Below are 72,089 nucleotides of genomic sequence, written 5' to 3'. Positions count from 1 at the left end.
TGCAAAAACAAGAGTGAGTGACTGGGTCTTTGGGTGAAGGATCACCCATAGTAGGAAATTCAAAGCCCACAATACAAATAGATTGTGAGCCCAATTATAGGTAGAGCCCGTTAACCCTACATTTGGTACGCAAAATTAAATAATTAAAATAAATTTTAAATTTATCTTAACATTTTTTTATAATAGAATTTTAGTTTGAATAAAATATTAAATTTATTGAAACTTAGATAATAGATTACCTAAATTAAACTATCATAACAATTAATAAGATAAATAAAATTTCTAATTTCTTGAATGTTAAATAATAGAGTTTTAGCTAAAATGCTATCTTAATTTTAATAAGATAAATTAATTTAATAATTAATAAAAGTATGATTGATATGGAGAAAATAATCACTTAATGCAATCAATACATATTAATAATAATGATATGATGATATATCTTGAAATGTTGATAAAATCAATATTAATAATTATAATGATATGATGATATATCTTGAAATGTTGATAAGATCAATATTAATAATTAGTTTATTTAAATGAGGAATAAAGAAATTTGTAATTTTTTTTTCTTAAAAACAAAGTTTTAGAATATGTTCCTATCTTCTTCTTTTTTCCTTTTTTTTTTAGGTTAATGAATATGTTCCTATCAACAAAATAGGAGGTGACCATCCATTAAAAAATCATTTTAAAAAAAAGAGTTGACCTTGGGCCTAAAGAAAGCTAGATTTATGGAATTCCTTTTGGAGATTGATTACAAAAACTAAGACGCAATAGCCACACCTGTCAATCTATCATCAAACTAATACTATTATGTCCACAGGCATGGGCCTAAAAGTTCTCTTTCACTGCAAAAAATATATTCCTCTTTTTTTGTCCATTTAGGCCTATGACTGTGTGAAGACAAAGCTGTCATCTAAAATCTTTTGTTAAATCGAGGTGACTTTCTCTACGTTGTGACATTTTCTTGGTAATGTGTCGGCAAAATTATCGACCTTGATCCCTTATGGCCTTATCCATGCATATCTCCAGGAGGTGACGCGTGCGGCTAGGTTTATCGAATTCCTTTTGGAGATTGATTACAAAAACTAAGACGCAATAGCCACACCTGTCAATCTATCATCAAACTAATACTATCATGCATGTCCACAGGCATGGGCCTAAAAATTCTCTTTCACTGCAAAAATATATTCCTCTTTTTTTGTCCATTTAGGCCTATGACTGTGTGAAGACAAAGCTGTCATCTAAAATCTTTTGTTAAAACGAGGTGACTTTCTCTACGTTGTGACATTTTCTTGGTAATGTGTAGGCAAAATTATCGATCTTGATCCCTTATGGCCTTATCCATGCATATCTCCAGGAGGTGACGCGTGCGGCGTGTAGGTGATATTTCATGATAGTTTGACACGTATCTCAAACGTGGAGAAGCTACAAAGCAAGAGAATATTATGACATATAAGAAACCATGAAGAACTCAGCTATAGCTCCAATGATGAGACAGGAACGAAAAGAAGATCAAAAGAAAAGACAATGGAGAAGAAACAGAGTGATCAGGAGAAGAGGGAGAGAAAGCCAGAGAGTGAAGGAGAGATGGGAAAGTTAGAAGCAGGGCTTCCTTTGGAGACCAGTCCCTATGTGAATTATGGGGACTTGGAAGATTACAAGCGTCAAGCTTATGGAACTGAAGGTCACCTCGAGCCCAAGACTGGTCGTGGCGCTGGAGCCACTGATGCCCCAACTCCCTCTGGTGCTGCTGTCTCATCTGACACTACTGCTACTAATGTCACTAATCGCCAAGGGCTCCCCTAATTGTGTTGTTGTTCCTAGCGATGGAGCTTAATCTAAGAGTGTGAGAGGTCTTTTTTTCGTTTTTGTTTTTGCTTTTTTGGTTTTTAATCTTTTTTCACCATGGTAAATCATATATTCATATCTAAATCTCTGTTCCAAATGAGATATAGGAAATGTGGTTTTTATACGAGTGTGGTCTCTTTTCTTTTCCTTGTCTGAATAAGATGACTTTATTAGAGAAACAAAGGCGAACTGATCAGTCTCAAATGGAGACTCAATTACAAGAAGAAGCTTATCCGGGTTATAGAGTGAGCAAATGTATTAGGGTTCCGAAATAACTGAGTCAAATGCTACAAAGAAAAATATTTTTCATCATCTTGGAAAAAAGAAACAAGAATGAATTCATTTTATAATTTACTGTTTGTGGATTATTATTATAAATAAATAAATAAAAAGAGGGTATCATACTTTTAAATTTTAATAATATATATATAGATTTCAATTGTTGTCTAATTTTTTTTTTCTAGGTGAGTTAATGATGTGCAAAAGACGAAGGATCTAATATAAATAAATCATAAAAATTCAAAAAAAAAAAAAAAGTAAACTCATGTGTATATCTAAAAAAAATTAAAACATAAAAGAGAAAGAGTATAATTTGAATTCATATATGCATGAAATTATAATTTTTCAATTGTACCTAAATATTGCCCAAATGGTATTTCTTTCCCGTATTTCAAATACTTCATACAGTGTCCAATAAGTTATTGGGGGTTCGAGCCTGATTATCCCTAAACCCAATGTAAGTTTTTCTATTTTGACTTGCTCTTCCGTCGAGATCGAATGAGAATTGCCTTAGGTGGCAAAAGAATTGTCATATTCCCCGAAGGACAAATTATTAAGAGCCATAATTGGCATTCAGGTATCCACTTTAAAAGAAACTTGTCTAAAACTGCCCATAGGTGGTAGGGGTCGAGTTATTAATGTGAGGTGGGTCCAGAAAAAGGGAGTTTTTGATGGAGATTATATTCATTCCGGTACCGTGGTGGGTAAACTTGAAGAGGAAAGAGAAATAATTTTAGGCTTTGTTGATTTACTACGTAATGATTATATTATAGAGTAAGCAAATGTATTAAGGTTCCAAAATATACGAGTTACATGCTACAAAGAAAAATATTTTTCATCATCTTGAAAAAAAGAAGAAGAAAAAAAGCAAGAATTCATTTTATTATTTACAGATTGTTGATTATTACTAAAATAAATAAATAAATAAAAAGAGGGTATCATACTTTTAAATAATAATAATAATAATAATAATAATAATAATAATAATAATAATGCAACATAACTATATATGTTGTGCATTTTTATGTGTCTTTAGTATTACTCAACTATAAAATAAACATATCATAATACGAGCGATTCACTATGATAGCATGACAACATAAACCAAATAAATTATAAATCTAAACAGCAAGCATGACAACATCAAAGTTAATAATAATAATAATAATAATAGTAATAACTCTGAGTTCTAAATAAACCAACAAAGGAGGGCTTTTTTTTTTTTCCAGCAATATTTTGGAAGTTAATTTTCAATTTAGAGGGGAAGTATGACTTTTAGTTAAAATTTTTAAATCTAATATATAATTATGTATTGGGTAAAAATTAAAAAAGCAAACTTTTTATGAAGTTGAAAAATTGAAGGCCTTGGTAATAGAAGCTTTCTTTCTTTATTTTATTTTTTGAGATAAGAAATTTTCTTTTCTTTTCTTTTTTCTTTTTTAAATAGGAAATTGGCAATTGATAGAGGTTTGTTATTTAATACAAAGTTACTTTATTATTATTATTTTTATAGAAAGTACAATAAAATGTTACTTTTTTTATAGAAAAGAATCGCGTGAATTATGTCCTCATTCACAATTAATTTAGAGTCGAATGACTCGAATCACAAAATTTAATTTCTCCTTTTCTCTAAAATATGTTATTTCCTTTCATTTTGATCAAAATTTCCCATGTTGTCATTTCATTTTAGAGGTCTAATTCCTTTTTCTTTCAGGATAATGATCAAATTTCCCTTTATCATCATTTTCATCTTGGAATAAGATGAAATTGTCTTATGCGGAAAAAAAAAACCTCCAATGACTCCATCTTTTTTTTTCATCATGACTGAATGCTATTCCATTAAGGTCGTTTGAAAATCAACATATATTACAATAATTAAAAAATTTATTTTCCACAAAATACTTATTTAAGAAAAAAGTTGGAATTTAATTACCATCATTTCATGAATAAGGTCATCCTACAAAAATAAATTTTCTAAGGGTAATGATAAACTGCCTCCATTTAGTTAGGACCAAATAACACCCCCCTCCCCCAACTTTTTTTTTACGTTTTTAGACCCCTTAAAATACAAGTTGTTTAACCTAGTTATTTAGCCAAATGATTACTTAGATAAATTATACAGATCTAAGTTAACACAAATAAGTCATATCAAGTAAATAATGCAGAAAAATAAATAATACAACAATATGATAACTCAGAAAAACCAAACCGGTAAAAAACTTGAAGAAAATTTAACCTAGATATCCTCAAGATAAAACAGATCAACTATGAAAGAATTGACGTTTTACAATAAGACTTAGACTACTAACATCCTGTTACTATCTCGAGTAGAAAACTTACTACCACGACCACGTGACAGCTTCGAGTCCACAGACTACTTCTTTCCCTGATCCACAGAACCCATAAGTACTCTCACTTGTATTTTTCTTTAAACTCTTGAAACTGCAATTGAAGAGTTCACCAAGTTCTCAACATCAATCTTGATCTTGATAACCCTAAGTGTGTATAAAGGTAAACACATCTAGATCTTACAAGAGATTCACACACACAGCATATCAACAACCTCTAAAACATGGCTAGAGTTTTTTCTTTTATATTTGTTGCAAAACATAAAATCCTACACGTCATATGGGTTTGTGCTGAGTTTGAAATTCTGCAGAAAAAACAATCTACATTAGTTTCGATCGATCGAGTCTAATTTTCGATCGATCGAGCCTTGCAGATTTAGTCCAGTAAATTTTGCAATCACTCGATTCCAACTTTATACATAAACACGCTTTGAGTAGCCTAAATCTAGACTTTAAGTTTTGGTCATAGTTTGCAAACACATTACACGTTGAAGTTCTAATACATTAAGTTCCTAAAGTCTTAGAAACTAACATTTTTTAGCATTATTCACTTATTATTTAATATCTTGATCTCTCTCATTTTTTTTTGTAGTTATAATAATGGAAGAAGGGAATTTGAGTTAGCATTATTCTCCTTATAAATGAGAGATTATGCTACCAAACTACAAGGTTCTTAACTTATTTTCGCATACTTTAGTTTGGACTATATTGCAACATCTTATTTCATCCAAACTGACAAAAAATACAAAAAAAAAAAAAAAAAAAAAAAAACACACAGACACACACACACACACACACAAATTTACCCATTTTCCTTTCCCAAGACGTATAAATCGAATTAGTTGGTTCCCCAAACAATTAGCCAAACTATAACCCTCGTTACAGTTGGATTAGTAAACACACGTGTAGCACATGTTACAAACTAACTGTTTATTCAAAGGAAAAACGACAAGTACTTAATCACACGTGTGTAGCATGTGCACAACCTTGAACTTAGGGGTGTCAATTCGAGTTAGCATGTCGGGTTCATGTCGTGTCAAGGTAAGGGTATTCGACTAAATGACACAACTCTAACCCGACCCATTTAATAATCGTGTCATGATCCTTCAACCCTAACCTGACCTGTTAATAAGGTGGGTTAACCTAACCCAACCCATTTGACCCGCTTAATAAATGAGTTGTGCTGGGCTAACACGAATGTAACACAACCTATTTCAACCTGTGTAATATTAAATATAACATCCATCTAGAAATAATTTTTTTACATTCCAAAAACAATGCATACACTTCAAGTCTTCAACCAACATTCAAAATAATATAGTTCAACAAAAATATAACATTCATCTAGAAATAAGTTCTTTACACTCTAAAATAAGTGCATACACTTCAACCCAAATTTGAAATAACATAGTTTAACAAAAATAAAATAACATAGTTCAACAAAAATATAATATCCTTGGAACTCGCCAAATGCTAAGTATCAATATTGAAAGAATTGAAGCAAATAGTAGCTAATCCCGATTATGACTATGATTATCATCCATAGATTCTAGTTTATAAACTACCACAATAAACCCACTTGCAAGATATGCAAACGATGTCCAACACTAATACAAGCACAAAAAAACACACGGCACAAGAAAAAAAGCTACAACCGTGGCTTTAATCTACAATTAATATATCTCATATATTAATAACAACACATGGGTTCAAAGTATATAGAACAAAAACATTATGCAGAAAAAATTACTGCAGAATTTTGAAACACAAAGAAAATGGTTTTCTTTAATTCTAAAACTCACTAAACACATTAGAGAGAGAGAGAGTAATAACTGGTTTGAGACTTTGAGTTTGAGAATTGGGCGTGAGACTATAAGATAGTAGAGTGAGTAGTACGGCCGAAATAAAAAAATAAAAAAAGATATTTATAAGAAGGTTTAGAGATTTAGGGTTTGTAGGGTTTAGAGTTCTAGGGTTTGTAAAATTTTAATTTCCAATTATATACCTTGTAAGTTTTTGTAATTACTCACTTTTCTTTTTAAATTTAAAATATATGTTGGATATAAAAGGTATTTGACAAATCAAAAATAAAATGAATATTTATTTATTATATGAGTTAAATGGGTTATGTTAAGTGGTTCATTTCGGGTTAATACAAATAAATTGACGTGTCAAACATGTTTATTGCAGGTTATGCGGGTTGACCCGCTTATGACACTTTTCTTATCGTATCTCTTTTGGGTTGACCCGTTTATGACCCAAACCCATTAAGGCCCAACCTTAACCCTCAAAAACCCGTGTCAAGTTCGTATCGTGTTCGCGAGTTGGGTCGAACATTAACACTCCTACTTGAACTTGTAGCTGAACTGATTTGTGCTTCTTTCTTCAAGATCTTTTGATAATGTGAGAAACAAGTAACTTTGGCAAGGGAATATCAAGATTCCATTACATATGTGATATATAATATCACCTAAATGACGGTATTGCCTCTACTATAGTTTTGATGATTTTTTTTTTTTTTTTTTGGATAATTGGATAGTTGAGGAAAGAGGATTAATTTGAACATTACATGTTTCTATTGAAATTACTAAAATTTAAGATCAATTTGAGATTCAACTGAAGGCCAAAATGCATTTACTATTATAATTAATTTAAATACAAATAAATTAGCCAATGCATCGAAACTAAAAAACTTTATTAAGAAAATATACAAAAAGTTCAAAAATCCATTTATAAACTTAGTTAATGTTAAATATAAAGGAAGAAACATTAAAATTAAATAAAAAAACTATTATAAAATATTTGATTATTGGGTTTATTCTCACAAACAATTAGAAAGTACAAACTAATACATTAATATAGTATTCATTTAGGTATTTTATCGTTTTTGGTAACTTATTTGCATAGTGTTTATCAAAGATATAGTTGTTGAGTGGTTTCCAATTAGCTCAACTGGTAAAATCTTTGATAGTTGAATAAGAGATCTGGGGTTTAATCCCCACCTACACCAAAAACTTATTGGTATCTTGGTTTGATGATAAAGAGTTATCATCAGAAGCGGACGCCATAGAATGAAACTCTCTTAAAAAAAAGATATAGTTGCTGATAGATTTTATGCTAGATGCGTGAGAAAAAGTAAAAACTATTTTTTTTAATTAAAAAAAAAACTCAAAGTTTTTTATTTTTTTTATTTTTATTTTATTTTAAGTGAGACAAAAAAACAAAAGCTTTTGTTGGTTATGTGTCTTATACCATACATGAGTTTCCATAAATTAGGATATTTCTTTTTTCTTTTTTTAAATTTCTTTATAGAATAAAGTTTAGCTCCAAATGTATTTGGAGCCTTAGGCTTCAATGCACAATAATAAGATGATATGTGTGTGTGCCAAAAATGAGACTTATGGGCTGGTCCACCACTTGGGCTCACAATCTATTTGTAATGTAGGTTTTGGATTTCCTATTATGGACAGTTCTTAACTTAGAGACCCAACAACTTGACCTAATCCTACAAACTTCTCTCCTTTCTCTCGTATTGCTCTCTTTATGTCTTCAGCTTATTGTTCCCTCTAGCACCTTTCAACCACCCCCTCTTCCTCATTCTCATTTCTTATTTATAGCTCAAGATTAGTGGAGGGGTTATGATTACTCTAGGTTATTAGTGGGTAAGGGGGTCTAATTCCATTGCTTCTATGTGGGTGTTTAGTTGGGAGTGGTAGCAGTGACTTTGGAACTGGTTCCCACCTCAAGAGGGATGTTCAGCAGCGATGTTCCCCAGGGCAATGCCGGGCAGCTGAGATATAGTATCCCCAAGCATTCACGCTCTCGTATGAGATGTAGTTGACCAAGCACGCTCCAAATTATCAATCATGATGTGCACAGATCAAGATTGCATGTCCAATGGGCCTTAGGTCAAGCACAGTGGCATGAGGCCCGGGCTCATGGCCTTAGCAGTCCTAGGGTCTAGCTTCGAACAAAGGGGTTGGGGTCATGGACCACACTGTAAGGTTGAAGTTCAAGGCCCAAGTGGGCCTGGGGACCCCGTGCCATACAATATGTATACCTATCATGTAATCAACTGAATCATATACATTTCAAATGACAAGGACTTATATCATCCTCTTATTATAGGTTGAAACCTAAGGTTCCAAACATGTTTGAAACCAAACTTTATCATTCTTTCAATATCTATTGGTAGACTTTGTGTCTTCTACAATACTTTACCCTTCTACATTTTAGCTCTAAGACAAGATAAACCCATTTCTCCTACAATTCTCTCAATCCTCTCTTACAAGTTACAACAGTGAAGGGCCAAAAGTTTTTTTTATAGTCAACTTCTTCACTCTAGTTAAAGCCTTTGGCACTTAGTCATGCTTTCAATCATTCAAGGCTCTCATCAACTTTCAATTTGGTTATGAAGACCCGTTTGCACCCAATTATGTATATGGTGGAACCATTAGGGATGTTAGAGATATATTAGCCCATTAGCATAAGCCCAAGCCTAATTCTACTTTGTATGCAAGCCAAGTCTCCTACTTGTACTAGAAGTTTATTAGTCTAGGGTATAGTATACTATATATACATATGTTATGATTCATTGTAATACATGATTTGTACTACACTATAATATACTATTAATGTAGCCCTTTAGGGTTTCCTCCGTAGATGTAGGCCGTTAGGTTGAACCACGTAACCCTTATGTGTTATTGTGTTCTATACTTTATACTTTCTCTTCCACATCCATACTAGCATATTCAACATGGTGTATTAATGTTAATATTTAACAAGGGACAAGAGTCCAAGTATGTTTAGCATGGAGGGCTTGAAGTTCTTCACGCATAGTAGCAACCCAACTAGGATGTTTTAAGGCAGATTTTAGTGATTTTTGTTCTAAAGGAATTGAAGGATTAACATGATAATGGAGCAAATCGGCCTAAAGCTTCCCACAGGTTTGTATAGAATGAGTATTGAGTGATAGGTGACAATTAAGGAGTAGAGGTCCATGCATGCTGTGTGGTGGAGCTGAAAGAGACACTAGGTTGACTGTGTAGGAGTTCAAGCTGATGGGGTGTACTTGCACTACAAAAAACGCGACTTTAAGCCGCGTTTTTGGAAAACGCGGCTACAACTTTTCCTTTGAGCCGCGTTTTTCATGAACGCGGCTCAAAGGAAAGGCTGGAGCCGCGTTTTTCCAAAAATGCGGCTCAAAGGGAAGGCTGGAGCCGCGTTTTTGGAAAACGCGGCTTCAGTCCCGTCCGGACTTTTTTTTTTTTTTTTTTTAAGTTATAGCTTGAGCTGCGTTTAAAAAACGCAGCTTCAAAAATAAATTTAAACGCAGCTTCAAAAATAAATGAAATGGACTTTACAAGTCTGGAGCTGCGTTTAAAACACAGCTACAGGTAACCTATAGCCGCGTTTTCTAAAAACGCGGCTATAGGTCCTGTAAAAAATGTGCTTAAGCGCCGACCTATAGCCGCGTTTTTTGAAAACGCGGCTATAGGTAACCTGTAGCTGTGTTTTTTCTTTTTAAAAACGCGGCTATAGGTAGCGCTTAAAAAAAAAAAAAAAAATTTTCCTGAAGCTTCCCACGTACACTACCTTTCACACCTGCACCCCACTTTCCCACCTACCCCCACTTGCTCTCTTTTCTACCTTTTCCCTTTCTTTCTTCATTCTTCAGAAGGTTCCTTCTTTCTTCTTTTTTTTTTTTTTCTTTTTCTTTCTTCCTTCTTCACGTCTGGGTAAGTCTTCTTCTTCTTCTTTTTTTTTTTCCTTCCTTCTCCACATCCAGGTAACTCTTTTCTCTTTTCTCTTTTCTCTTTTCTCTTTTCTTTTCTTTTTTTTTCCTTTTTCTTTCTTCCTTCACATCTGGGTACTGCGTTTTTTTTTTTTTTTTTTGTTCCTTTTTCTTTCTTCCTTCTTCACAGGCTTGTGTTCTTTTTTTATTCTGAGCTTGTGCTTTTGTTTTATTGAATGGAATTAGTGTTAGATTTGGTTGGTTTTGTTGAATGAGAGGAGATTCATGGGTTTGTTTTATATTTTGGAACACGTTTTGTTTGATTTTGAATTTTTTCGTTGTGTTTGTATTGTGAGAATGTTGTGTTTGCTTTTAATTTTCCGGGTTTGTGTTTGATTTTGAATTTTCTGGGTTTATGTTTGATTTTTAATTTTTTGGGTGCATGTGTTTGTATTGTGTGTATATTTTGTTTAATTTAAAATTTTTTGGGTGTGTTTGTATTGTGAGTATGTTGTATTTGATTTTGAATTTTCTAGATTTGTATTTGTTTTTGAATTTTTTGTATTTGTGTTTAATTTTCAATTTTTTATATTTGATTTTTCAATTTTGAATTTTCTGGGGAAAAAAAAAACCCAGAATTTTTTTTTCTTTTTTTAAAAACCTATAGCCGCGTTTGAAACGCGGCTCAAAGCCTATAGCCGCGTTTTTGGGGTCTTAAGCTGCGTTTTTCAAACGCAGCTTTAGACCCATTTTTTTGTAGTGTTGCAGCAAGTGGGCCAGTTTCAATTTCACAACAATTGAAATTCAATTTTCATATATCACCACACTTTTTAAATTCAAGTCAAACTCATCTAACAAAATAATTAAACTAGTAAAAGTTACAAGACGTTAATTTCACATTTTCACTGCATGCAAATAATCTGGTGCATCTTGTGTGACAGTTTCAATTTTATTTTTAAAGAAATTGTCGTAGAATAAAGTGTCTAAAACCACACTGATAGTAATGAAATTACAATCAAATTCTACATATCAATTGACCAATGAATACTATAAATTACAAATATGCTTAATGACAGTGGCCTTCTGAAATATTTTTAATAAAAGCATCAAGATTTGCATCAGATGACCCACCTTTTGCAATTGCTCGTCGACTTGACTTCTGAAGTTCTTTTGCTCTTTGCCTCATCGCATTCATCTCATCGCTTTTGTTTTCCATAAACCTTTTCACAAGCTCTGAGATTTCACCTCTTGTCACAACTCCAACATCTTTCTTAACCTTCCATCCAATCTTCCAATCCTCCACAATGCGTTTACTGATTGGGACTTGATCCCAAAATATAGGAAAAGTAAGCATTGGTACACCAGCAAAAATAGCCTCAAGAGTGGAATTCCAGCCACAATGTGTCCAAAACCCTCCTATTGAAGAGTGGCACAACACCTTCAATTGGTCACACCAAGGCACCACTAGGCTCATATCACCACTGCAATCCTTGAACTGACCGATTTCTCCACGTGACACCCACAAGCACCGAACACCACTGTCCCTTATACCACCAATAATTTCATCCATTTGAGCATTTGAAACCGAAAGGAAACTTCCCATTGAGATGTACAACACCGAACATGGAGGTTGAGAATCAAGCCACCGGAGATAGTGGCCACCATTGTTAGCATTAGTTATAGAAGCACTCTTTTCTTCAAGTTCTAAGTAAGGTATGGCAGGACCAATTGGGTAGACAGGGATAGGAAAGTTGGCTTTTAAAGCGTCAATGGCTTCAGCTTCAAGTTCGTGAAAGGTAGTGAATAGAAGATACTGTGCTTTCTTGGACACGCTTGAAATACCTTCCAGGACTCCAGGCAAGACTAGTCGACCATCTCCAAATGTAAAGGTGGGAAGATCTGCAATACGTAAAGTAGAAACTCCAGGGATGTAGTCCACAAGCTCATTATCCCGCTCTTAATTAATCACATGGCATAGACACACATAGAGAGCAATGTAAGTGAAAAGCCTAAATATTGTAACGATTAACTAGAAACTGCCTTGGAACAAGAGGGAAAAAAAAATTTGTATATATATATACACACACAAGCAACGCTAAGCTTGAGTTTCTTTAGTAGAATTTTTTTGTGACAATCTTTTTTTTTTTTTTGATAAACTTTAGTGCCAATCTTTGATTGCTGTTAAAGACGCTGTCTTTAGTTGAAACATATAATCTGGAATATGGAACATTACAAGTTCACAGCTAACAAAAGTTACAAAAGTCTAGTGTGGGTGATCTGATTTACACCTTTTCTGTTGTCAAGTGTTTTGATTGGTTTTTTATATTTTATTTTTTCGGCTAACTGCGTTGTGGGTGGGAGTTGGGTCCCTTTGTAATTCAATTAAAAATATTTTATTTTCAAGTTTATTTGATTAAACATTTTTCATCAACTTTTGTTATATGTTGTGGTTAATTTTTTAATTTTTAAAATTTTCTTCAAGTTTTTTAAATTAAAAAAATTCAATTAATAATTGAAAAATATTTTCCAGATTTTTTTTTTTCAAAAAATTTTAATAAAAGTTGACAGAAATGTCTTAATTGAAGAAATCTGAAACGTAGAAGACTAAAATGAACAAAAACAAAATTAGAGGACGGAAATTAAGAAAGGTAGAGAGTGACTTTACATTTTAACCCAAAAAAAATGGCTAAAATATGAGGCATAGGGAAAAAAAAAAAAGGTTGTGGGTCATGTGCCATATATATGGGTGTGGGGGTGGGGGAAGGGTCATGTGCCATGTTGGTTGGCTGATTGGAACTTTGCATTATATAAAGTTATAAAAACCAGTTATTGGAGGAAACCGCCTTATTTATTAATACATTATACGTGATTAGTGATTACAACTTGACCGTTTGGCCCCTTTTTTGATAGGAACTGTTTGGTCTGTCCTAATCTTACCAAATTTTTTTAATTTTAGTTGTCATTCATAATAATAATAATTTTTGCGGTTAAAAAGTACATATATAAGGCTAAAATACACAGTGGTCCAAATGATCAATAATGTCACCAACATCATTTTTTTTATTTTTTTATTAATATAATGTAATGATTTTTTTTATTTTACTTTGAGAATCAATTTCTTTCTTTATAATTCGAAAGTTATACTGGAATGAATATTTAAACACTTAATGTTATGGACAACTAAAAAAGTGTCAACTTTTTCTCCAAAAAAAAAAAAAAATGTCAACTAATTGAACAGTAAAGATCTTAACTTTTTTTGATAAATCAAATGTAATGATTTGGTGAGTTGCAACCATTAAGTTATTACTTCAACTAATTGACTGTTATTTGTTTTAAAATATATATGTGCGTGTTGGTATGATGGGGGTAATGTAAGGAGTGGCCTAAGGGCACGTCAATGATTTATAAATACACAATTATGAATTGTAATATACATTTTGTAAGGAAGAAAGTACATTTATTAATGATTCATTGGCTTACATGTACATATTTTTACCCTTAAAAATATTTTCAAAATACAAGTTTACACAAACATATTTTTGCACACGTTGATCACATATCACCCATATCACAAATATCTATCTCTCTCTCAAATTCTAAAAGTAAAGAATGAAAGTTTGTGAGCATCTCTCTATTATAAATTTATATTATGTGTATGAATGTATTTATACTATGTGCATGAATGTATGTTTGATATTGATTTTATGCGTTATTTATTATTTATTATAATATTATTTATATGAATGTGTGTGTATTTAATAAATATAATAGTAAAGTTAATGTCTTAATGATTATTTTAAGCATTTTATTGATTAAGTAGACACTTAATGTATTGTTTATATATGAATGTGCATGAGTGTGTGAGCAATAATTAATACAGTACCCGTTGAGTTTTGTTATTTAGTTTAAAATGTTTTTTATAAAAACAATTAATAATGGATAATAACAATTGCATAAAAATAAAAATATTATACTGACTTAATAAAATAAAATGGTCACACCTACCTATATTAACAATAAATAATGATAAATGATAGTAAACTATTATATAACAATTTCAAAATTTAAAAATTCAATAAAAGAAAGTTATAAAACTTCAATTAGTTCTCGTATATATCTGTGTATGTGTATTTGTTTTTCTTATTGATAATTAATATATTCAAATTCTATTTTTATTAAATTTCTTTTAATTTTAATTTATTGATGAAACTCCTAAAATTTAATTTTGGAACTACCTCGTAAAAATGTTGTGAATTTCATGTGAGCGTGGATATGGCATTACTCTTTCATTCTTTCTTTCTTTTTTTCAATTTTTTTTTTTCCTTTTGAAAAAGGTATATAATAACAGGAAAAATATTAACGAATGGCTAAAAACATTAGTTTAGGATTAGAAATATTTTATGAAAAAAAAAAAAGATAAAGCAATTAATTTTCATATTTTCATATATGATTTATTAATAATCGCAACAAAGAACCCATTAATATCACCCATTATTATTATTATTATATTATGAAGTTATGAACTGACAAGTTTATAAAAGAAAACAAAAGTTATGAACTGACCCACTAGTTACTTTTCACATGTATCGTTCCCAAAACCCGAACAGGCAAAAGGAAAAAAAACATACCTGACAAATCAACAGGGAAATGCCGGTTCTGCACGATCAGTTCAAAATGATAAAACACAGAGAATACCATCGCCGGCATCGGAAAAAGTGAGGCCACTGGAATATTCTTTCGGTTCCCCAAGGCGATAGGCCAGTATACATAAGTATCAGCCACGATGGCTTTCACCGGTGGCTCAAGCCGGTCAAGGAGCTCCTCAAATGGCGCTTCCATCTTGGTATTGACGGCTTTCACGAAGCCAGCAAAATCTTTCCCACGACCCTTCTCGGAAGGTATGCAGTTGGGTACGGTGGCGAAGCGTATATTAGCTGGCTTTGGGTCTGAGCCGATGAATCCGAGCCACTCTTCGGTGATGACGAAGCTGATGAGAATATCGGTGCTTTTTGAAGCCAGTAGCTTGCAGCTGTTCATCATAGCGTTGATGTGGCCTCGACCGGGATAGGGCATTGCTACCATGTGGCAGATGGTTGATAGTTCCGTTTTTGCGGAATTCATATCGGTATTTTGATGGCAACTGAGATGGAGGTAAGGGAGTATTGGGTCTGTTTATTATGGAGTGGACAGATGTTCCGTGCAGTGAAATGTCTCTCTGTTTGGGTTTGAGAGCTACCGTATCAGTTGTTGCAAAAATTTGTAAAATACAAAAAGTGTTCAATTTTACACTTTTCAACCCAAAAAAAACACTCACATCAATGTAAAAATGTGTAAATATACAAAATTGTTACAGTAAAAAAAACACTCACAACAAAACCACAAAATCACCCCTGTCCTAGCCTCGACCACCGATCTCTATCTTCTTCCAATAACAAAATCACAAAACCACCTGCCCAGCCTCAACCACAGAACAAGGTGGTACCACCCAAATACAAAAACCCAAAGCTAAAATCAACAATAACCCATCATAGAACCAGCAAGAACAAAATGAAATCAAACTCCAAAATTAACCAAAACCAAGACGAAGTCAAGTGGGGACCATGCAGCACTACATCAAGATCGGAGGTGGCGGTGGTTGGTCGCTGCAACTGGGGCAAACTTAGGTTGTTAGCGGCGGTGTGATGATGGTGGCAGTGTAATGGAGTGGATATGGCTATGGAGGAGGATATAGAGATAGACTAAGGTTTGGAAAGGAAGAAGAGAATGGTAGTTGAAGAGGAAAGACGAGTCCTGGGATTGTATCCAAATGAACCTATTTTTTGAGAAAAGAGCCTTTGTTTATCAGACCCTTTGTGGTATTCCAGGCCAAGTACAAATGAAATAGAGTTTGAAAAGCTAGCCAATCACGTGGGGTTGGAAAATTCTAGTAAGCTTCCTCTTTTACAAATACCCCATTGTCTATGTTTATTTACCAAAAAACCAAATTGTTTTAGTTTTTACTAACTAATCTGATTAGTTTATTAGGAATTTTCTTAAATGTTTATATTAGTTGTAAGTGGATGGTTAGGTGGGAGTGGAATGTGGTGAAAGTGGCCTTGGAACTTGGTTTCAACTCCAGCGGGCATGCCCGGCAACGGTGTTCCCTGGGTGTTGCCGGGCATGCTATGGATGGTGTGTTTGGATATTATTCTTTCTTTATTGTTCGGGAATGGTTTGCCGAGCAAGGACCAGGTGACAAAGCTTAGGCCTGCAATTTGTGTGGGTTTAGACTGGGGTTTTGGGTAGAAAGAGATTGGGGCCATGGGCCACGCTGCTGGGTCAGAATTCAAGGTCCAAGTGGATCTAGGTACCTTGGTGCCGGACAATATATATAAAACCGAAACTTTTGAAACTTTCATAATTTTCTACCTCAGCACAATATTAAAAAACCTTCCTTTCTCCCCCAAAAGTAAATCTGATATTTAATAATTAAAAAAAAAAAAAAAAAAAAAAAGCAAACCCAATAGAACTCTTAAACAAAGGATATGCTAATTTATATTATTTTTTAACCAAATTTCATTTAAAAACTCCAAAAAAACCCTACGTGAACCACACAACCAGCGGCTGTATCTCCATCTGAAGCAGCATATCTGAAGCAGCATTATCGAAGTTTGTCCTTTGATGATCGCTCCACTCATGCGCTTGCACGGACATACAACCTAACTTTTGATAGATGAGAGCTTCTTTTAAAGCACTCATAGACCAAACTAGACGTGGTAACTCATGATATTGATAGTTTTCTTCAAGAAGATTATGGTTCTGATCGTAGGGATTTGTTATTAGTGCAATGAAGGTTGATCTCTATTGAGTAGTCACATTTTTTTTTTTTTTTTTGTTTCAATAGATTCTAGGATTATAATCTTCTGATTCTTTATGCCTTTTGGAACTTTCAACGGTCATGGATTATTCTTTTGAGGGTATCTTCACCTACAACCATCGGCTTCACAAATTTACACCTCATTATAATTTATTTTATTTTTTAATTTCTTTAATTAGACTGCAATATTAGGAGTTACTAGAGAGACTCATGTTAGGATTATGATTTATTAGAGAGAGTCATGTTAGAATTATGATTTCTGTTATTTGGGTTATCAATCTAAGATCGTCTATTTTTTTTTTTTTTTTTGGGTTTAATAAATTTGAATTTAGGATCTAGATGATGATGACTTAAGTTAGAATTATGATTTCTGTTATTTGGGTTATCGCTTTAGGATCGTCTAATTTTTTTTTTTTTTGGGGTTTAATAAATTTGAATTTAGGATCTAGATGATGATGATGATGATGATGATGTGTGTGTGTGTGTGTGAATGTATTGGTTGGTGTAGGGTTTAGTTTGAATTCTGGGTTTTTTGCTACTACAATTCACTCGAAATTTTTACTGTATTTGAAAAAACGAAGTTCTTTTTAGGGTTTAATCTAATGTGGAATTATAGATTCTCACATTATTTGGCTAGGGTTACATTGCAGTTGATGATAAGTATATCTGAATGTATGTATGTATGCTTTGGGCTAGCTTTAGTTTGATGATTTAACTTATGTTTGTTCCTCTTCTTGGCATTTGTGAATTAAAGATTTGAAGGAAAAAAAATTTTGTAGCTGATACTAGATTATTATGTGATTTTGTTTGTGCACATCTGTATTTTTATATTATAGCAGGGTTTCATTGATTTTTGTTAATAAAGCTTTGGGAGAAAAAAAAATTGTTATAATAGTGTTCTTTTTCTTAGACTTCAAATCCTACATGAAGCAGAAGTCTCTAAAAAACCATGAAAACAAACACATCTTTGATGTTGTTCTCTAACTTCTCTCACTGCCACAATACCAGTGTCACCACTATTGCTATGGCTATTTTCACTAGGGGTAACCAATCTTTTTGTTATATTTCTCTATTGTGAAGTTATATATTCTTTTGTTTTGTTTCAATGATTTCTAGGCTCTGAATCATCTAATTTATTATCATTATTTTTGGACTTTTGGAAATTTTAACATTTGATTCTTTGATTTCTCACTTGTTTTTTTTTTTTTTTTTTTTTTTTTGCAAGATCTGAAATTGTCTAATAGATTTCAACAACTATATCCACAAATTATTCTTTTGAAAGTAACTCATCTTTCTCTATATTTCTTTGTTGTGTAATTACATAGACATATATATTTTGTTTTGTTTCAATAATTTTTTGGCTCGGAATATTCAGATTCTTTAATTTTTTTGGCCTTTTGAAAGTTTTAACATTTGAATTTTTGGGTTCATTTTTTGCAATAACTGAATTTGTCAACTATATAGCCATGGATTAGTCTTTTGAGTGTAGCCACATCTTTCTCTTATATTTATTTGTTGTGTGATCAAATATTTTCGTTATGCTTTAATAATTTCAGCTTTGAATCTTATAGGTGATACATTATACATTTTTGCAAAGTTTTTTCGTGCATCGCACGGGTTAGTGACTAGTTAAATTAAAAAAATGTGACCATTATATTTGATTTTACAACATTGCAATCCGGTCACTTGAACTACCATTCCGGTTATCGGAGACACCGTTTTGGCGATCAATGCCAGAGGTCCGATAATCGAAACTATCAATCCAACCATCGGTGCTAGTAGTCCAATCACTAACGACACCACTCCGGCAGCGGTCATCAAAGCAACTATTCTAGTGGTCCAACCATCGGACCTTCAGCACGAATGGCTTTGCTACTTGAGCCATCGGTTTTGGTGGTTGCTTGAAAAATAAGTTTAAATTCAAAAACTTTGATCATTAGAGAAAATAATAAAAAATGAATGAAGAATGAATATTTTATTGAAATCTCTTCTAAAATAGATAAATTGATGTGAGTGTTTTGAAAAAAATAGTGTAAAATAGAAAAAATAAGTTTGTATGCTAATATAAACGGAATATTTTACATGGATGGGTGAATATTCCATGGATTGGTGCAATTGCTCTAAAGAGTGTAGCTGAGACCAGCCGTTTAAAAGCAATGAATATAAGTGCATATCAAATATAAGGTTTGACTCCTTTGACTAAATACTCTATGGCTTACATCTTGCTTCCATATTGTACTATTTTATTATATATAGTATATCCAAAGTGTGTGACATGATGTTGCAATATAGTATAAAGCACAGATAGGTAAGAGCCTTCACGTGAAGAATGTAAAAAAATATACTAGTATTTAGCAGTTCAAAACACTACTTTATCTATTTTAACACCTCATTTTATAATATATCTAATATTAAATGTTTTATAATTTTTACCACTTCATTAAAATATTATTTTTTTAATTCTTTTTTATTATCAATGCATCTCTTCCTCTCTCTTTCTTTGTGCATTTCTCTTCATCCAAACAAAAACAACCAACCCACCGCTCCTGACCATCGCTAGCCACCAACATCATTAGGAAACCCAAGCTACCATCCACCATTAGAAAACCCAAGCCGCTACAAAATTGAAATCCACTGCAAAACCAAAACCACCAAAGCCCAAACCAATTGCAAAACCAAAACCCACTGCCACTACCCACACACACCAGCCACCACCACCCACACCCACACCGACCACCGCCCACAACCTCAACCCCCAACCACCAAAATCACAAACAAGTCACAAACCCAAAATCAAACTACAAACACAAAATCAAAAAATCACAACTAAATTTGGTAACTCAGACCCACAACCGCCGAACCACCAAGAACAAACAAATCACAAACTCAAACCCACAAAGAACAGAAAAACAAAAACAAAAATAAAAACACCAAACCCCATGAAGCACCACTATGAGAGAGAGGGACGAGTAAGAGAAAACCAATTGGTCGACAAGGCGGCAAAGCTCGTGAACCTCTTGTTTAAAACCTTGCTACAGTGAGCTGCTAGAGATAGCATGTTTAATGTAGCATCTTGCATGTTTGATGTAGTGTGGTTTTTGTATATTGGTTGTTATTAATGGCATTTTTACCATTATAGCATTCTTGATGTGAATGCTCTAAAGCGTGACATTGAAATAGTTAAGAGTGGTAAAACGACTTACTCTTTTAGAAACCTCTATTTTCAAATTAGTAAAACCTTTTCTAATAGTTGAATGAATAAAGTTATCCTAAAAAAAAAAGAAATCAATAACCTCTCTTTTGGGTATGGAACGTGTGAAATGTTGTGTTTTAGTCCAATAAAAAGTCTTCTAAAAAGTTAGGAATTCTTATTTTCAGTAACTTATTTCCATAATATAAAACTAAAAACTAAAAACAAACTTATTTTCAAAAAGTTGAAAGTTAAATTATTTGAAATAAAACTGAAACAAAAAGTAATATGAGACCTGCAAACAATAGATAATTTAAACAAAAAAAAAAAAAAAAAAACTAACTTTTAATCGGTTGTCAAATGCACACCAAGTACCAATGAAAGAATAACCACTTAATAGTCATTTGGTGCAACCATATTTTTTAAAACGATTAGAATTGTAGGAATAATTCTATTGAATTGTGTTGTGTAATACTTGTACATGAGATGCCTTTATATATAAAGCATAATTCGTGTTCAAACACATACAAAGTGCAAAATTTTATCATGTAGTAGGGATGGTAATTTGTGTTCGCATATCGAGTCATGAGTATTCAATTATATGGGTCAACATGAATACAACACGTTTATTAAACAAGCCAAGATTCCTCATTTCTAACATGATATGTTTATTAAACAAGTAACACGACATGACACGCATGACTCGATTAATAAATAGGTCATGTAAAAATTGACACGAATAATATGTCATCAAGACAGGTCTTGGGATAAATGATAGGAAATAAGCTTACATACTTAGGGTTTTTAAGGGTAAATTGGTTAAAATGACCTTTAGTTAAACGAGTCAAACACATTTTGCGTGTTAAACATGACACAACATTTTTATTAAACAAGTCAAATAATGTTGACCAAATCTAACATGAATTCCCATTAAGCCTCAACTTAACCTACTAAGTTCATGTTGTGTTTGTATTATGTTCACGGTTCGTGTCGAATATTGCCACTCTTATCATGTAGTAGCTTATGATTTTATTAGTATTCACTAAAATTAAAATTTGTCAAAATATTAAGAAGAATATTTTATAAGTGAATCTTAGTTAACTTAACTAGTAAAATCTCTTGTCATTGAATAAAAAAAACCAAAAATCAATCCCAACCTATACCACAAACCAACTGGTGTCTTTGCCTGATGATAAAAAACATTTATCATGAAGATGACATCATAGATTAAAATCATCTTTAAAAGAAAAAGGTGTATAAGACTCTACTTTCATCTATGTTGTCTATTGATGTTTACATTGATATACTTTAAAAGAGATTGAGTGTAACATATCACTTCAGGCATGTCATTTAGACGATGCATTATGCATTTGGCATGGATAACGCAACACCTATGGATCAAAATTTCTACTGAAATGATTTAAGCAATATCGGCTATCGAGTACAACAAATCTTCACAGTGAGCAACTACTGTGTAAATACACTAATACTCATTACTCATATCAGATGGGTTGAATGTAGCTCGGAGAATTTTATGATTTTGATTTTTTGTTGTTGATTATGTTATTCCCTTTTGTATTTAGTGTGGGTTTGGATCCGCGTTTCCAAACCCACGTTTGTTTTTCTTATTTTTAAGACCAGTGCCTGGTGCACTGTTCATGGGATATGAACATTGCACCAAGGCATATGAACAGTAAAAAAAAGAGTGAACAGTACTTTTTTACACATTTAAAAATTATTTTGCTACAGTGTTTTCAGTTTTCAGTTTTCAGTTTTCAACCAAATAAGTTGTATCCAAACGGACCCTAGACTGCTTTGATAGAGTTTGTTCTAGAACTATTTGCAAGTTGTGTTTAAAAGCTTCCTTTCTATCATTGGGGTAAATAAAATAAATTAAATGTCAAAATACAAAACTCACCTTCTAAGTTTTATCACTTTTCATTCCAGACCTCTAAGTTTACATTTTGTCATTTTAGTCATCTAAATTTCAATCATCCTCAATTCAATTCTCCATTAACAATCTATCCAATGCTGCCATTATCTTACCAAAACGAAGATGTTTTGCACTATATTTAATATTTTTTATAATTTATTTCTTAATTAAAAAAAAACACTAATAAAAAAACCAAAAATTAAATTAAGTAAACAAAATTGCTCCCTCCCCCCACGTCTAAAGAACACAAATTGACACCCCACCCACACGATAACAATAACAGAGAGACTAAGAGGGAGAAATATGGGGAAAGAGAAAGAAAGAGAGATCAAGAGGGAGAAAGGGAGAGAAAAGGCAGTGTCTTCATTTTTCTGTTCACACGAAATTTTCTTTAGTTCAGCTTCAGCCACACCAAGTCCTTTTTTTGGAACTTTTTTGCGCTTGAACATTTTTTATTTTTGTCAAAACATTGAACAAATCCATGAATCTTTGTTTAAACCTTAACTACACAACAAAATGAAGCAAACCTAGAAGAGAGATTTCATAAAGTAACAAGCTTTCCGCATTTTCAAGATCACCATATCTAATTTAAACCAAGCAACTAAGAATATAATATATATTCAAATGTTACCATGTGTTGAGGTACAATTTTTTCACTTATGCCACGTACTCCAATCCTATTTAATCATATTTATTTATTCACCAAAAAATACCAAAATATCATCCATAAATTATTTTGGGCCTCCATAAATATTTCTCATCCTATTGGCTCACAAATATTTCCTATCTCATTATCTAAATTGGGCCACGATATAAACCATCATAAAAGCCCAAAAACTCATATCTTATCCAGTTTTATTATCATTATTTAGATAAGCCCAAAACTGGCCCCATGAACCCAATGCACACATCCCATTCTTTTTAAAGCCTAAGGCTACTTATGCTTGGTAATATCTCAAAAGCCAAATTTTCATTGGCGATATCAAAAGCCTAATTTACGTTGGCACTGTTAAAAGCCCAAGCTAGCTACTTGGTCATAGTTGTATTATCACAAAGCAGGTCCAATGGATTTAGATTGGTACTACCGATTCCCAAAGCATGAGTGTTTAATGTGTTATTAATTTCATCTCATTGGCTTCTGCACATGATAGCAAAATTAAAAATAATTAGATTATACACGTGTATAGTAAAATTGGAATGATAATATATGATAGTAACAACAATAAGAAAATTCAAATAAAATTTCAAATTAAATTGTAACAATCTAAATAAAAAATTCCAGTAGAAAGACAGGGTGGAGTAATCCACTCCAAGAAGGCGACCAAACTTGCGTAAATATAGAATAATAAATCTCTCTCCGGAAAATTTACATTGTTCATAACATTTACCTTCACTGAACATTTTAAAAACATAGTGACTCACATTTGCCATCTAGACATCTACAACCAGGTCTTCTCTAATTCGCGTGAGATTCCATTGATCACTAAGTTCCTTTGCAGCCTACAAAAAGTATCATCCATTGGTCCACAACAGTGCTTTCTTCATTGTTATAGATGCCCAACCTGAACAAAAAGCCAAATATAAGGATAGTGAATTTTAGGCATAATGTGCATCTAATCACATATTAGCAATTTATAACAAATGTAAAGATGCAAACTTTGTAATTGAATAGTAAACAAAACTCAGTGTCAGAACTAAGAAGAAAGCACTTTAATCCAAAACTCAGTGCAAATGTAAAGATGCAAACTTTGTAAGCAATTTATAACAAAGATGCAAACTCTGGCTTTGCTATCTTTTTGAAAATTATACAATGTACCCAAACCAAGTTCTTATCACTGATATTAATCTCTTTGGTTTTCATGTTTGACTACAAAATCAAGAAAAAACTTAATTAGCACAGTAACTCACTTGACCCGATACATAGAAGTGGTTTTAATGAGAATGAGCCCACATACATTTAGCCGTATGATGCAAAATTTAACTTCAATTTTAGATTCTAGACACATGGCACAAAATTAGAGTTCTAATTTGGAATTCAATTTCACACTCTCTCTGCTTTACCTATTATTTTATATATAGACTAGTAAATAGTAATATAACCATGTGATGCACGAATTAATTAAAAAATTTATATGAAAAACAAAAAAAATAATAAATATTATTGAATCTATCATAGTAATTAGCGAGTCACTTGAAACTTTAAATTAATTATCATAATATATATTCGCTTGATGCAGGATAATATGAGCATTCAAGTTTTATTACATTAAAATACAAAATTATGGTAGATGATTAAAATAAATTTTAAATTTTATCTTAACATTTTTTATAATAGAATTTTAGTTTGAATAAAATATTAAATTTATTAAAAATTAGATAATAGATTACGTAAATTAATCTATCATAACAATAAATAAGATAAATAAAATTTCAATTGTAATAAAATTTCTAGTTTCTTTAAAGTTAAATAATAGAGTTTTAGCTAAAATGCTATCCTAATTTTAATAAGATAAATTAATTTAATAATTAATAAATGTATAATTGATAAGGAGAAAATAATTATTTAATGTGATCAATAATACATATTAATAATAATGATATGATGATATATCTTGAAATGTTGATAAGATCAATATTAATAATTATAATAATATGATGATATATCTTGAAATGTTGATAAGATCAATATAAATAATTTTTTTTTGTAAAAAAATAATTATTTTATTTAAATGAGAAATAAAGAAATTTGTAATTTTTTTTTCTTAAAAACAATGTTTTAGACTACGTTCCTAACAACAGATTAAATAGGAGGTGACCATCCATTAAAAAATAATTTTAAAAAAAGAGTTGACTGTTGGCCGAAAGAAAGCTAGATGCATGGAATTCCTTTTGGAGATGGATTACAAAAACTAAGACGCAACAGCCACACCTGTCACAAACTATACTATCATTTCCACTGGCATGGACCTAAAAATTTCTCTTTCACCGCAAAAAATATATTCTTCTTTTTTTGTCCATTTAGGTCCATGACCGTGTCGAGACAAAGCTGTCATCTAAATCTTTTGTTACATCGAGGTGACTTTCTCTACGTTGTGACATTTTCTTGGGAATGTGAAGCAAATTTGTCGATCTTTGATCCATTATCCATGCAAATCCCCAGGAGGTGACGCGTGGAGATGATATTTCATGATAGTTTGACACGTATCTCAAACGTGGAGAAGCTACAAAGCAAGAGAATATTATGACATACAAGAAACCATGAAGAAACTCAGCTATAGCTCCAATGATCAGAGGCAGAAACGAAAAGAAGATCAAAAGAAAGGACAATGGAGAAGAAACAGAGTGATCAGGAGAAGAGGGAGAGAAAGCCAGAGAGTGAAGGAGAGAAGGGAAAGTTAGAAGCAGGGCTTCCTTTGGAGACCAGTCCCTATGTGAATAATGGGGACTTGGAAGATTACAAGCGTCAAGCTTATGGAACTGAAGTTCACCTCGAGCCCAAGATTGGTCGTGGCGCTGGAGCCACTGATGCGCCCATCTCGCTCTGGTGCAGCTGTCTCATCTGACACTACTACAACTAATGTCACAAATCGCCAAGGGGTCCGCTAATTGTATTATTGTTCCTAGCTATATATGGAGCTTAATTTTAAGAGCGCGAGAGGTCTCTTTTTTCCTTTTTTAATCTTTTTTCACCATGCTAAATCATATATTCATATCTAAATCTCTGTTCCAAATAAGCTCTAGGAAATGTGGTTTTTATACGAGTCTGGTCTCTTTTCTTTTCCTTGTCTGAGTAAGATGACTTTATTAGAGAAACAAAGGCGAATTGAGTCTCAAATGACTCCTCTTTTTGCTGCCAAAACTGGGAGTGAAATGGAGAAGACGAGGATGTATGGTTCCACTTTTAACCATTACAAGAATAAGCTTATCCGGGTTATAGAATGAGCTAATGTATTAGGGTTCCAAAATAAATGAGTCACATGCTACAAAGAGATATATCTTTCATCATCTCTTGAAAAAAAAAAAAAAAGCAAGAATTCATTTGATTATTAACTGTTCTTTGATTATTATTACAAGATAAATAAATGAATAAAAAGAGGGTATCATACTTGTAATAATGATAAATTAAGAATAATGCAACATAACTATGTTTCCCTAATCCTAATTCCTAATGGATTGATTATCCAACATATACAAATTAAAAAAAAAAATATATATATATATATATATATAATAAATAAAAAAAATCTTTCTTTAAAGTACAAACCCAAAAATGAGATTTGCTTTATGTGATAACTTAACTATATTATATAGACCAGTCATAATACGAGCGATTCAATATTATAGCATTAGCATGACAAAATAAACCAAATAAATCTAGACAGCTAGCATGACAACTCAATAAATAAAGATAAAGATAGGCAACATGACAACATCAAAGATAAAAACTTTTAATTGCTTTCTACCCCCACCCCAAAAAAAATAATAATAATTGTGAGTTCTAAATAAACCAAAAAAGGGTTTTTTTTTTTTTTTTGAGCAATTTTTTGGAAGTTAATTTTCAATTTAGGGGAGAAGTATAAATTTTAGCTAAAATTTTCAAATCTAATATATAATTATCTATAGGGTAGAAATAAAAAATAAAAAAATAAAAAACAACCCAAGATGAAAAACAAACTTTTGATAAAGTTGAGGACTCTTCTATAGGCCAGGCCCCATTGTTCTCTTGTAGTTTTGTCACTATTGGCAATAGAGGCATTCGTTTTTCTTTTCTTTTTTCCCCTCTCTCTTTTGAGATGGGAAATTGGCAATAGAGGTTGGTTATTTACCTTCTTAAAAAAAAAGGGTTGGTTATTTAATAAAACTTTACTATAAAGGGGGTGGACCTAAACTTGCCCCGAATAGGGATGGCAATTTTTCCCCGCCCCGCTTGACCCGCCCCTCCCCGCTTCGTCCCGTGCGGGTTTTTCCCGCCCCGCAAAGGTGGTGGGGCGGGGATGGAGCGAGATTTTAGACCCACACCACGGGGTGGGGCGGGGATGGGTTTACACTTTTTAGACCCACCCCGCCCCACATTAATAAGGGTTAAATTGTAATTTTATTGTATCCTAAAACCCTACTATTTAAACAAAAATATCATCAACTTATTTTATTCTACCTAACGTGGCTCTACCTCTTTTTTCTCTTTAGCAAAGTTGGAAATAAGGTACCAATTTTAATTTCTTCTTTTTTTTGTCTTTATTGGAAACAAATTTATATACTATTGAATTGATGATTTCATTCATAATTCATACGGTTTTTCTCAACTTACTTTTCATCATGTACATAATATAATTTTTTTTAATGAGTTACGGGTCTGTGGCTCTAAATATGTGTCTGTGTAATTGTTTTTGTAATTTTGTGTGGGCATTTGGCTGCTTAACAACACTGTTTCTTTAAACTTGTTAAAATTTTATTTTATCATGTTATGAGATTTTTGTTGTGATATTGTCTTGTTAAACATTAAGATAATATTATTTAGTTTTTGCTAAAAATTAGTTTAATTTGATAGGATAAATTTATTTATAATTTTAAGTATATTTTTATTATTGAAACATGTCATTTTATTTGAAAAAATGGTAATAGTTGTAGGGAAAATTAACAAGAAATAAAGTATTACGGTGTAGGGTGGGGCTTCGCGGGTCTTCATGGGGCCTTAAGGGGCGGGGATGGGGCAAGAAATTTTCCCCATCATGCGGGGCGGGGCGGGGATGGGGCAAGAAAAATCCATGCTGGGCGAGGGTGAAGATCTCATCCTTCGGCCCCGCCCCGCCCCATTGCCATCCCTAGCCCCGAAGTCTGTGGCTCGAGAAGAAAGTCTAAGGAAATCTCGTTTGCGGAATAAGCTCAGCCCTAGGGCCATCAAGAAATGGATGAACCTCTCATTGAGGAAAAATTATTTAGGCTCATTATCGAGGTAGTCCATAAAACCCATCTTCCCAAGAAAACGTGGTCCCATTGAGAAGTAGTCATTTGCTTAGTTGAATACACCATTTTTCACCTTCTTTCCTATGGGACATGTCAAGGAGAACGCAAAGCTCAATATAACAGTCACCTCTACATATAAGGTTTTCCTCACCTAATGTCAGCCACATTAAATACTAAATGATTGGCCTAAACAGTGAAAACACTCTCAAAACTCTATCTTCATGTTCAAGAAATGGCAGGAGAATGTGTTGATAGGACAAATATCCCCCTAAATCCAACGAAGAGTAGGGTAGTTGGAAGAGGAAGAAGATGGCTATAAAAGGAGGAGGAGGGCAACATGAGAGGGGGATCCAAAAAAAAACCCAAGAAAGAACTAGAGAAAGAAAGTAAGAAGAGTTTTCACTTGTATTCATCCTTTAAAACTCTTATTTGTACCTCAGGAACACGATTCCCATTTAAAAAGAGCCTTAATTCAGTCATAGTTGCCTCCAATCATCTTTTTAATATTTCCATTGTGAATTTCTATCCATCATACATTATAAATTAGTTGTGTAGATGGACCAAGTATATTTCTTTAGCTTTTGTGTTTTTGACCCCACATTTACTTTATTATCATTAATATTGTTATTATTATTATAGAAAGTACAATAAAATGTTACTTTCTTTTATAGAAATGAATCATGTGAGTGTCCTCATTCACGATAAATTTAGAGACGAATGACTCGAATCACAAAATTTCATTTCTCTTTTTCCCTATAATAAAACAAAATTTCCAATGTTGTCATTTCATTTTAAAGGTATAATTACTTTTTCATTCAGGATAATGATCAAATTTCCCTATATCATCATTTTCATCTTGGAATAAGACGAAATTGTCTTATGCGGGAAAAAAGACCTCCAATGACTTTATATATATTTTTCATCTTGGAATAAGACGAAAAAAAAGCCCATCACTTTGGTTGATGGCCACTCCATAGGCAAACAAACAAAATCCACATGAGTTTGTAAGTTTTTTTTAGTAGCCTAAGAATTTTTCTATATATATATATGGGCTTTTCTTATCTTCTTTTTGTTAACATTTTCTTTTTAATTCTCAATCAGTAGAACTACAAGGCTTGAAATTGATGAAACATCTAAAAATTAATTAAATAAATAACAAAAGGAACTATTGGTTACATTAATTTTTATAAGATAGTCTCATTTAGTTACAAGCCAAGAAAATTTTTTTTTAGCGTATATTTTGCCCCCCTAAGTCTAAAGTTTGGCTTTGTCCCTATTTTCGTATACTTTAGTTTGGACTATATTGCAAAATCTTATTTAGGGGCGGCTTGATGTATTTGAGGGTCTAAAACGAAAACTGATTATCTTCTTTTAGATGCAAAATTACTACTAATTAACATGAACCACATAGATTTTTTTTTTTTTTTTTTGAAAGTCTATAGACACAAAAAATTTGACAAAATTTTCACACCTGTTAATGTGGCAAATTGATAGCGGTAAATAAAATAGTGATGTTAGTAGTTGACCTAGATGAGAATTAGTAAAAATTTGCAAACTCAACTATTGTGAAAAATGTTGTGAATTGTTTTTTGTATTGCTCTTTTTTTTATGTTGAGAAATGTTACGTTCTCAATATTTTTCACAATAAATCCTAGGTGTTAAGTTGTTATTAATTCTAATTTGAACCTGTCACTAAAATTATTTTTTTGCTATCAGTAACAACTTGCTACTTAGTGTACGTTTGGATTAGGACTAAAAATTAAAATTATTTCACTATTCAGCTTATTTTTGCTACTATTTATAGGTCCCACTGCACTTTTTGGCACTATTCATAGGCCTACTATACTATTTCAATTAACTTTTATCTTTATCTACAGTTTTTTCAGTTTCAGCAAAATAATTAGCAATATCCAAACACACCCTTAGAATTTGTTGTAAAAATGTTGTGAAAAATGTTGTGAATGTAACATTTTTCTCTCTTATTTGTTTGTATTTCATTTGATAAAAAAATATTATTTTATTTGTTGACTAATATTTGGGCTTAATTAATATTATTAAAATAATAAAAATAACTTTATTGATAAAAATTTGGGGGCTTTTTTTTTTTTTTTTTTTTTTAACTTGAGGGCTTAGGGGACTACATCAACTACTTATATTATTGATCCGACACTGAATTCTTATTTCATCCAAACTGACAAAAAATACAAGAAAAAACACAAATTTACCCATTTTCCTTTCCAAAGACGTACAACACCAGGACATGGGTAAAGTGTCTGACACGATGTTGCAATATAGTATAAAGCACAGATAGGTAAAGCGTGATATTGAAGTATTTTGTCATTACTCTTTTAAAAACCTCCTTTTCAAATTAGTAAAACCTTTTCTAATATATAGTTGAATTAATAAAGTTATCCTATAAAAAAAATTTTAATAACCTCTCTTTTTTGTTTTGGAATGTGTTAAATGTTGTGTTTTAGGTTGAGTTTGGTTCAGCTTTTTTGTAAAAGTGCATAATGAAAAAGTGGAGTTTGCAAAAAGTGCATAATGAAAAAGTGCATTTTTAAAAAGCTGAGTGTTTGGTAAAAACTGTTAAAAAGTGCTTTTTGAAAAAACTGAGTGTTTGGCTAGCACTTATAAAAGTGGAGGTTTGAGTTATAAATTACCAAAAAGGATAAGATATATATATAAGTGAATTTTTTGTTTTAATTATCTCTCTTAATGCAAGTTATGGACACAACATTTTTACAAAAATTTCACAATAAAGTCTATATGACAAGTTGTTAATAGTAAATAAGAAAAATAATAATGTCATTAGTAGGTTCAAATGAGAACCAATAACAAACTACTGTGTAAAATTTATTATGAGAAGTGTTACGTTCACAACATTTTTCGCAATATTTTCACAACAAAATTTACGTGGAAAGTTGTTACTAGTTCTAATTTGAACCCACAACTGAAATTATTTTTTTACTAACTAATATTAACTAATAACAATCTGTTACTTAAAATTTATTGTGAAAATATTATAGTAGCATTTCTCAATTAGGATTTTTTATTTTTTATATTATTTTTCCTTTTTTCCATTTCACTTTCAACCATACATTTTATTTCTTTTTCTTTTTTTTTCTCCTCCACACATTGTCCACTATCTCTACCCCTCTTTTACTCTCCTTTTCTCCCTCATTCTCCCTCATTCATCAGAACGTTCCAGGAGCTCTTTCTTTCTCCAGCTCCCTTTCTCTTTTTTTTTTTTTTTTTTACTTGATTCCAAAACTCTCTTTGTGATAAGAAAATTTTCCTTTTCTCCCTCAATCAAGAACATTCCAGGGAGCTCTCATCTTCGTGCTGTTGCTCATCTTCGTCCCCAACCTAGTCCAGATGGATCAGCTGGCTTTTGTCCTTTGTCTTCTTTTCTTTTCTTTTTTTTTCTTTTCTTTTTTTTTTGCTTTTATTGTTATGATTTGATTAATTTTAAAACTGTGTTTTTGAGTTTGTATTCTGGTAATCTGATTATGCTTGAGTTTAGAGATGTTTGAGAGAAATATTGTTTATTGTTATGATTTGTAGTGTTTGTTCTGTGTTTGTTCATGGGTATTTCTGTAATTTCATCATTAGCAACGGTAACCCATCAAAACGCGCAGTGCGCGTTTTCATTTATGGACCCTCAGAGGTCCATAAAATTTCCACGTTCAGTCCGCGTTTTTGCCCTATGCCCAAAACGCAACTTTTATAAAAAAGTTGTGTTTTGGGCTTAACCAAACGCAATTTTAGGCCTGACTTTTTTCAAAAAGAGCTTTTTGGGCTCAAAATGTGGAAACAAACGGGCACTTAGTCTAATAAAAAGTCTTCTAAAATAAGTTATCACTTGGTGTCATTTATGAAATTCTTTCGTAGCTTATTTGTATAATGTGAAACAAAAAATTAGAAACAAACTTATTTTCAAAAAGTTGAAAGTTAGATTATTTGAAATAAAACTGAAACAAAAAGTAATGTGAGACCCGCAAATAATAGATAATTTAAGCAAAAAAAAAAAAAAAAAAACTTGCTTTTAATTGGATGCCAAACACATACAAAGACCAAACTTTTATCATGTAATAGGAGTAGTTTCGCACATCAGGTCATGAGTATTCAATTCTATAGGTCAATATGAATACAACACGTTTATTAAATAAGTCAAGATTCCTCATTCCTAACACAATATGTTTATTAAACAAGTCACACGACATAACATGCATGACCTGTTTAATAAATAGGTCATATTAAGATTGATACGAATAATTTGTTATCCAGATAGGTCTTGGGATAAATGATAGGAAATAAGCTTGTATACTTAGGGTTTTGAAAGGTAAATTGGTAAAATGACCTTTAGTTAAACGAGCCAAATAGATTTCACGTGTGGAACATGACACAACATGTTTATTAAACAAGTCAAATAATGTTGACCTAAATCTAACACGAATTCCTATTAAGCCTCAATTTAATCTACTTAGTTCATGTCGTGTTTGTATTATGTTCACGGGTTGTGTCAGTCTGTTAGATACTGTCACCCTTATAATGTAGTATAGCTTATGATTTTATTAGTATTCACTAAGATTAAAATTTGTCAAAATATTAAGAAGAATATGTTATAAGTGGGTTTTAATTAACTTAACTGATAAAATTTTTTGTTATCGAATAAAAAAATTGGAAATCAATCTCGACCTACACCATAAACCATCCGGTGTCTTTGTCTAATGATAAAACATTTATCATGAAGATGACGTAATAGAATGAAGTAATTTTTTTTTTTTGGGGGGAAAGGAAAAGAAATGAAGGAGGTGTTATTTAAGACTTTCTACTTTCATCAGTGTTGTCTATCGATGCTTACGTTGATATACTTGAAAAGAGATCGCGTGTAACATATCACTCCAGGCATGTCTTTCAGACGACACATTATGCATTTGGAATGGATAGCGCAACTCCTATGGATCAAATTTTCTGCTGAAATGATTTGAGCAGTATCGAGTACAACAGATCTTCAGTGAGCAACTACTGTGTAAATACACTAATACTCGTTGAACATAGCTCGCAGAATTTTTTTTTATTTTGATTTTTTTTGCTGATTATATGTTATTCCCTTTTGTAATCGGACTGCTTTGATAGAGTTTGTACTAGAACTATTTGCAAGTCATGCTTAATAGCTTCCTTTCTATCATTGGGGTAAATAAAATAACAAAATCAAGACCAAACCGTCTGGGTTTTATTTGGTATATATATATCAATCACAATTTGTGTCACTCATAGTACACATGGGCCGGAGTAGCCCTCCCATCAGGCCCGACTTTATGCCTAGGCAACTTAGGCCTAGGCTAAAGCCCCACATGTCTCAAAAATTTATAAAGAATTCTAAGGTTCCATTGCATATAGACTTCTAAGCTTCCAAATTTGTATAAAATGTCTCAAATTTATAGAATGATACTTTCTTTCTTTTTTTTAAAGAAAAAAAATATATAGATGAGTTTTGGATTCTTTTCCTCTCCTCCAAGAAAGTCAATAGAAACTTAATCCAATTGAAACTGTAATCTATTTTTTTTTTTAAAAATTTATAGAAAATAAAAAAGTAATTAACTTTTGGCGTAAATGTACTTTTAGTTCCTACATTTTAGCTTTTTTCCATTTTTATCCCTACATTTTAATTTTATCACTTTTAGTCCCTAAATTAATGAACGTGTTCCATTTTGGTCATTTCCACTAGTCAACAAATAGAAATATCTAAGGTGGCTGATGGAGGACTTAAATATTATTAAAAATCCACATTACCCATGACACATCAGCATATAAATTTAAAAAATTAATTTATTAATTTTAACTAATTAAAAAAATAAAAACAGAATTAAAAACCAAAATTCATATGAATTAAGATCTAAAAGTTTATTGAACAAGAACACCAAAAACACCAACCCAGATCTAAAAGTTTCTCTTATTGTTTTCTCGGCAGCCAAACAATCAAATATCAAAAAGCACCTAACAAAAGAAATGGTAGTGTGTAACCCAGATCTCTTCTTTATTTTCTTCTTCTTCCCCAGATATTTCTCAGTTTCTCCGCCTCCCATTCTTTTCATTATTTTTTCTTTTCATCATTATTTTTTCTTTTTATTATTTTGTTGGAAGATCGTGCCTTTGTTATGTTCTTTGTGTTCTTCCCATAACTGTTCATATTCTTCCTCACTTCCCCAGAATGGTTCATGTTCTTCCTCAAATAACTCGTTGCCCAGGAAATTATAAAAATCAATATTTTTGTTTCTCTTCTTGCATTTTCTTAGCAACCAAACATACAAAACACAAAGCAATCTTCAAATGAGACCAAAACCCAACAATCACAAAAATACCAAAACACATCTCAACCAAAACACTAAAACATCTCTACCAGACCCAAACAACCAAACATCAAAACTCAACCAAACAAAACAATAGATCAAGAAAATCCTCCACCGATCCACCACCTTCAGACCCTACCAATGGCCAAAAAATCCAGATCTACCCACCACCTGTGAAAACCCAACTGACCACCACCACCCAGATCTAAAAAATTTCCTTTCACAAACCCATATTATCCCTTTTCAAATTTATCAAAAATCCAAGAGAAATACAGCAGACTCAACCCAGATAAAGAGAGTGTGAGATGAGAAAGTGAGGAGGGAGAGGGGTTTCGGATCTACCTAGAAACCCACATGATGGCGCCGGCACCGGCATCTTGCCACCTCACCACGCTCCTCAACCTCATCCTCACACTTACACCTAGGGCTATCCAACCCACCCGCCCAACCTGCCCGTACCCAACCAGCGTTCACCCGATCCGACTGCTCTAGCGGTCGGTTGCAGGTCCCGAGCTCCAAAACCCGACGTTGGCGGGTCGGTTTCGAGTCCCCTCATTCAAAACCCATGAAACCCAACCCGCCCGAAGACATCAATTCTGGTGAATTCTCCAACGATTCCGACGAGTTTTCAGCTTGATTTGGCAGATTTCGGCGACCAAAACAATAAGATTCGACATAGATACACCAGATCCAGCGATTCTCGACACGATTTGGGGGAAAAATAATCGGATTTGATGAAATCCTCACCGGATCTTGGCCGGATCGGGCGAGATCTCGACGATTTTGGCCGTTTTTCTGTGTTTTTTGTCGGGTTTCGGCCTCACCCGAAACCGATGCCACCCGCCGGCAAACCGACCCGCGAAACCCAACCCTCTTAACGGGTCGGTTGTGGGTTGAGAATCTGCTACCCGATCTCTTACGGGTCGGTTTACGGGTTGGGCAAAAACCCGACCTGCCCGACCCGTGAACACCCCTACTCACACCCACCCTCACTACCAGCACCAGCAAATGATTCTCGACGATAGCAATGGCTGCGACAACGACCATGAAGTTGAAGTTAAAAAGTCAAGGTGGGTTTCTGAGGCATGAGATTTGGATCTGGTACTGGTATGATCTGAATTTGAATCAAATAGGAGAGAGGAATTGGATGGTGATGGACTTGTCTTCTTGAGCTCCACTGGTGTAGATGCAACCATTAAAAGATCAGATGGTAGAGAAAGGAAGGTGGGACCATTTGGATGGCTTGGTAAGGACGAAGATGACGTGGGAGTTGAAGAGGAGAGAAGGGAAGGAAGGGTTGGAACTTGGAGCCAAGCCAAGAGAGGAGGAGAATGGGTTTGTTTTTCTTTGGAGTGAAATGGAGAGTTTGTGTTTGGAGGTTGAGGGAGTGAACTTGGGATTTGAGGAAGGAAATGGCGAAGGTGTAGTCTGGGATTGGGTGGGCTGTGTAATTGTGTTGATTTGATGGCAGCATTGACTGTTGAGAGTAAGCAAAGGAAGTTTGAGAGTAAATGGTTTATGTTTGTTATTGTGTTCTTTGTGTTTGTGATCTTGTGTTAATGTTTAAATTTGAGTTTGTGTTTTTTGTGTTTGGTTTTGGGTTTGTGCTTTTTGTTCTTGTGTTGATGTTTAAATCTGTGATTGTGTTCTTGTTCAAAATGAATTAGATCTGAATTGATGTATTTTATTATTTTTAATTTTGTTTTTTCTTTTTTAATTTCATTAAAATTGATTAATAATTTTTTTTTTTATTTAGAAGCTGCCATGGCATTTTTTTAAAATGCTAATTAAATTTTTTTATTATTTTTTAATTGGCCACGTCAGTATTTAATGTACTAGCAATGCACTCAGTTTGCTACTTAAGCAATTTTTGTTAGTGGGCTAACGGAAATGACCAAAATGGAACGCATTAATTGATTTAGGGACTAAAAGTGGTAAAATTAAAATGTAGAGACTAAAATGGAAAAAAGCCAAAATATAAGGACTAAAAGTGTATTTACGCCTTTACTTTTTTGACAACTTTTTTATTATTTTATAAAAATTTATAAAATTGATTATTAATGTATGCCCTACATTAATGAGTGTGCCCAAAAATCAATAATAATCAAATTTTGTAACAACTTGTAAGATAGATGTCAATAAAATTAAATACAAAATAAAATTAACAGTTTTGCATCTCAAAAATCAAAAGATTTTAAACTAAAAAGATATATATAGAGAGTTAAATAAATAAGATTTAAATATTATAAAAATCTACTAAAATTTACCACACCTCAAAATTTATTGAGCCAACCCTACCTTGCATCAAGAAATAGGAGAATGATGTTTAAAGAAAAATTCAATAAGAATGTTTCTTTTTTTTTTTTTTTTTGGAAAAAATACGAATAGTCTTATCATATCATATATATTATACAAAAGTTAAAACTAAGAGAAAATTTAATTCAAATTCAAATTAAAGTCTAATTTTGCAATACATGTTCCACCTAAATTTTCTAATTTCTATGCCAATTAAGTAAACTTGGTGCAAGAAGTCCAATATAAATAAACCTTTTTTTTTTTTTTTTGCTAAATGAGAAAGGAGGTCTCCGGTGTAATCTCATTTACCCCCACAAATAAATCATTTATCTATATTATAATTATAATTAGAAGAAGAAAGAGTGAATGATTCCATTGTCATTTGTTTATTTAACTAAAAATAATTCAAATTCATTTAACTTTTATGTAATACTATAAAATTTCTACAGTTTGTTACTTACTAAGAAGAAACTTATAATCTATATATATATATATATATATAAATAAAAATAAAAAACTGAAACCTCTAAAACTCTTACAATTTTTCACGTCAACACAATATTTTAAAAATACTGAAGTCTCTGAAACTCTCACAATTTTTCACGTCAACACAATATTTAAAAAATAAAAAATAAAAAATTATTATTTTTGTTTAGTTCAAACTTAACAAAGAATGAAACTTTATCTTTCTAACAAGTCCAACTTAAACTCAAACTCTCTCAAAATTAAATTTGGCTGTGGCTTTAAAATTAGGTGCATTGGTTATTAAATTTTTGCAATTTTTGGACTTTTGTGACTCAACAACGCTAATCTTACCTATCAAAAAATAAAATATATTCTAATCATAATGCTACTAACGGCATCATTTTTATTTTATTTTATACCAAACAAAGGAAGAGTTCATACAATGTTACATAGAGCAGGATTATACCACCTGTAATACAAGGGTGTGTTCACAGCCTGTTTAGCAAAACACGACACAGCCTTAACTACTACATGAGGGACAACCAAAGTATTACAAAATAAACCATTTTGAGAAAGAAAGTTCAAATCAGCTATCCTACTACTATCCAACCAATCTGTGCTTTTCCTCAATTTGAAAACTTGATGGAGATTAACCCTGTCAATTAAGAACAAAACATGCTGAAATCCATACTTTTTAGCTATGATACCAGCTTCCACCATTGCTTCAAGTAGAGCTCCTATTGCTGTGTTGGCAAGACTGCAATTAACTCCTGAAAACACTTCCGCTCCTTGCATATCTATAGCTACAAGAGCATATGCTCTCCTTTGTGGCTTTGTTCTTCTTGCTTCAGCTAATTTGATGATGAGCTGATATTGCCCTGCAATTGTGAGATGTCCTGACTTGGTTGTTCTAAGCTCTTTGGTAGGATGGTATGGGCCTGCATAAGCCTTCCTGTACCTGCAAGATAAAGTTTTGGCTGTTAGAATAACCTCTAGGGGATTCGGGTTCAAGCCTTGGTGAAGCACTTTGTTTCTGTGATTCCAAATTAACTACAAAACTGTAAACATTGATTGAAGGATGACCGAGCTTTGATCTTCATTATTTAAGTAAGAGCTGATATAGTCTTTTAACCAAGACTGAACAGACACATTGGTGATATCAGAAGTATGCAGACCAAGATCTGAACCAAACCAACAAGCTCTAGAAAAGCTACAAAAGAGAAACAGATGTGTAGAAGTCTCTTCTTCAGCATTACATAAGGGGCAAGTGACATCATTACTGATGCCTCTACTGTGTAGAGTGGTCATAGTAGGTAGGCTGTCATGGAGAAGTTTCCACGCAAAATTGGTAATTCTTAAGGGAACATGGGCTTTCCAAATTGCAGTCCATATCTTCCTTTCCTGCTGGAATTGTTGTGATTCTAAAGAGTCTTCAGTTAACAACTCATAAGCTCTCTTGGTACTATAATTCCCATCCCTTGAGTATTTCCACATAAGCCTATCCTTAGAAACATTGATTTTGGAAATGGGCATTTGCAAAATGTTGACCGCTTTACGGTGATGGTATAAGCTCCTAATTAAATCCACTTTCCAACTTCTAGAATTATGATCAATAAGATCTCCTACTGTGCCGGTTTGCAAAGAGGGAAGCAAAGAACTATCTCTTAAGTTTGGCGACCAATCAGGATGAGTAAGGGGTATATCAAAACCATCTCCAACCAACCATCTGCCTTCTCGAAGAATAGGATCACCTTGCTGAACAATGTTTTTCTAAACCTAAGAATGGTGTGCTTTAGGTGTGTGGCCTTGCTATGATTCATCAGGATGGTACTTAGCCTTAAAAGTTCTAGCTAAGAGGGATTAGGGACAATTAATAAGCCTCCAATACTGTTTTAATGGCATCATTGGGATTCTATATTTTGATATTATAATATGATTTAAATTAAAATATTCAAATCGTAATCAATGGCCGTTTCTAGAAAAAAAAATTAGGGAGTGGTCATTAAAAAAATTAAATTATACAAAATTTAATAAAAAAATAACTTGAATAAATTTCTATCACAAAAAAAATTAATAATAACTACTACTAGCCTCATCACACGTGATGAGGCTTTTTTGTGTGTGTGTTTAGTATCTTAATTTTTCATTCATCCACTAATCTATATATAAATCCGAAGCCTTTAAAAAATGGCATAACCAAATAATTGTTTAGCCAATGATGGATTTCATGCCACGGAATGGATCATTATCATTATCATTTTTTTTAAATAAAATTATTTTTGTTTAGTCCAAACTTAACAAGGAGTAAAATTCTTTCTAACAAGTCTAACTTAAACTCAAACTCAAACGTTGATAATTTATTTCCAAATTTGCGAGGTTAATCATAAACACTATAAAAGTAGTGCAAAGCCCAATATCTCTTATGTTATTTCTTATATTTCTCCTTTTAATAGTCATATATTTTTTGAATTGTTTCAATAACTTATTCTTTAATTATATATTTTTTCTGGCATTTTGGAAGTTTTAACATCTAAATTTATGTAGTCACACACACACACACACACACACACACACACACACATATTATCTATAATTTGTAGGCTCTGAATCTTTTGATTCCTTTCAATAGTTATGGCCATGGATTATTCTTTTGAATGTAACCTATCTTTTTCTTATATTTCTCTATTGTTTAGTCATATATACTTTGTTTTTTTTCAATAATTTTTAAGCAATGAATCATCTAATTCTTTAATATTTTTTTGGTCTTTTAGAAGTTTTAATATCTGAATTTTTGAATTATTTTTTTGTAGTATCTAAAACTATCTAACAAATTTTTTGTAAGTCATTATACGTTCAAACAATGACTTCTTTATCAAATTGTAACACAAATTAAAGTCATATAAGAGTAAATTATGCAATAGTGTATTTTCTTAATCAATTTAAAATTTTATAAAAGTATTTTAGTTTACCTTACAAATAGATAGGTTCCCGTGCAGCACGAGTTAGTGACTAATATTATAATAAATAAAGAGTAGCAACTTTTATAATATATATATATATATAAATTTTTTTTATGTGTGTGTTTAATTGTATTAGTTCTTTATTAAAAGAGGAGAATGGTCTTGTCTGTTGGTATTTCTACCCTTTTTTAAAGTAGAGGAGAATTCAATGAATCTTAAAAAAATAAATATGACTAGATGCTTTTCTTCCGACTTGGTTTTACCAAAATAATAAGCGAATAAAAAGATTGTCAGATTAAAATTAAAACTTCCTTAAGAAATAGAAATTTTGCGTCTTTGCATTAAGAGGGACAAAAAACAAAGCACTCAATGGTATTCACAGAACGGGAAAAAAAATAGTAATGAAAAATAAATACTACATGGTCTTACATACAATGCTCTTAGCTTCCAAAATTAAACAAAGGAAGAATATTCAATGAAAAGAGACGAAGAGAGAATTTTTAAATCAATGATTTTTCAATATATAATGTACGGTTTTTTAGCTGATTCTATTACTCTTAGAATTAATAAAAGATCTATTTCTTTTATAAAATTAATTTAACTGGAATTATATATCGACAAATTGGAAGAAGAAAAAAAATCAAGCTAATTTCAGGCCCAGAAGCAACTTCAAAAGGTAGAAAATAACCATATCTGGTTCTCTTCTCGGCCTGAGGACCTGAAAGGTTAACTTATGCAATAATCTCATGTATAAACAAATTAAACTGGGATAATGTATTGATAACATAACTTTTTTCCAATCTAAATTTGGAGCCAGAAGCAATTTCGAAACCTTTTAGGGAATTGGATATTTATCTCTTCTCCGCCTGAAAGGATAACGCGTGCACACGAAGTAACATCATGGGTCATTTGCGCCGACTAATTGTCGAACTTTTCGATTGATTAAAGTAATAAGAAACTGATTAAACTATAACTGTTGAGATAAATTAGGAGTCAATCACTTCGTGCTAGGTGTATCCAGTGAAAAATGTGGCTTAAATCAAAGCCAAATATTTTTGCCGAAAGATATAAGAGAAAGGGAGTGACCATTGAATCGCAATCTGTCACTCACAAGTCCTCCGTGACAATACATTTAATCGACTTATGCTTTATTCAACACAAAAATCTTTGTTGTAAAATTAAACTATTAAAACCATCTACTGTATGAAAAGATCATATCATGTACATTATATGTAGGGCAAGACTTAGGTACAGTATTTATGTGTTGTTCCTTAAGTTCTCTTCTTAAGATTCTACCATGTGAATTTTTCCTCATAGGATTAAAATGTATTTTTTAGTTAAGTAGCTGTGGGGCTAGAGAACTTATGATCCAACCCACGCTCTACTAGGGCCTAGGGCCCGTGCCGAGGAGGGTATTTGCCGAGGACGAATAAGGAAAGGCCAAGTAGCCTGGGGGCACAGCCGAGGATGACCCTGTCCTCGGCATTCCAAAACTTCAAAAAGGAAGAGCAACATCTCGTTGAAGGCTGCCCCCAAAAAGTCCCCTGAAGAAGAGGCGAGTAGAATGGGACCCACGTGGGGGTACGGTGTGGAGCTGGTTCAAGGTAAATACGTCCTCTCCGCATTAAATGCACCCGCAAACATCCTAACCATATTAATGAGAAAAGACGCCTGAACAGGGTGGTTTCGGTTATCGCAACTAACAAAAAGTAAGGGGAGACAGCCGATGGGACGGGTACTTAAGTAGGCACCTGCCTGATCAACAAGTGGAGGGCTAGGATCAACCGAGAAGGACTATATAATGTGAAGGTTGATGCGCCAAAAAGAGGAAGCTGGGAAAAAAGGCCAAGAACCAGAGCCTCCCAGACCGCCTCAAGGAGAAAGACTCCACGAAGCGAACATGGCTTACTTTTGTATGAACAACGTGGTTAACCACCGTCCGGTGACCAAAGCCTAACCTTTTAAACCCACGCTTTACAAATGATATTGTTTGGGCCTTTTTACGTGCGAACCCAATATTATTTTGGGTCGTTACAAATTGAGTCCTTACAGTAGCCATATAGCTCAATCTTAAGTGGGGAATCTAAGGAACAGCACCTAAGATATTGTACCTAAGTTTTGTCTTTATATATATATATATGTGTGTGTGTGTGTGTGTGTGTGTGTGTATGTATGTATATACAGTGACGGCTCCAAAATTATTTTTTAGAGAGGTCATACAAATTCGTGTTGAAAAGGATGACAAAGATCTCTTTGTAAATAATTTTTTTTCATCTTGATCATTATGATAATATTGATGAGATCTTTCGTAACCTATCATCCAAAGGAAGTTTTTTTAAGTCAACACGAGTTCTTTTAGATAATAAATCTTAGGTAGGAGATAAATCTTTCGGTACAAGATAAATCTTTCGGTACATGTGACATCCTTATCAAAAAATTATTCATAGTATTAGCAAGAGAATTAGAGATAAACTATAAGTTCATTGGGCATATGTTTTCTTAGTATAATGAAGATATTAATTATTATTGTTAAGATTAAATCTTGTAAATTATCTATTCTCTATTACTATAATAAAGTTATTAATTATTGTTGTTAAGTGAATTTTAATTATTATTACTTAGAATACTCTACTTCGTTATTTATTAGTTTTTGTTTTTACTCTTTTTAATTCTTTTATTTAACAATTCAACTCAATTGTGATTGCTTACAGGTCTTTGTAATTCATTAAGAAGAATTTTTTTTTTTTTTTTTTTGTGTTTTTTACATTACTCTATTAAGAATTCTACGCAACAATACAATCATTAAAAAAAAATGTCTTCATTCTCCACTATCTCACGCCCCACTTCTACTACCTCACACTTAATTTTCTTTTAGTATTTACACTTTACAGCTTATTTAATTATCTTTTTTTGAGATTTAAGATCAACAAATTACTAATTTTTGTTGTTGGACTTGCTATTTTTTTTCCTCAGATTTTAGATCAAATTGGTTTGATGTTGGGTTTTTTTTTTTTAAGAAGGCCAAGATAAATTTTAGTATTGAATTGATTTGTTCTTTGGGCTTATTTCAAGGGGGTTCAAAATTTTATTTTAATGTATTCAAAACAAAAATATTTTAAAATGTTATATGTAAAAAAAAAAATCACAAGTCAGGGGGTTCATTTGAACCCCCTGAACACCATGTGGTGCCGCCACTGTATTTATATATAAAATAAAAGTTGAGTTTAACTTCTAATTGCATCAAATTGCTAAGAACCCATATGGCACTACTGCTCATACTTAATAAGCTATACCAAATGTTAAGAACTCATGGGTAGAACCCACTCTTGAAAATCAACTTGCAAGGGAAGTGTTGGAAAATTTAGACCCCCGTTAATAGAATTAACAAGTTTTAAAATCAAGTTGTTAATTAGATCTATTATGAATAATCCTTGTTCAAACAAACAAACATCAATATCATGCACAGCGGAATAGTAAATAAGACAAGATATGACGATTCAAGAAAACCAATGAAACAAACTAGTTTCACAATAAAAAAAATCTTGAGAGAAACATTCCTAAAAAGAAATCCACTATAATAAATAGAAGTTTCAGATCTAATACAAAACATTTGTCCCTAGACTCTACAAACCCAGTAAATAAACTTACAGTAGAAACCTTCTACCATTTCAGAACTTTTGAACTCTTCAATATATAGACGCTCCATCCACAATCACAATTGGAACCTCCAACCAACTTCAAGAACCTCTTGAAGGTTTTCCTCACAGTAGCAAGTCTGTGGTAGTTGCTATGACTTCAGCTTCTTCACCAATAGAATCTTCAGATCTACTTTGGAACTTTTTGGTTTGGTGAAATAGAGAAAACTAGGTTACAAAACCGTAGCCGCATAAATGGAGTGTTTCTCTCTCTAAAAAGCCTTTTGATAGATGGCTTATAATGTCCTTTAAATACTGGTTCAAACAAATTTCAATTCAGGCTTCAAACGAATAAGTTATGAGTTTTTTCTCGTTGTTGATTTTTGCTACTCCGCAACACTCGATAAATCAAGAGATTTCGAAACTACTATCAAGGAGGCAATAGATTTTGAGCTTCTATCTAGAAGTATCGAGAGGTATCAAAACTACTATCAAGGTACATGCTAAAAAAGTGTTTTTCTTGAACTTTTCTTGAGTAAACTTTGCGTCTTCAACTTGGACTTTAATTACAACTTTAAGACATATCAAAATTCAATAAAAGACACATAATTTGGCATGGTTTGACGATACCAAAACACATAACCCTAATAGGAAGGGTGCTTAAGAGCTTATAAACACATGATTAGACTTACATTTAATCCATGTGGGATACTAGGATCATAACATAAATGTCTATATTCTTTTTGTGTGAAGCTGTTACACTTTTTTTAGTTTTTTTCCACCAAGTGACTACCTTTCATTAAAGATTTTGATAAATTTTATAATTCAACTATTATTTGGAGTGATTTCAAATTAAATCTTGATTTGTAAATAGTTTAATTTAAAATCATAAAATTTTAATGATTTCAATTCACACTCTCAATAAATTACCATCAACAACCAATAGTTCACATAAGTCACAACTAAAACATATCAAGCACAAAAAAATCCTTCTATGAGAATTGACAATAGTTGTGATATCCTGTCCGAGGGTTGTGACATTATTATTATATAATAACTATCATCTATATATATATATATAGATAATAGTTATTGTATTTAAATAAAATTATCATTTTATTTAAATAAAATTATTTTTGTTTAGTTAAAACTTAATAAGGAGTGAAACTCTATCTCTCTAACAAGTCCAACTTAAACTCAAACTCATCATTATCATTTTTTAAAACAAAATTATTTTTGTTTAATCCAAACTTAATAAGGAGTGAAATTTTATCTCTCTAACAAGTCCAACTTAAACTTAAACTCAAACTCAAACATTGATAATTTATCTCCAAATTTGCAAGGTTAATTATGAACACTATAAAAGCAAAACAAACCCCAATATTTTTTTTTTAAGCCAAGTAGAGGTATGCGCTCTTCTAATGTTATTTTCTTCTCCTCTATTTTTTTTTTTTTTAAATTCTTTTACGGTTTTTCATGTATTTTTTAAAAAGTAATTTTTGTATATGAACCACCAAACTCTCTTTAACCATTTTTTACAAAATAAAAAAGTTTGCAATAATTGAAATTATTTTTTCAAATGTAACCCATCTTTCTCTTATTGATAGGCCAAAAACGAATTAACCCATTGGATAAATTAACCAATTAATTTAGCCAAATGAATTAATTAAGTTAATTAACATGCAAACGCGTGGTAGTACAAACAAATCACCAATGAACTAAGTATGCAGTGGAAAATAAATTTGACACGGTGATTTGTTTACGAATGGGGAAAACTTATACGGCAAAAACCCCACCGGGTGATTTTCAGGTCACCACTTCCGAAATTCCACTATTATCACAACAAGCGGTTACAAGTAAAGGAATCTCAGTACCTTATACCAACTTACAGTTGAACCATTACCCTAATACCCAATTGGACTTATTCTGTAGTGACAATTTCTCCTTTCGATGCACAGCTCCCAAGTACATGACTAACTATTGTGCGAATCCCAATACGCGACTTCAATCGCCAACTAGAGAAAGTTGTTGGCTACAAAGTTCTTCAGTTCATCCACACGATGAATATCAAGAAGATGCTTAGTCACAAAACCCTACGGTGCACAAATACAACAACTTCTTCAGAAGATATGAACTAGAGCAAAACTTTGTCTCCGGTCACAATCTGCTTGAAAAAACTATTCTCAAAACTTGTGTAACTTGTGTCCTCTTTGACGGCCCTTAAAATAATCATTTTATATGTTTAGGGTTAGGAGAAAAGAAGATCCAAAGACATATTCACAAATTCCAAGAAAATAGAACAGAATTTCTGTTTTTCTTAAACCTCGACAGATAGGAGGTGTCAAGCAGCTGTCAAGAAGGTGTCGAGCACACAATCTGAAACAGCTTTCTTAGGCTCGATAGATGCAACTGTCGAGTTTTAATGAATTTGCACTATTTAGCTTATCTTTTGGACAGACTTGAATGACTTCAATAGTTGATCTTAAAACCTTGTTTCTTGAAGTATTAAAAACACCTACATCTACCCAATTACAAGTAAAGTGTGTTTTGTCAAAAGATTAGTCAATTACATAAAATAATGACATATGTTCCTAACAAGTGAATCACATATATCTTAACACTTATATTTCTCAATTGTTTAGTCATATATATTTTGTTTTGTTTCAATAATTTCTAAGTAGTGAATTATCTGATTCTTTGATATTTTTTGATCTTTCAGAAGTTTTAATATCTGAATTTTTGAGTTTTTTTTTTTTTTTTTTTTTTTTTTTTTTACAGTATCTGAAACTGTCTGACAAATTTTTTGTAAACTAATGCACGTTCAAGCAATGGATTTTTCATCAAATTGTAACACAGATTGAAGTCATACAAGAGCAAATCATGCAATGGTGTAGTTTCTTAAATTTTTTATAAAATTATTTTAGTCTACCTCATAAATAGGTATATTCCCATGCATAACACGGGTTAACGACTAGTTTATATATATACACACATTGTGTCTTATACACGGTGATTGTGCCAAGTGTATGCCCTTTTTGAAATTTAGTTTTTCTTTTTCTTTTTTTTCTTTTTTCATTATGTAGTGTAACGCACTATAATTACATTAAAATACTAACCTGGTTACTTTATGTAAAACTTTTTATTTTTTGAGAAAGAACTTTATGTAAATTTCAATTTTTTTTTAATAAAATTAATACTCTAATTAAAATTCTTTTTTTTTTTTTTTTGAGAAATCTCTAATTAAAATTCTATTACTAAGAGTTAGGGAAAAAAGACCATGCCAACGCAGTGGCCATATATATATAGGTCCAGGAAAAATATAAACAAAAGTCGATGAGCTTTTTCATGTGACTTACAAGTACATTAGAGTTAGTAATATATTTTACTTTAAGTGAAATCTCTTCCCAAATATCCCAAATATTTAATAAATAAAATAAAATACTACAATATAAAGCTCAATTATTAAATTTCAAAAAATTTAAAAAGGATCATTATTTATTTTAAATTATTTTATAATCTTTGATTTTTTTATCAAAAAAAAAAAAAAAACTTGGACTTTACATTGTGAACATTCATCTTGTAATTTAAAAGTATTTTTTTATTATCACAGCCTATTTTTATTCAATTCTAATTATATTGAAATGATTTTTCATAATTTATAGGTCATGCATTACACAAGCATAATAGTAGAAATATATAATAAAATTTAAATCCTGAAAGTTGTGGTGGTTTTGTCAAGTGATCATACTCTATTTATATCAATTTACACCATGGTGACTATAGGGTCACAATTTTGGAGCCCAAACCCAAATTGTATGAAGTCTTGGTCTAATGAGCCCAATACAATGAATTTGTAGAGAATGGGTTGGAAACTTAGACCTTAACGAATCAGACGATCGACCAACAGGTCTGGATGATAAAGAAAGAAAGATGATATAGATTTACCAGGAAGAGACGTCCTCGGATTTTATACGAGGAGACTCATTCTTCATATATATTGTTCGTCCCCACTTTTTCCAATCCTTCCCCCCTATTTTATACTATCTTCTACCCATTTCCACCGTCCACGTGTAGATTTAGGATAATAGTGATGATACTTGTCCCATCAACCCCTCCCCAAAGTCGTTGGAAGTGGTTGTAAAAGCTGAAAAGCAGGGTTCAGTTTAGTTGCAAAGCACTTAATGCAATAGTAGCAAATTTCTCTTAGATATTTCCAAACCTTTCTTTGTCCTTTTCTTTCTTAATACTTATCATCTTCCATGGAATGGTCTGAAGTGTCACTCTTAATGATAGACCATCCCCTTTGTCCTCGGCCTTGCCTGGCCGAGGAGGAGTTTTTCTTTGGACTGGGCCCTTAGCCCAACACATACATTGGTATGGGCTCCCTGGTTTGTCACCCCCACAGTGACTAACCTTTTACTAACACTTTTAGTAAATTAAATAATTCCCCTATAAGTTAGATTATTTCAAATTAAATTCTAAATTGTAAAATTTTTAATTAAAACCCTAAAATTTCTAAATAATTTTCATTTCACACCCTCAATAAGTTACTATAAAATACAAGTAACAGAAATCCACATAATATTATAAGACTTCTAATACATTATATTAAATTATATGAATTATATACTAACTAGTCATTTAGTTATTGTCACTAAAGCATTTAAAATGAAATTAATATCACATAATTTCATGTCCAACTCACATAATATCATGTATTATATAATAAAATTTTTGTCCTATATGATGTGGTTGCGTTAGATGCCCACTATTTTTTTTAGTAACATTTTTTTCATTTTTTTTACTTCTTATGTCATTTTGTGCATGCACCATAAATATATTAAAATAAATATTTTTTGATCCAAGTGAAACTCTATTGTCAATATTTCAAAAAGCTAAAAAAATATTAGTCCAATTAAAATTCTACTACCAAGAATTTCAATAAATTTAAAAGAATATTAATTATTTTATTTTAATAAACTATTATAATTTTTTGTTTCAATAGTAAAACTGGGTCATATATGTTGTGCTTGTAATATGTGGTACAGTAATAATACTACAAGTTCTACTACGCATTTTCACTATGCAGATAAGTACCTTAAAATCATTAATATATATTATTCACTCTAATTTTTAAAATTCATATTTTTGCTTGTCATTGAATTGTTTTAGTTTTAACATGATTTTTGAGTAAGCCATGCATCACATGGGTATATAATACTAACTAGGGTTGTGCAAAAACTACTTAACCTGCCAACTTACTCGGCCCTCACTGCTATGTGCAAATCTATTTAGTGAGGTGGGTTGGGTTGGGCAACTAAATAAGCATGTTGGGTTGAATAGCAGGTTGAGATATTTCTAACTCACCACAAATTTATGTTGATATGGTATCTTGGGATCTAAGAAGTTCCCTAAATTACCTGCTCATCATGTTCTTCCTTGCCCTCCACCACCCCCCACCCTCACCAATCTTCTTGCCATTCACATGACAATTTTTTTTTTTTTTTTTGGTGAAAGGGAGGATTATATTAAAAACTACAAAGCAAAAACACCAGGGTCACGAGGGCATGCCCTGTTACAATTTAACCCCACAGAGTCAAAAAACAAAAGGGGGCTAATAGAGGGGGGGGGGGGGGGTTACAAAATGATTACAATCAGAGGGTGAGTTAGCTCCAATCCTAGCTAAAGCATCGATGCAGCAATTGGCCTCCCTATAGCAGTAAGACACCTTAGCCTAAGGCATCCGCAGCAACAATTCCCTGCCATTCACATGACAATTCCAGTGTACAAATAGATCTTAAATGAAAACTATACGTGCTTTTTGTTACTTTTAATTAATAAAGACTCAAACTTATGAATTGCAAATATTTTGTAACTATAAGCTAAACAATAAGGGACAACAATTTTGAAATTAAAACTTCAAGATTTATTAGATTCTATATATATCTCTCATATCTGTTCCTGATGGCGAATGAGGCTTTTGATTGTCTTGACTAGTGCTGTCTTCTTCTTGATCAGCAACTGAGTCTTGCTTGGCTGTGTAACAAGGGGTACTAACCTAGGATTGGGTTCTTACACCTTGGAATTCTAGTCCTTGGTCTCTCCTTGATTTGGGAAAGCGAGCTAGGTTTCTAGATGAGCTACACTGGGATACAAGCCTTTCTCTAAGGAGGATAGTTGGCTGCTTAAAGGGTTGGCATAGATCTACTGAGGATCTAGACCTTGGCTCATCATAATCTAATGGTGTCCTAAACCTAGATTGGTCAAAGCTAAGTCTAACCGTTCCATTGGCTAGCTGTTGGACAAAATCTAGATTTGGGTTCCTATCTGGATTTTGGATCTGTAGATGATGATTCTCATTATCTAGAATCTAGTTTGCTGGGAATGTGACTTCAAACCATTTCAAGGTTCTGGGTACTTGAACTTTGGATCTAACGTCTATGGTTTGGATAAGGGTGGTTTCACCAACCTTTCTCTTGTCTATGGCTTGGATAGACATGTTTGTTCCGATGCACTTATAATACACTCTGTATATAAGGGCTAACTGACGGGTTCCATGTAGCAAGAGAGTTCCATGGGTCTTGATGTTAAGGTTGAGGACCTTCATGATGTGAGGATCATCAAGTGCTACAGTGAAATTGAGGAAACAGTTGAAATGAACTGGTCCACCGCTTAAACTGGATTCCATGGTACCTAAGAGGCTGTCATTGAATCTAATATGACGGGTGTCTCTAAGGGCCATAAGGATTGAGTTGTTCAACCCTTCTCTGATCAATGGTTTTACTCCAACCTGGACTAAACCAATATGGAGGAATTTATGATCTTCTTTCCTGTGAGCTTTCACTGCTGTAGAGGATAACAAGTAGCATGTTTCATACTCCTTGTTAATGCTATAAACTTGCTCTATAGTCTTAACATGGTAGTCTGTTTTGAAAGTCTTTTTCAAGGACCATGATGATGACTTATAGACTTGGTTTGTGGGTACTTTTGGTATGTTCCAATCTCCTAACTTTAGATCTAGATCTGACAACTGGTGTGACTCTGAATTGAGGGTTCCATCTTCTTGAGGGATCTCAGGGAGGGATGTACTGCAAGATCTAATGCTGGTGGATGAATCACTCCTTCTAAACATCCTATTCATCATTCTGGATAAAAGTCTAAGACAAACAATTACAACCTAGTAAACTTTATCTCCAAATTTCTGGATCTAACCTTTGGATCTGAAACAAGGTGTACAAACGGGACTACGCCTTCTCATGTGCTAACTGTAACCTCTTACTGCCCTAATCCTTTCTCTCACAGTGGGGACCACCCTAAACGCCTCTCGCACGGTTGACACAGGCTGACCAAACACTAACAGAGTAGGAAATCAGGTCTTGCTGGGCTACACAACAGCACAGATCTGGATATATATATATATATATATATATATATAAAAGAGAGAGATTTAATCTATGAATGTTTAAATTGAAAATGTTAAGAGTTATTAGTTTTTTTGAAAAGGGTCAGGCTTAGGTCTAGTATCCAGTAGTATTGGACCCGTTAAGATGATGACATGTGTCCACTTTTAGACACGTGTCACTATCTGACTAGATCCAATGTACTGAATGTATTAGATCTAAACCCGGTCATTTTGAAAATGTTAAGAGTGGTTGGTTGAACTAAAGATTCTTGGCCAAATATATTATTTATTCCCCTAAATATTATTACTTTAAGGGAATTTACCAATCAAATTTAGTTTCTTTAATTGTTGAAAGAAAAAAATATATATTCCAAAGAAGCCTGTATTTTTCTTTCCCCTCCCTTACCCTATATGCTTTTTGTTACCACTAAACAGGCATAGGAAAAAAGCTGGCCATGACTGTTACATTATGTCATTAGCTGCTTTTAGGACCATTCAAATTTCTACCATAAACTAATATCAAAATTTCAAATATCATCTTTACCCAAAAAATAAATAAATAAAAAACTCATAATTATCACCACGCGAGGATGCAGAGACCCGCTGATTTAACACCAAGACAATGACTTTGAAAGTGAGAGTGGAGACCTACTCGCTCTGCTAATGGCCTGCACAGAAGCTATTTGCTAATTTTATCTTTATTTGTTTCACTTCCAAACAAGGAAGGAACACTATTTGGTTCGCCTGCACTAACTTTTTCATTTCTTCTCTTTCTTTATTGCTTTCCAGCACTTCTTTTACTTTTATTATTTTATAGTATTCCTACTCCACATGTCCCCCCTCTATCTCTCTTCCTATTCAAATATCCTCATCTATAAATCTCTCTCTTTCTTCCTTCAATCTTCACAGGAGACTCAAACAGTTGTTTAAAAAAGAAAAAGAAAAAACAACATTATCTTCCACCACTGAAAATGGCAATTAACTGTGCCAAAGAAAGATGGGAACATTCAAACTCATCGGAGCAAGCAGTTGAAGAAGAATTAGATGAAGATTTATCATTCTGTGATCTACCAGTCATTAGTAATTTGACAGAGGAGAAAGAAGAAGAGCAATCAAGAAAAGAAGATGCTTTGGCAATTGATCATCAAACACAAGAAGAATTCGATTTTCCCTCAAGGGGTGGCTCTCTTTTGAGAGAATCAGAAATGTGTTCTGCTGATGAGGTTTTCTTTCAAGGTCAAATCCTCCCACTACGTCTCTCAGTTAGCTCACAGAGTGGCTCGGGCGGTGTCAAGCAAGAAAGCCAGAACATTAGCCGGTGCACATCAAGGTCTGAGTCCATGGACCATAATTCAACAGGTGGGTTCACTAGCAACAATAGTAGCAGAAGCAGCAGTACTAGAAGTCACAACTCAACAAGCAGCACTAGCTCCAACAATACATTCAGACGAAATTCCAAGCCAATTAGAGTCCAAAACAACTTTCTTACATGCCCAAGTCCCAAACCCCAGATCAGAATTTCAACAACTCGACAAGGAACTGTGAGTAGCCGAAGCCGCAACTCATCAGCAAGGGACTTTTTCCGACTGGGTTTGGTACCAACACCTGAGATTGGATTGCAAGACCTTAAGGTTCGTAGAAACATTAGTGTTAACAAAAATTCAGTCAGTCGCAATAGCAGTCTTAGTAGCAGTAGCAGTAGTACTAGTGCTAAGATTAATAATAGTAGTAGTCGCAAAAGCAACTCTGGTTTGAACATGGAGGATAAACAAATAAGGCAAGGATTCTTGGAGAGAAGACTAGGAGGATTGTTGAGTGGCTGTAAGTGTACAGATGAAACAGTTTCTTCAAATGTTGTCATCATTAAGGGCAATAGTGAAAGTGCTACAACAACGCATGCTAAGAAAGCTGAGAAACTGTTGGAGTTGAAGATGAAAAAGAAGCAAGAAGAAAAGCAGCAGGGAAAGCAAGCAATGTCACGCCATCGAACGTATGAATGGCTAAAGGAGCTTTCTCATGCAACTTATCCTCCTGGGTCCTGATAGTCAGAGAGTACTCATCAACAATATTTGCTCGCATGCCTTGTATTGTATTATTCTTTAGTCTTTTTTTAGATTTTTCAGTCGTCTTTTTGTCTTGGCCTTTAGTTTGAATTATATTATTCTACTGTGTATGGGGCTCCATTATCAAGAACCTTTTTTTTTATCCTTGAGAGAACGAGGTTGTTATTATCTTTAAAGTTTATTTAGTTTATTTTTTTCTTTCTCTTTATTTGGGTGTGGAAGCAAATTAATGATTGAGGATTGTAGCCGTGATGGGTGGAAATGACACACCCCAACAGAAGTGACGGTGTTGGTGGTTGTGCTTGTGCTTGTCATGATTAAAGTGTGAAACTTTGATGCTTTTACGGGTGTGGATGGTGTCGAATGTGGAAATGGCATTTCATGACTATCTCACAATTGCACTTTGCACGCGAGAGAGAGAGAGAGAGAGAGAGAGAGAGGCAATTGATAAATGATGGGAAAATGAAATTGAATGATTGCCAAATCTTTTTAACAAAAAAATTGGCTTTTATTTGTTGAGATGAAATTGTATAAGGATTACATGCAAAGTCCTATATTTATAGCTTCTAATAGAATATATATATATATATATATATAAAGTAGAAGAATTTTTTTTTCTCCACTTCCTTTACCTTATTGTATTTTTTTTTTCCTTCATTGAATAAATTTATAATTTTTTTTTCTTTTTCTTTTTCATCTAACAATGTTTTTAAGTGCTTGGTTTTTTAAAATAGCAAAATGTTCGAATTGGATTGGTAGCAATTCCACAAATTCAGAAAAGTCAACGATGTTATGGTGACTTGGAAAAACTAGTACTTTTTGCAGCAATATTAGAAATTCCTTCTAGTGCTACCACTCAAGGATGGTATCGTGGAGGTTTACTTAATGGTCACTTGACTTACTTTTAAGTGGTTTAATGGATACTAAGTTCTGGGTTTAACTTCTGCAATGAGAAGTACTTATGGATTATTAGTAAAACACCAACTAACTATGATTTATTAAACTTAGCAAGTAGGAATAGATATTACTATGGTCGCACCCAAATAAAGAAGTCACATTTAATCACCCCCTCATAACACCCCCCCCCCCTCCCACCCATTTTTTTCTCCAGGAAATTAAAAAAGTCTTTCTATACTAGTGCTACGCCTATGGTTATGATTGCCAGAAGTCTTGGCCCCCTCTTTTTTTTTGAAGTTTGATTTTGAGGTACCTTAGAGGCTTAGAGGTTATATATAATTTGGGTTGCGCCCCTCTAATGCCTTCGTTTGTTTGATTGATTTTTTAGTTATTGGTGGTGATGAGGGTGAGGGAGGGGTAATTGGGTGAGACAGAGGTGGACAAGGGGTACGTGAACTTGAAAGAGGAGTAGCAAAATATTGGATTGCTTTCTTTAGGAATTTTTTTTAACATTATATTTGTGTGGTACTTCATAATACTTTCTATTTCAAAATGAGATTAATTCTATAAGGATAAGGTGTGGTTTTTACACATTCTATTATCATTGTGTCACATCAAAGTTTTTCAAATAAAGATTAAAGGCTAATACACACAATCATAGCCGCAATAACTGATTATAGCCTTATCCAATCAATATAATCTAAATATTAAAATAAAACAAAACAAAGAAACACCGAACAGAGATGTCTCATAAGCCAAAAAAGCTGTCAGGATTTTGCGTCTCTCTTCCTTTGCAATTCTTTGTATTTGGTCTATTATAGCATCTCCAGCAAGTTAGTCAAATTTTTGTACTGTTTGAATAATGGATAGTGATATTTACCTTTTACTTACCTATTTTTTCAAATACATTTTCTAACAAATTCTCAATTATTTTTTCCATCTCATTTAAATATTATTTTTTCATTCGTTCTTTATTCATTATTTATTCTTTTTTTAACAACTACACATCTTCCAACATTTTTTTATTTTAATACCTGATTATTATAATAAAAAAAACATTTGAAAAATGAATAGTAAAAGCTATAGTGTTCTCTATTTGTAGAGAAGCACGGTAGCAAAGCCAATCTAAAAAATGGAGATAGAGAATCTGTTGGAGTGTGAATGAAGTGTGAACAGTGGTGTTTTTATTCCAAAAAATGGATATAGAGCATCTATTGGAAATGCTCTTATACTATCAAGTTTTTATATTAGAGAGTGAAAGCTGCAATTCAACATGATAAAGTAGTTAAAGTTTAAGATGTACACAATATCACACTCACAAATCACAATATATGAATTTTACATGTGAAGATTCAAATGCATGTTGTGAGTGTAATGCTGCATACATCCAAAACACTAGATATTGCTTCATTATTCAACCATTAGTTGGCTTCTACTAGATCTTATTTGCTAATCATCAATATAAAGAATTGAAATACTCGTAGATTTAATTTATGCTGGAAAAAATTTTCATTTATTGATCCGTATGAAATGTTAAGAACTGATTTCGAGTATGTAGTCTAATGGAAATGCTTGTGTTTACTTAGAGGGAACCGGCCTCCAGATGGTCAAAGAGAGGAAGTGAGAGAATTTAGGGGTTAAGGAGAGAGAGTTAAGATTAATCTTATTGCCTAATTCCTCAATTACAAGCTGGTAGCCTTTTATAATGAAGGCTTACTCGAGTACATTCAAATATTCAATGGATCGCTTGGTTTGTTACCTAACTGCCCTAACTAATTATTAACCAATTGCCAACAAACTTCTAACTGTCTTGAGTCTTGACAACTCGCAAACAATTAATCAGTCAAGTGCTGAATTGAATTAAGGCATGTGCACATTACAAGCGATACAGGCTGCCAAGCTACTATAAATTATAATTATTACATGCACATTTTGATATTTTTCAATAGAGTCCAAACTTGGTAAAGATAAGGTGTAAAATTTAAGTTTGGAAAATTATTGTGTACTCTCGGAGTACCATAAATGCGTACTCCTTCCTCTCACATGAATGATGGGTCCCATTAATTAATGTCATTAGTGACAGAGTCAGGATTTTAGTTTAGGGAGAGCAAGATTAAAAAGAGTAGTAATAGTTACACCCTATGTGTACGAAACACATAGCTGAAATTGTGTTATTGATTTCTAGTTATAATTGCAAAAATGTCAAAACATAGTTTCACCATTTTACAATTATAACTGAAATCGTGTTTTGAAAACATAATCTTCAGCTAGAGTGTATACGGTAATGTATAACTCAGTGTGTGTAACAATAATTAGGAAGATTAAAAGCACAATTAATCCAAAAATATTAATTGAGATAAAAATAGCAGACTTTATTAAAATAGAAAAATATCTATACATTCATAACATCTTCAACCAATTAGCTATCAGTAAAATAAACCTTGGCTATAGATGACTTTGGTTAAAACTAACAAAAGTTACAAAACACTTTTGAAAATGCTACGACTTTAGACACATCTTAAAAGTCAGTAAGGATTTCCTCTAGCCACTTCAAATTCAAAACTCAATACATTCTACTACATCTAGTAATATCACATCAGCTTTTTATTTAAAACTTAAATATTTTTTTATTGAGATGTTATTTTTTATAATCAAATGTTTTTATGTTTTAGTAATATGATGATGTGGCATGTCCTTATTGGAAGGTGTAAACCAAAGGATTTTACAACAAGTCCTTGTAGAATTTTATTCTCTTTTCAATACTATTTGGTTTTAAGTTGTAACCTTAGGAATTCTCAACATAAAAGTTGTAACCTTGTTACCTTAGGAACTGCTAACTCTAGCCATACTTATGCATTGACTGTTATGACACACAGCTACTGTACACTGTTGCTGCTGCATTACTGACTTAGGTTGCTGTGTTATTAACAAAACACCCAGCAGTTGTAAACCATTTTATTTTCTGGGCTGGACCTACCATTGGATGGTCCAGTGAGTCCAAGCCCGTTTGGGGCCAGTGTAGTACATCACTGAAAAGTTGCTGTATTTTCACGCATGGTTGGGCCAGCTCTATATTAAGCCCTTGAATAAGGATAATTTTGGTGCCACAATTTGTGTCACAATTCACTCATGTGGCGAGCATAATTTTGAGATCTAGACCGTTCAATAAACCGTAAAAGGGAAGGATTCAAGATTTTTGAGATTAGACCAAAGTCGAACCGTAATGATGTCATAATTAATTTAATAATTATTTAAAATATAAATAAATATATTAAATTAATAAAAATAGAAAAATAAACTAAAATAGTCCAAATAAATATAAAGATCTATTTTTCAAATGTCTTTTTTATATCATAACTTTCATAAGGCAAATAAGAAATATTAAATCTTTTTTTTTTTTGGTAATCAAGAAATATTAAATCTTAAGTAAACCTAAATCATTTTTTGTTAAAGCTCAATATTTTACTCTTTTAATCTTTTTATGAGAGCTTATGTCTAAATTATCCTAAGTCATGCTCAAGCCCATTTGGTTACCCAGCAAATTATTTTATGCTAAAGCCGATTTGAATATTCAACCATTTATGAAAATTTTAAACATAAAATATAAATAAAAGCTAGAAGAGTGACCGTACAAAGCATCAAAAAATTGATTAAATAAAGAACAAAGCCCAATAAAATTTTGAAAGGAGTGAATGACACTTGACGGCATGCATTTAGTTAAATTTAAAAAATAAAAAATAAACAAAATCCAGAAGAGTGGGCGTATAAACCATTAAAAAATTGATTAAACCCAATAAAATTTAAAAAAAAGTAGTTGACAGCATGTATTAGTGTGTAACTGAAAGTAAGTTGTCAATCATCTTCAAAGTAGACCAGAGGACTCTAGAGTCCAAAGGAAAAAACGCAGGACGAGAGGAAAATGCAGAAACAACAAACAAACAAACAAAAAAAACGTAAAACAGAGAAAATGCAGAAACAGCAGTTGGCAAAAATGTAGAGAGAGAAGGGGCGAGCGAGATTAAGAAGAAGAATTAGAAGAAATGTTGGTGTGATCTCAAGGTCTGAGGTTGAAGCTTCAACAATGGCTGAGCCTGTAAGGACCAAAAAAAAAAAAACCTCTGAATCAATTTATCGAACTTGCAAAACCGTGATAACTGTTGAGTTACACGTGTGAGTGAAGTCCCACATTAAATAAAGATGAGAATAATAAACAGCTCATATAACATAATTAAACACATACCTATCAGGCTTAGGTCTTTTGGGTTAAAATGTGTCTCTATATGTTATATTAATTATTTAAGAAAGCTTCCCAAAGTGTTTATTTCCCCAATAAGTGATATCAGAGTCCATGGTGGTGTACGGCGAAGGTGGTGAGGTGTTTATGGTCCCAAGGCCGACTCAATAGGTGATGCAATTGATGCAATTGCCTAAGGTCCCCAAATAAAAGAAGGCCCCCACTTGTAAAAGAAATTATATATATAATCTATTTATCTATATATTTTAATTAAAAAAATTTTACCCACTTTTATTGGTCAATAAAATGCATTAAAAAGGTCGCATTGTTTCCTAAAATGCAAAAGATTAAAAAACAAAAAAACAAAAATAGTCAAATTTTAACTAACAAATTTAAATTTTAGGAGACAAATTTATTAACTCATTCTTGAAATATACTAAAATCAAAATTAATACTAGACAAATTCATTAATAATACAACGTAATTGTCTTGAAATATGGTAAAATAGGGATTATAAATTTCAAAAAAAAAAAAAAAAAACTCTCATCTCTCTATCTCTCTGCCTATCTATCTATCTATCTATCTTCTTACCTTTCTTTTCTTCATCTTCATCTTGATTCCTGATCTTTTTTTCATAAACTCAGTCAGTCAGTCTGGCTTAAAAAAATTTTTTGTTGATTACCTACAATTCAGAGCTACCAGAGGTAATCTTCTTCTCCTCTCTGCCTTTCCGAAAATGAAGATGATGACCCTTCTATTTATTTAACTTAAGTTATATATATTTTTAGTTTATTTCACTGCACAATTTGATGGGAGTCCCATCATGAGACACGTTTTTTGCTATGATAGGACCCTTTTCTGCCCCCTCTCTTAGATGGGCCTTTTTCTGCTATGATAGGGCAGGATTTTTACTTTAAAACTTAGCCATAGGATGATAGAGTACAGGCTGGACGCTGGACATCTGCTGATCTGCACTGCTGCATAGGCGCACAGCAGCAAAGGTTGCACAGTGCGCAATTGTGCAATGCAGCCCATAGTTATACAACACGGTTTCTCACCCTCTTTTTTTTTTTTTTTACACAGTTTCTCACTTAATAATTTGATGTGTATTATATCAACTCATTTGTATTATAGTGATACTAATTTATTGAACCATATATTAAATTAATTTTTATTTGTACAGATTTAGACTTTAAAGTGGTTACGGCTTTAAACAAAATTCAATAATCAGGTTCTATTGTTCTATACTTTAAATTTTATTTTTAGTTAAATTATCATTTTTAATTACAAATTTTGTTTTATTTATCTATAAATATTTTCTCATTAAAGAAAAAAAATTCAATATATATATTATTTGATTAATATTTAAATATAAAAAAGCCCGCTTAAAATTTTCGCCTAAAGCCCCCAAAATTGTTGAGCCAGCCCTGCATGGTCCCTACCCAGCGTGGACAGAGAAAGCCTAAACGACTCACACATAAAGATCCTAGAGGAGAAAAAAGAAGAAAAAAGCCCAACAAAGAAATATTGCTAATGGTGTTAAATAATGGTGTGGTGCGAGGTTCCCATGGACATGGACGTGCGGAGTTCCCATGGATGTGCATGCGGGGTTGACACATGGTTCCCATGGATGGCATACAAGAAACCCATGGATGACGTGCTGATGAAGTGAAAAGCCTATTAGGCAAAGGGGAGTGAGTAGGACTTGTACATGGCCTATAAAGAGGTCTTAAAGGCCATAGAGAAGCAAACTCACACGTGAGGGAGAGATTATTGAGTTACATGTGTGAGTGAAGTCTCACATTGAATAAAGATAAGAAGAATGAGTGGTTCACATAACATAATTGAGCACATACCCATTGGGCTTAGGCCTTTTGGGTTAAAATGTGTCTCTATATGTTATATTAATTATTTAAGAAAGCTCCCCAAAATATTTATCTCCCCAACAATAACCGTCCATAGTTTTTAAAATCGGGTGGTTCAACCATGGTTCGCACGGCTCACTGAGTTTTTCATATATGTCGGTTTTTGAGGTTAAAAGAACCGTTTTGGTGGATAGTTTCTGGTTAACTTAGTCGAATTGTACGGTCCGGTTTAGATTTTAAAACCATGGTGGCGAGTTATGGTTAGTAAAGAGGTAATGATGGGTCTATATAGAGACACTCTTCCACCAACACAACTTGTCACATGAGTGAATTGTGGCACCTCTTTGTATAATTCTAGAAAATCCTAGCCTCTATCCCATGCTAAACCCTAATTAACCTTCCCACGCAACCCACAACTCAGCTACAAGTACAAGCCTAGTGGAAAATTCGTAACTGTATCGATTCTACACTACTCGAAACTCGACAGGTTGACCAGTACTATTTGCTACAAACAACCACTGAAATAAGTGGTAAAATTCTCCCTCTCTTGGAAATAGACTCATAGAAGTTATAATTAATAAGATTTATAATGATTTTGTCGAGCTTTTAGAAGCCATTTTGTTAAGCTTAATAGTTGGTCAGTGTGTGGACCGGTTTGGCCCTGCCTTCCACTCCCAACTCCCAAGTGAGATATTCTTCGTGCACTCACATGTGAATTTGATCTGTCTAGCACATAAAAAAATAAAAGGGTCAAAACAAAGAAGTTTTATTAGCTGGCAGGAAAGCTTCATTTATGGGATGGAGTTGTGAAATTCCGTGAATCATCTAGAATCCAAATGATTCTAGACACGTGCCGCCATAAACAATTTGAAGCCGGAAATCAACCTGGATTTTTTTTTTTGTTTTTGTTTTTGTTAACTTGATCTTTTCGGCAATCGGTCAAAGCTCCAACCCACCTCTAACTTTGTCTAAATTTATTGGAAAAATATTATAAGATATAAAACAACTTTTAAGATGTATTTGTAGAATCAATTGTCCATACCATTCTCAAAAAAAAAAAAAAATTGTCCATACGGTGGAAAAAAGAATATATATATATATATATATATGAAGGATGATGAATTTATAAATTTCTATAATTTCATAAAGGAAAATTAGTTTACATAATTAATTTGAACAAAATACAAAATTTATTATGATTATAATTAAGTAATAACTGTTTCTCCAAAAAAGAAGTAATAACTAATCATTACACGGTAAAATTTTAATAATTGTATTTATTATACGCCACCTCCACAATTTGGAATAATATGCAACTATTTTGTAACGTAATAAAATATATAATTTATTTTTTGAAATACATACAAGATGATATTTTATCAAGGTAGCCATTTGTAATAAAATATTAATCTCATAAGAATATTATATTTTAGGTGCATTAACTATTAATTTTGAAAAAAAATCTTTACAAAACCAACAAAGGGCAAGGAGCTTTTCTTTTTTTAATTGAAATAAATATTGAACAAAGTGAAAATTGGAAAATAAAAAATATAAGAAATGATGTTAATGATGTGTTGCAACAAGAGCAAAACCTCAATATTGTATATGTAACAATCAACTTAGTTAAGTTCCATTGCATCCTATACAAATGTAATTAAGTAAACTCTATAAAAACAATAACCTTAAACCGTTTTTGGTCCAAAATTCTTGTCCAAGAGATTAGAAGTTCTCTCTCTATCTTATTTTATTTTAGTTTAGAATAGAATTCAATTAAACTAAAATTAAAAGAAATTTGTTGGTGTGAAAGTGAAATGTCAAGTGTGTAGTCCAAATTTTTTAGGAGAGAAAGAGAAGGAAAAATAATAATAGCAATGTTATTTTATTTGACTCAAACAAATAACCCAATAATAATAGCAATGTTAAAAACAAGTCCAACAATTTGTTGGACTTTAGTCAAAGTACAAAAACAAAAAATCAAATTTAAACTCACATGTCAATGTATCTTCTGGTACCTACAATTCATACAATTCATATATACAATATGATATATTCAAACAATTTGTATCTGTGAATCGTATAATTTTTGAACATGGCTAATATGTACCTATGATATAATTTTTTTTCATTTGATATGATACATATTGTATATCATACGATAGTACAACCATTTTTAAGACATCTTGAACTTGCATGATTGAGTTTTGCTTCTTCTTTTTTTTTGGTTACACATGGGGTGTCTGGGCCAACTTACGCTACCTCGACTAATCCTCGCTCGCGGTGGGAGCCTGCCACTATCCACAAGATGTTGCAGCTGTTGGGACTTGAATTGGGGAGCAAATCCAGTCGAATCCTAGAGCCTTACCCAATGGTGGACAAGCCATTGGGCCACACTTGGTGGTTGATTGGGTTTCGCTATACACTATCAAATTATATATATATATATATATATATATTATCTATCATTTAAGAGTGTGTTTAGAATAAAGAAAGATGAAGGGAGAGGAGATGATAATAAATGGGAAGGTGACAGAGCTTTGCTATATGCTATTAATGATTTTGATCTTGCTTGCCATCTAATGATTTTTTTTTTTTTTTTTTTTTTGATACTTCTTAGTTGAGGTGGGGGGGGTGATTTGAACCTTAGATATATGTATTAGAACCATCAGGATGTGTCAACTAATATATATATTAGTTGACTAATAAGATTGTAAAAAGAAGGTGACTAATATATATATTAGAATCTCCTTCCCCTTGCCCTACTCAATCTCATCTCCTATTTCTCATCTTCCTCAATCCAAATATAGGGGGTGAAGAATTTTAAGTTTTAAAACTTAGTCAAGAAAAGTATCTAAAACACACCAAAATACAACCCTTATTATCACTAAGGGAGTACTTAGGTGGTAGGTACATTAGTTTAGAACGTGACGTAAACCCGAAAGTTTTAACTTCAATCCCTCATTCAATCAATCTATGGGTTTTCCAAAGTATTTTATAGGTAAAAAGAGAAATAGTATTCCAACAGCTAAAACTCCACTTATTTATATCAAATAATAATAATGATAATAATAATAATAACACAAAGCTTGTTGAAATGGAATGCCCTTTTTCCAAATTCTTATTTACATAATTTCATTCAATTGCGCCTTGGATTGGACCTATTTGTACATTTCTTAATTATTTATAGGCGAAAACACAATTTTGATCCCTACATTTTGGGGTTACAGTTAATTTAGTCTCTACATTTTGATAACAATCAATTTGGTCTCTGTTATTTTCATCTTGCAGCAAATTTAGCTTCTACCGTTAACTCACTAATGGAAAATGTTTACATAGCTAACGATGTGCACGTTTGGCATACTTGAAGCTTAGGTGGCTTAAGAAATAATTTTAAATTTTTTTTTAATTAACATAAAAAATGCCATCTCAACATTTAATAAATAGAAAAAACCATATCAGAAAATTTAAAAAAAAAATGATCGATGATTTTTAAGCCAAAAAGAAATGAATATAGCTAAAATAAACCTCAAAAATCAAAATTCTCTGTTATTTTCTTTCAATCCAAACCCATGATTAATAGAACTCAAATACAGGACACACTGACACAATGAAATAGAGTGTATATATATATATATATATATGTGAGGAAACAATTTGTGACGACCCAGAATAATATTGGGTTCGCACGTAAAAAGGTCCAAACAATATCATTTATAGAGCGTGGGTTTAAAAGGCTAGGCCTTGGTCACCAGACGGTGGTTTTTTCGTGGTGTTCGTATATAATTAAATCGTGTTCGCTCTAGGAGTCTTTCTCCTGGAGGCGGGCTGAGAGGCTCTGGTTTTTGGCCATTTTTCCCAGCCTCTTTCCTGGATTGCTTGTTCCTCCTTTTATATTAGCCTGTACTTCTTATCCTTCGTGCACGTGTAGGATTGACTTTTCCAAGGCTGATACTTGTCCCATCAGCCTATACCCAAAGTGGTTGGGGGTGGTTGTAAAAGTTGAAGAGCATGGCTCTGTCAGGTGTAGAATGCTTTATTGCAGTTCTGGCAGCCTTTTAATCGTGCTGTTCCGCACTATGATCACTCTTCCTTTTAAGGGCATTTATGTCATGCCGAGCAGGAGTTCGTCCTCGGTCATTTCATTAGACCATCCTTGACTCTCATGGTGCGTCCTCTGCCCTATATCTCCTTGGCGCAGGCCTTGGGCCTTAACGTGAAATGGGCTGGGGTTACAAACTCTCTGGCCCCACAATAGCCCCTCAAAATCCTGCTGTCCGACCTCTTGGTCGGAGAGGAGGGTTTTGGGTGATGTCACGCCTTTATTGCAGTCTGCTTAGTTTTGCCCTTCATTAATGTGAGTGTCTCTTCATCTATCCAGGAAACACACCAGACTACGAGACATTCCTCTGAACTTATTCACGCCGCGTTCCTGCCGTTTCATTATTCAAAACGTGCCTCTAATGACTTCCCTTTACAAGACCATTTTAATTCAACAGTTTACTGACAGCGTGGGGAAGTGGAACGGGTATATTCTCGTTTACAGATTTCCTTGGAAATTTGGATAGATTAAATGCCTCCTGTTTCGTCCTTCATATAAGAAGAAAGGTAAGAGGTTACTTCTTTTACACAGAGACCTTTTAATCCTTTTAAGGTCTGAAACCCTTAGCCTCCCCCAGAGTTTCCTTTATCCGCTAGTTTATACTTTGAATTGTGATACGTTCGAGATAGGAGCGGGAATGAAGGGACCATACCCTTCCCAGAAATGCTATGTTCTCCTGAAACTTAAAATGGCTCAGTCAGGGCAGGGATGACAGAGACTCAAGATACCTCTCATCCTCCCTTCAGCCAAAATCTGAAGCAGGGGCTCATCGCGTCAAACTCTTGGTGCGACTGAGCTGGGGTCACCCATTATCAGTACCAGCCGCTCTCTTATGAGCATAGCTAATATGACACCAACGTGTTAGGAGTCAGGATTGACGCAGGGATAAAGTAACCCTGCTTCTTCCTCTCTTCCTTCACAAGCGCCTCCTTTTGCCTCCCCTTCTTCCCCATCACCAGATCCACCCTGGTGCTTTTCCTTCTTCCTCTTCTTCTCCTCTTCCACCAAGGAAGGTCCTCCTCTCAATATGGGTGCTACTGGGGCAAAATTTGGACAGATTTGGGAGCAGATCTTAAAAAGATTTCTGGCTGTTTGTTTGTTTTGTTTTTTTATTGTTTTTGTAATTCGCTTTCTATATAGGCTTGTTTAAGCCCTTCATTGTACGCTTAATACCTCTTTATATTAATAAAAGTCATCATTGCTTTATTTCGTATATTCTATCTCTTCTTTTTGAAATAGTTATGCCGTGAATAGACGTACTACCCTGCAACCTTTTTTTTTTTTTTTTTTTTTTTTTTTTTTTTTTTTTTTTATACTATGAACGATACTTAGGGCCGAAATCCCAGTTAATAAAAAGTCCTTGCTCTGTGCTTATTGTAACTATCTGACATAATAATGCCGATTTGAACACATGATACTTAGGGCAGAAATCCTTACTAAGAAGAAAAGAAAAAGATATTATGATGAGCTTATTAGAGCTGTCTGGTATAATAACGCCGACCTGAGAAAACAGTACTTAGGGCCGAAATCCCTTACCAAGAAAAAAGACGTTATTATGAACTTATGAGAGCTGTTCGGCACAATAATGCCAACTTGAACAAATGATACTTAGGGTCGAAACCCTTGCTAAGAAAAAGATATTATTATGAACTTAATAGAGTTGTTTGGCACAATAATGCCGACCTGAGAAAACGATACATACCCCAAAATAGCCGAGATGACAGCTGAATACTCGGTGCGGTGTAGGAGGTAATCATCCGAGGACATATAACCCAGAAATGAACAGCCCCTACAGGTTGCTGAGTAATAAGGCGTTTCACCATCTTCCTAATAACTTTCATAGCCTTAACCTTTTCTGGTATTTGATCCGAGGATTGAGCAACTTAGAATTCTTTTTAAGTAGCTGACCTTTCCATAGGTTTGAGTCCGAAGACCATGCAATACCTTGGTTCTGTCCAAAACTTGATATTTAAGTAGTTGGTTTCCCTATAGGTTTGAGTCCGAAGACCATGCAATACCTTGTTTCTGTCCAAAACTTGATATTTAAGTAGTTGGTTTCCCCATAGGTTTGAGTCCGAGGACCATGCAATACCTTGGTTCTGTCCAAAACTTGATATTTAAGTAGTTGGTTTCCCCATAGGTTTGAGTTCGAGGACCATGTAACACCTTGATTCTGTCCAAAACTTGATATTTAAGTAGTTGGTTTCCCCATAGGTTTGAGTCCGAGAACCATACAATACTTTGGTTCTGTCCAAAACTTGATATTTAAGTAGTTGGTTTCCCCATAGGTTTGAGTCCGAGGACCATGCAATACCTTGGTTCTGTCCAAAACTTGATTTCTAAGTAGTTGGTTTCCCCATAGGTTTGAGTCCGAGGACGATGCAATACCTTGGTTCTGTCCAAAACTTGATTTCTAAGTAGTTGGTTTCCCCATAGGTTTGAGTCCGAGGACCATGCAATACCTTAGTTCTGTCCAAAACTTGATATTTAAGTGGTTGGTTTCCTCATAAGTTTGAGTCCGAGGACCATGCAATACCTTGGTTCTGTCAAAAATTTGATTTCTAAGTAGTTGGTTTCCCCATAGGTTTGAGTCTGAGGACTATGCAATACCTTGGTTCTGTCCAAAACTTGATATTTAAGTAGTAGTTGGGGGAATTATCCCCTCGGCTATGGCGTGGGACCTTGGTTTAAGGGGATTAGCTCCTCAGCCAAGCCCCTAGAACCATCCGCGCTGCTGACGCTACAAAGCGCAGCCCCTAGTGAAGGAACGTAGCCCCTAGTGGGACTTTACGCTAAAACACTATATCCAGCTGCTGAAAATGATGTGAAGGATTGTATCAACCCACCACCAGTGCCAAGACACAAGCCTTTCCCACAGACGGCGCCAATTGTGAGGACACAATTTGTGACGACCCAGAATAATATTGGGTTCGCACGTAAAAAGGCCCAAACAATATCATTTATAAAGCGTGGGTTTAAAAGGTTAGGCCTTGGTCACCAGACGGTAGTTTTTTCGTGGTGTTCGTACATAATTAAATTGTGTTCGCTCTAGAAGTCTTTCTCTTGGAGGCGGGCTAGGAGGCTTTAGTTTTTGGCCATTTTTCCCAGCCTCTTTCCCAGATTGCTTGTTCCTCCTTTTATATTAGCCTGTACTTCTTATCCTTCGTCCATGTGTAGGATCGACTTTTCCAAGGCTGATACTTGTCCCATCAGCCCATACCCAAAGTGGTTGGGGGTGGTTGTAAAAGTTGAAGAGCATGGCTCTGTCAAGTGCAGAATGCTTTATTGCAGTTCTGGCAGCCTTTTAATCGTGTTGTTCCGCACTATGCTCACTCTTCCTTTTAAGGGCATTTATGGCATACTGAGCAGGAGTTTGTCCTCAGTCATTTCCTTAGACCGTCCTTGACTCTTATGGTGCGTTCTCTGCCCTATATCTCCTCGGTGCAAGCCTTGGGCCTTAACGTGAAATGGGCTGGGGTTACAAACTCTCTGGCCCCACAATATATATATATATATATATATATCAAAATTGATGCAAAACCCAAAAGATAAACTAGATCTAGACCATAAATCAAATCCAAAGCAAAATAAAAATAAGACACCCATATCTAAATGAAATTGACCTTGGATCCACAATCACAATGACAATTAAAAAGAAAATACAATTTTTTTTTTTTTTTTTGTCTTGCTCTTGGTGATGGAAATTAGTAGAGAACCGTTGGCCTGCATTTGGTAAAGCCTTTTAACTCCAGTGGTTGTCTCTTCCAACCAATCTTCGCTTCATCTTATGATAATTCTTGGGATCTGTCTTCATACCACTTTTCTTTTAGATCTCCTCAGCCTTAACATCCTCATGGATGAGGAAATCAGCTTCCCCACCATCATCAACAATGAGATTGGGCCCACCATCGTGACCCTAGTCGAGAGCATGCTTGGTAGACCACCAGTACTCCTGGAGGGTCTCACCATTTCAGGCGAAGACCGTGGCCGAGTTACCAGTGAAACCTACGATGGTGGCGTGGTCCTATTTTGAGAAATTATTGCATGAACACCCGGACCTGGGCACCAAGGGTTGTCATGGTCTCATTAAGGACAAATAGTGTGTTGTATTTGAGTTCCATTGTTTGTCGGTTCGGTTCATTTTTCAGCAAATTTTTCTTTGTTTGGTTGTGTTTGGATCACAAGAAAATGAAAGAAAATAACAAAGACTTTTGAGGTTTTATTTTTATTTTTTAAATTCATTTATTTTTGGCTTAAAAATCATCGGTTTTTTTTTTTTTCTTATGTGGTTTTTTATATTTATTAAATGTTGAGGTGACATTTTTTTTATGTTAATTAAAATTTTATAATATTACTTTCTAAGTCACATAAGTTTCAAGTGTGTCGACTATGTACACTGTTAGCCACGTAGACATTTTTCGTTAATAAGTTAACGGTAAAGATCAAATTGACTGCTATCAAAATATAATAACTAAATTAACTATAACGTCAAAATGTAGATAATAAAACGGTGTTTTTACCTTATTTAGAAGCATGTGTTATTTGCTAAAAATATTGCAATAAACATGGGTATGAAGAAATGGAAAAACAAGGTTTAATATCGTAAATTGCCGGACGTCTTTTCGACCATAGGATTTTTAAACAAAATAGACAGGCCGGGACCCTAGTTAGTAGCTAGCATCCAACTGTGAGGAATAAATTCCTATTAATTACATGGTTACTTGACAGAGAAAGCATTCACTGACTGGCAAACAAGGACCCCAGTTGAATATGGTATTTTTAGTTTTTTACCCTCCAAAAAAAAAAATTTGTACACTGGTATGCCATAAAAGTTACACTCAAATCTAGCACCAGCAGTTCTATTTTTCTCTTAAAATAGTTCATTCTTTAGCTAAATTCTCTGTTGCTTTTAAAGCTTTTTTTTTTTTGGGTAATAATTGCAATTTGTCTCCTGTGATTTTGGAAACTTTCAAGTGCGATTGTAGTACTATTTTTTAGTTTTTAATGAAATTGCAGTTTATCAAAAAAGCAGTTCTGTTTTCTCAAGAAATATGCTAAGCGTTATAAAGAAAATTTTCCCCTGTTTTTGTGTTTTAGCGCAACTGGAATGAGACACAAAGACTATACGTACATCTTTCTAACAGATTAGCAGTTTAAATAGTTTTAAGCGAGTTAAAATAAACTTAGCAAGGTGCTTCAAGTTCGTTGTCCTAAAAAGTAAAAAGTATTTCTTGGTCATGTAACTCAGTTTATTCTTTCTGTTTTTTTTTTTTTTTTGCTCGTTTTGAACTCTTCTCTTCTTTACATAATGCATATTGTACCCAAAAAAAAAAATGCTAGTGTTTTTTTATTCTCTCTTATAAAACTATTTTGAAGTGCTAAGAATTGTTAGTCATCCCAGTGTAGGATACACGTTAGCTCTCAAGACTAAGATTTTGAAAAAGAATGGGAACGAAAAGAGGTTTGAAAAAGAGGATGCGATTTCCATGACTTTGAAGGACTCAACTTTTGACTTATTCATAGATCAAATCGTGGAGAAGAAAAATATTTTATTTTAATTTTATCTTTTAAATTATTATTTTTTACTCCATTTTTTATTTTTTTTTTTTTTTTTTTTTTTTTTTTTTTATAGGCCCATTTTCTCTTTTAATTAAGGGTTATGCTTATTTTGCAATTTTCCTTTCCCACATATTGAAAATAATCAGCAGTTGGCCATTAACGATGCTAACCCTTCCCAAAAGTTCAAATATTTAAGCCAGTAAGAAAATGCCACTATCACATTCACATGGCAGATATAAAATTGATTTTTATTTTTTTATTTTTTTCTGTGTGATATAAAATTGAAGCTATCACTTACTTGCCGGATGAGGTTGATTTGTGTCATTCTCGATCTCTTTTAATTAAAACTAAAATTTTTTTTATTTTATTTTATCTATTTCTTTAGTTTCAGGAAGTCAAACTCACCCCAAAGATGGTGACGTACGGTAGGTTGAACCTGGACTCAACCTTTAACTTTGGGAGAGTCCAGGGCATCACTCAAACAAGAAACCCTTAATGATTTGTGTCATTACCTAAACATAAATATAACTTTTTTCTGATTTTCAAAAGAAAAAAAGTATAACCTTCTTCTCTACCCAATTTTTTGATTCCTTATTATTGCTTCTGCTACTTAAGAAACTTCTTAATTGGTTAATAACTTGGTATCTTCTTTCCCCCCAAAAGTCTATAATCTATAATCTATTTTTTCAATTCAATAATTTAGATGGTCAAATTTATGTTGTTCTATTTTCTAATTCAATAATTAAGATTATTGGACCGTGACTAGGGCACTATGATTTTTTTGGAGGATTAAACAGTGAGAAAATGGAAAAGGTGGAAAAGATAAAGTGTGTATTTTATTTTATTTTTTTAATTTCTATCGTATGTATTTAGTAGAAATAGTGAAAAAGTAGAATAATAGAGAGTAAATTATTATTATGTTTCTTGTTATTAAAAGTGGAACGATGAAAAAGATAAAGGTAATTTTGTAATTTCATTATCAATATCATTTTCTTCCTATAATTTGAAAGAGAAATACTATGTTTACAACATTTTCACGACAAATTTTAAGTGACAAGTTGTTATTGACGATTAATAGTTGGTTAAAAAGTAATTTCAGTGATAGATTCAATTTAGAATCAATAACAATTTACCACTTATGATTTGTTGTTAAAATATTATGCAAATGTTGTAAATCTAACACTTCTCAATTTGAAAAAAAAGAAAGAAAGAAATGGTAGGTTCGGGTGAGAAACTCCAGCACTTCATTTTCTTTCCTTTATCATTTCATTCTAAGTTTCTAACTAAACAATGAGAAGTTTCATTTACCACTTTTTTTTTTCTTTTTTTTTTCCTTCACTCTTTTCCCTTATCTCACTTTTTACCCTAACAATACATATAGCACTAATTAGCATTAGTTACAGTCAAACAAGTATATAGAGATTCAAGAGCTAGCCCGCATAGGATTCAAGACCTAGCCTGCACTAATAACCATTTTTTTTATATGCGATAAGATAGGGATATACAACAAGGAAAATAGCACTAATTAGCCTTAGTTACAGTCAAACAAGTATATAGAGATTCAAGAGCTAGCCCGCATAGGATTCAAGACCTAGCCTGCACTAATAACTTTTTTTATTTTTTTTATATGCGATAAGATAGGGATATACAACAAGGAAAATAGAGATGTCTCTAGAGTTTAAACTAGAATATGATGGTGCCCCCATGATTCCATGAAACAAAATATGTAAAAACTAAAACGAGATATTGAATTAAATAACAGTAATGTCCAAGTCCAAGTCCAAGTTAACAACAAAGAAAAGACGAAAGAAATTTTCTGAAATGGAGCAGCAAAAATTAGACCAACGAATGTATCAAGACGGTAAGAGTAATTTTCAGCCCTGGCTTCCACAGAGAGAATGTTGGAGCTGGCCAATTCAGGTCAAGCGATTCGATTCCACCCCAATCTGACAAATCACTGGATAAGTTTTTCTCGGTCTCTACGTCACGCCACCTAATAATCCAATACCCTTTACTTGGAAACGGTCTTTTTGTACGGTCAGTTTGTTTAATTTTTCTTAAACATCAAAAAAAAAAAAAAAAATTTGTTTAATTTTTCTTTAAATTG

The 72,089-nt window shown here is 32.9% G+C and overlaps 3 protein-coding genes across 3 annotated transcripts; 2 read left to right on the top strand and 1 right to left on the bottom strand.

The window, feature by feature from the left end:
- The first annotated feature begins 1,359 nt into the window (after positions 1-1,359).
- LOC126689650 (uncharacterized) lies at positions 1,360-2,033 on the top strand. The gene has a single exon (XM_050384874.1). It carries the CDS (start codon positions 1,531-1,533, stop codon positions 1,807-1,809), a length of 279 nt encoding a protein of 92 aa, XP_050240831.1. The 5' UTR covers positions 1,360-1,530; the 3' UTR covers positions 1,810-2,033.
- Positions 2,034-11,122: 9,089 nt separating this feature from the next.
- LOC126732864 (UDP-glycosyltransferase 87A1-like) lies at positions 11,123-16,079 on the bottom strand. Its single transcript, XM_050435910.1, has 2 exons — positions 14,841-16,079; positions 11,123-12,168 (listed from the first exon to the last, which is right to left on the bottom strand). Exons 1-2 carry the CDS (start codon positions 15,331-15,333, stop codon positions 11,279-11,281), a joined length of 1,383 nt encoding a protein of 460 aa, XP_050291867.1. The 5' UTR covers positions 15,334-16,079; the 3' UTR covers positions 11,123-11,278.
- Positions 16,080-52,239: 36,160 nt separating this feature from the next.
- LOC126689874 (uncharacterized) lies at positions 52,240-53,310 on the top strand. Its single transcript, XM_050385039.1, has one exon. The coding sequence runs from the start codon at positions 52,240-52,242 to the stop codon at positions 53,308-53,310; it is 1,071 nt and encodes a 356-aa protein (XP_050240996.1).
- Positions 53,311-72,089: the final 18,779 nt, after the last annotated feature.

The sequence above is a fragment of the Quercus robur genome, chromosome 6 (assembly GCF_932294415.1).
Source record: "Quercus robur chromosome 6, dhQueRobu3.1, whole genome shotgun sequence".
Taxonomy (NCBI): Eukaryota; Viridiplantae; Streptophyta; class Magnoliopsida; order Fagales; family Fagaceae; genus Quercus; species Quercus robur.
This window is presented reverse-complemented; position numbering and strand designations above follow the sequence as displayed.

Bases quoted from the DNA above. Each gene is read 5' to 3' on its own strand.
- LOC126732864 (XM_050435910.1), bottom strand. From the start codon at position 15,333: ATGAATTCCGCAAAAACGGAACTATCAACCATCTGCCACATGGTAGCA. The intron at 12,169-14,840 runs GTATGTTTTTTT...TGATTAATTAAG, and splicing joins TTTCCCTGTTGATTTGTCAG to AGCGGGATAATGAGCTTGTG.
- LOC126689650 (XM_050384874.1), top strand. From the start codon at position 1,531: ATGGAGAAGAAACAGAGTGATCAGGAGAAGAGGGAGAGAAAGCCAGAG.
- LOC126689874 (XM_050385039.1), top strand. From the start codon at position 52,240: ATGGCAATTAACTGTGCCAAAGAAAGATGGGAACATTCAAACTCATCG.